The sequence below is a fragment of the Salmo trutta genome, chromosome 4 (genome assembly GCF_901001165.1).
Source record: "Salmo trutta chromosome 4, fSalTru1.1, whole genome shotgun sequence".
NCBI classification, from domain to species: Eukaryota; Metazoa; Chordata; class Actinopteri; order Salmoniformes; family Salmonidae; genus Salmo; species Salmo trutta.
In genome coordinates this window covers 24476132-24548220 of record NC_042960.1, presented here as the reverse complement: position 1 = coordinate 24548220, position 72089 = coordinate 24476132, and the positions used below count along the sequence as shown (strand labels likewise).

General features: G+C 42.9%; 1 protein-coding gene across 2 annotated transcripts; it reads left to right on the top strand.

Annotated features, from left to right (window-relative positions):
• Positions 1-38423: 38423 nt before the first annotated feature.
• LOC115192112 (ATP-sensitive inward rectifier potassium channel 12) lies at positions 38424-69595 on the top strand. Of its 2 annotated transcripts, none has more exons than XM_029750262.1 (2): positions 38424-38510; positions 67321-69595. In XM_029750262.1, exon 2 carries the CDS (start codon positions 67509-67511, stop codon positions 68808-68810), a length of 1302 nt encoding a protein of 433 aa, XP_029606122.1. In that variant the 5' UTR covers positions 38424-38510; positions 67321-67508; the 3' UTR covers positions 68811-69595. The 2 variants fall into 2 exon arrangements, with proteins under 2 accessions (XP_029606122.1, XP_029606121.1); XM_029750261.1 differs by lacking the exon at positions 38424-38510 and adding an exon at positions 38934-39430.
• The last annotated feature ends 2494 nt before the right edge of the window (positions 69596-72089 follow it).

Sequence of the window (72089 nt, the reverse complement as noted above, 5' to 3'; positions counted from 1 at the left end):
AATAGTGTTTAACATGAGTTTTGAATGACTACTTCATCGCTGTACCCCACACATATTATTACCTGTAAGGTCCCTCAGTCGAGCAGTGATTTTCAAACACAGATTCATACACACATCTACAAATAGGTGCCCTTTTTTGCGAGGGATTGGAAAGCCTCCCTGGTCTTTCTGGTTGAATCTGTGTTCGAAATTCACTGCTCGACTGAGGGACCTTACAGGTAATAATATGTGTTCAAGAGGTTGAACTTTATGTATTCTTTATGTATTTATGTATATACAGTTGAAGTCGGAAGTTTACATACACCTTAGCCAAATACATTTAAACTCAGTTTTTCACAATTCCTGACATTTATTCCCAGTAAAAATTCCCTGTCTTAGGTCAGTTAGGATCACCACTTTATTTTAAGAATGTGAAATGTTAGAATAATAGTAGTGTAACGGGTGTCGTGTGTGGAGGACCAAGACGCAACAGGAAAATGTATACTCATCTTCTTTTTAATTATTGAAGAAGGTGAAACAAAACAAAACAAGTATACAATATGAAAACGACACTGACATTTCCGTCATGTGAAAAACACAAAACAGAATACAACTACCCACAACGGGACAGGTGAAAACAATCTCCCTAAGTATGACTCTCAATCAGAAACAACGATGTACAGCTGTTCCTGATTGAGAGCCACACCAGGCCAACAAAGAAATACACAACCTAGAATCCTAGAATACCAAAGCAAGAACATACACCAAAAACCCCGGAACACATAAATACAACACTCCACTACATACACATAACCCCCGAACCACATAAAACAAATAACCCCTGCCACGTCCTGACCAAACTACAATAACAAATAACCCCTATTACTGGTCAGGACGTGACAGTACCCCCCCCCCCCCCCAAAGGGGCCGACCCCGGATGCACCTAAACAAAACCCCAAAAATAAACCCCTAACTAAAGGGAGGGAAGGGAGGGTGGCTGCCGTCACCGACGGCACTCGTGCATACACCCCCCCTCCCCAAACCTCCTAACCTTTAAATTGTTTAACTTGGGTCAACCGTTTCGGGTTGCCTTCCACAAGCTTCCCACAATAAGTTGGGTGAATTTGCCCTATTCCTCCTGACAGAGCTGGTGTATCTGAGTCAGGTTTGTAGGCCTCCTTGCTCGCACACACTTTTTCAGTTCTGCCCACACATTTTCTATAGGATTGAGGTCAGGGCTTTGTGATGGCCACTCCAATACCTTGACTTTGTTGTCCTTAAGCCATTTTGCCACAACTTTGGAAGTATGCTTGGGGTCATTGTCCATTTGGAAGACCCATTTGTGACCAAGCTTTAACTTCCTGACTGATGTCTTGAGATATTTCTTCAGTATATCCACATCATTTCCCCCCCTCATGATGCCATCTATTTTGTGAAGTGCACCAGTCCCTCCTGCAGCAAAGCACACCCACAACATGATGCTGCCACCCACATGCTTCACGGTTGTGATGGTGTTCTTCGGCTTGCAAGCCTCCCCCTTTTTCCTCCAAACATAACGATGGTCATTATGGCGAAACAGTTCTGTATTTGTTTCATCAGACCAGAGGACATTTCTCCAAAAAGTATGATCTTGTCCCCATGTGCAGTTGCAAACCATAATCTTTTTTTTTTAATGGCGGTTTTAGAGCAGTGGCTTTTTCCTTGCTGAACAGCCTTTCAGGTTATGTCGATATAGGACTCATTTTACTGTGGATATAGACACTTTTGTACCTGTTTCCTCCTGCATCTTCACAAGGTCCTTTGCTGTTGTTCTGGGATTGATTTGCACTTTTCGCTCCAAAGTACGTTCATGTCTAGGAGACAGAACGCGTCTCCTTCCTGAGCGGTATGACGGCTGCGTGGTCCCATGGTGTTTATACTTGCGTATTTGTCACGTCCTGACCATAGAAAGATGTTATTTTCTATGGTAGAGTAGGTCAGGGCGTGCCAGGTTTTTTTCCTATTTCTATGTTTAGGTTCTAGTTTTGTATTTCTATGTTGGGGTTTTGTTTGGGATGATCTCCAATTAGAGGCAGCTAGTCCTCGTTGTCTCTAATTGGAGATCATACTTAAGTAGGGGTTTTTCCACCTGGGTTTTGTGGGAGATTAATTTTGAGTTGTGTATGTTTCACCTCTACGTCACGGTTTGTTGTTTTTTGTATAAATAAAGTATAAGTAAAATGTGGAACGACACACACGCTGCACTTTGGTCCTCTTCTCCTTTCGACAACCGTGACACTATTATTGTTTGTACAGATGAACGTGGTGCCTTCAGGTGTTTGGAAACTGCTCCCAAGGATGAACCAGACTTGTGGAGGTCTACAATTTTCTTTCTGAGGTCATGGCTGGTTTCTTTTGATTTTCCCTTGATGTCAAGCAAAGAGGCATTGAGTTCGAAGGTAGGCCTTGAAATACATCCACAGGTACACCTCCAATTTACTCAAATGATGTCAATTAGCCTATCAGAAGTTTTTAAAGCCATGACATCATTTTCTGGACTTTTCCAAGCCATTTATAGGCACAGTCAACTTAGTGTATGTAAACTTCTGACCCACTGGAATTGTGATACAGTGAATTATAAGTGAAATTATCTGTCTAAACAATTGTTTGAAAAATTAGCTGTGTCACAAAGTAGATGTCCTAACCGACTTGCGAAAACTATAGTTTATTAACAAGAAATTTGTGGAGTGGTTGAAAAACAAGTTTTAATGACTCCAACCTAAGTGTATGTAAACTTCCGACTTCAACTGTAACTTGCTGTTTGGGGTTTTAAGCTAGGTTTCTGTATAGCACTGTGACATCTGCTAATGTAAAAATGGCTTTAAGAATACATTTAATTGATTATTCAATCAAGACATTTCAGCTTTTCATTTCGAATTAATTTCTAGAAATTTCGAAAACACAATTCCACTTTGACATTATGGGGTATTGTGTGTAGACCAGTGACACATAATCTCAATGGAACCCATTTTAAATTCAGGCTGTAACACAACAACATTTGGAAAAAGTAAAGGAGTATGAATACTTTCTAAAGGTACATTTTGGCACAATTTTTTTTTCCTACTCTAGTCCACATGCCTGTAGCTCTGTGCACTGACAGTATCACATGCAAACAGTTTTTGCATAGTGTTTGTTTGTGATACATCCAGTGCATGGAGTAATGGCCTGTGGAGCCCTCTTCAACCAGGTGGATGGAATTCAACTATTCTTTTTACAATAGCCCAATAATCTGTCATTTCACAATATATCCAAAATAGTTTGAGAAAACTACAATCAAGTTAAGAGTTATACATGTCAAAGGTTGAAATTCCCCTTTTATTATCTCTTGAATTATATGAATATGCATGACTTTGATACATTTGTTTACTGTGCTCTATTGTTTTCTTTGTTTTTGCTTCTAGATCGAGAGTGCTTGCAGAGGATGAGAGAGACATTTGGACAGTAGTTATTGTTGACCTGATGAGTGATAAGGAGGATGGCCTGCAAAATGGAAAAACAATGTGGTTCGTCAAGCCCCCCCTACTTCCGGAGTGAGGTGCTCACTGCCCTTGTCAAGATCTAGAGTCGCTTGGAGAGGGACCAGAGCTACTTGGCGAGCCACACCACACGGGACTTTTCTGTGGAATTTTTGTCGAGGCAACGTAGATCCCATGGACCCCTTGTATGTATTGTGGTGGTTAATTTCTTTACTATCAAATGAGGAGAGACAAACGTATCACACAAGTCAGAGTTATACTTAAACAAAATTGTTAATGACTTATTAATAAGGGAGCAGGTCAATACAACACACACATATAAAGTGAATCGATTGAGTGCTCTACGATAATGATGGCTGGTCATGGCTGGTCTACAATTCACGCTCAGATGATTCGTTGAGATCCCCGAGACAAAAGTACAAAGGAATTTTATAGCCAAGATACACCCCTTTCAACCTACATGACGAACAACAGATATATAGAATGGGTCACAAGGTTAAGATTTGTATGAAAGATACCTATAATACATAGCAGACAGTATCTGCTGTGTCAACAGTTTTCATTGTGTAGAGACCAGTGTCTGGCCCTCCGACTCCAAACTGGAACCATCTCTCCCTGTTATGGTATAGAACAGAAACATTAACTCATGCTCTGGAATGCTCTGTAGGTTTAATCACCCAAAAGACATTGTAAATCTTCTGTCAGTGTTATCTCCCAGAGGCCCATCCTCAGTAGAACACACACACAATATATAGAATAATCTATTCTGTTGCTTAAAACAATCATTTGATGCAATAAAAGTATTATAACATAATCTTGCAATTTATCCACTATAGTATGTATGGAGCATAATATATTTACTTGTTAATTCACATGTTTTCAAGTGCTGGTCACAAATCATGCATTTATATTCTTGCATAGATTGTAATGGACACATATATGTGTAAAATACTTTTTTGAGGGTTGTACTGATTATGTTGAGCTAATGCTAAGCCATTTGCCAGCTATGTGTGGCGCCATGTTTGTTGACATCCTACAATGCATTCTGGTTGTCACGTAAGTGTCTGTCAGACCAAAGATGTTATAACCAAACGAGGTGAAGGGATGGTTTACCTGACTGACGTATGGCTCTTTCAAGACAACTGGGAACTCTGAAAAATACAAGATTAAATCATGACGTCAGTGATCTTCAGGTCGGAAATTCAGAGCTCTAGAAAGAGGTTGGAATTCCAAGTTGGATGACCGTTCAAAACAAACAGTCGGACAATTTTCTTTTCTCCAAGTTCCCAGTTGTCTTGAACGCACTGAAGTTGGAAGTCTGAGATTTCCGAGTTCCCAGTTGTTTTGAACGCGGCATCAGATTGTACCTCAGGTTTGCCAGCTCAGACCCCCCTTTCCAGGGGTTTTATTTTTATTTAGCTTATAAACTTATCCTGTGTTTGCCCCCCCTTTATTGATAAATCCCCCATCATAATCATATTTCCTGCATCATATACTCCCACGATACCTTTCCCTATGTTTACCCCCATGGTCTTGAAAATCCCCCACAAACATCCCTAAAATGGTTTCATCCAAATCTGCCAACCGTGTTTAGCTTTCACACTACGGTTAAGCTAGGCAGTAGGCTTGTATTTGGGGTGATGATCTGTGAGGTGATAACATTTTATTTGCTTAGTGATTTGTCAAAAACTGTAAACGACTTGTCAAGTCATGTGCTCCGGTTATTTTATACACTGTACATCGAAGACTTGTAATATGCTGAAAAGTGGCCAAACTAAAATAATATTTTTCAGGCAATGGGCGAAGCCATCTTTGACTTTGTTTATTTGCGTTTTATAGTAAATGTTATTCTGGGATTAGGGAGTTTTCGCTTGTCAAACATAAACAAACATGGCTGCCATCATAAAGAATTTAGCTGACACGCATCTCTTTTCTAAACAATATTACATTTCTCTTGTACTCACCAGAGATGTGGGACATTGTAAACAAGTCTAGCTGTTAGGTTTCTAACTTACGTTTTGTTTTTTTTGTCAGCGCAACCTGTTATTTAGACTGGTTTATGGAATGAGTTTAGCTGTGGATGGGTTTCGTGTGATGCTTTTACAATAAAAGGTGAAATTGAGGAATAAAGTTGTGAGGACCTTTTATTTCCCATCAGTACAAAACATTGTTTAGATCATTTTCAGACAACAATGGTGTTTATATGTGTTTGTTACATCATACGTTTTGTTGCTACTGTTCCAATGTTCATATTTGCGATGGTACGCTGCAGGGACCACTCAACAATGATCACAAATATGTGATTGTACTTATCAAAGGGTTAAAAACAACACAGTCTGAACTGTCTGTCCCCTCAACGTCCATCTACCTGTCAGGAATGATCCACCACTGAAGAGACCTGAGCTTGATTCACAAGGAAGCGTATGTTAATGTATGTCACACATGCATACCTGGATATGCAAAATTCAAAAGGCACTCGCACATCTGAGCTATCTTTGTTGCATGTGCATGGTAACAGTTGAATTAGATGAGAGAAAAGGAGAAATCTGCACACTGCTCTTGCTAGTATCACTGCTATTTATTAAGCTTTACTTAACGGCCTCAAGGCCTTCGTCAGCTCGAGCAGTGTGCGGGTTTCTCCTTTTTTCTCATACCTGGATATGTAAACACACAAGCCGACACAAACAAAAACACTTGGTACACGCACACAGACACTAATGTACAGTATTTTGTGTGGCGATTGTCAGTCACTGCTTTCTTTTCTTTCTTGTTCTTTTCTTTTTCTTTTTTGTTCTTTTCTTTTTTTAAGGTTCTTTTCTATTGTGTTTTTTTCTATAAAGTATGTTGAGACCTATGTGAAATTATATTAACTTAAAATAGTTAAATAGATTTAATGTATTTCAATTCCTTCTTCAGCATAGCCAGGATTCGATTGTTGAGGAGAGTGAGGTGAGTTCAGGTCAGATTCATCAACACCAGCAGTGTTGTAGGAGATGAGTGGACCTGCTATTCCCAGATAATCTAATAATCATGTTTATAAAAGCACAGGCATGCACACACACACACACACACACACACACACACACACACACACACACACACACACACACCCTAATGGGAGCCCGTGGGGGATTCTCTGTACTTATACTTAGTCTGGGTCCTTTTGTAGTGGGTGGACGGCTGAGTGGACACCCCCGGGCCAGCTGGGGTCCTCGACAGTCCTGGGTCCTAGTTAGAGAGATCAGGCACATGCATGGGCTACCATGTCACAAGGAGGCCAGCCCAGTAGAACGTTACGTAACAGGACCTGAGGGAGCAACCCCTGAGGGCCGGTCACAACAAGCGAAAGTGATGGAGAAAGATAGAGGGAGAGTTTGTGTTTTATATTTGTCACCTTTTATTATTTTATTTGTTAAGCAGCTTGAAATGCATTTGTTGTAAGAAATGTGCTATATAAATAAAGTTTCATTTGATAGGGAGAGAGAGAGGTTGAGAGAGAGAAACAGGCAGTCTTGTAATAAGTGTGCCTGGGCTGACTGAAGTGCTGCTTCAAACACAACCGGGCTGCCGAGGCTTCAAAGCACCTAAGATTCTCTCTGCATGGGCCCAGGGATGAGGAAAGAAATATTGACACAATACTTACCATCAGTGTGTGCAAGTTGTGTGTGTGTGTGTGTGGACGTGTTTAACTATACTTGTGAATAGTAACAAGAATAGCAAACAAACAAAAATGTGACCAACTGGGGACATTTTGTCAGTCCCCACAAGGAAAAATGCTAGGGGGTTTAGGGTTAAGGTTAGATTTAGGGTTAGGATTAGGGGTTAAGGTTTAGGCTTAAGGTAAGGAGTTACTGTAGGTTTAGGGTTAAGGTTAGGTTTTGGGGTTAAGGTTACATTTAGGGTGAGGGTTAGGTTTAGGGTTAGGGAAAATAGGATTTTGAATGGGAATTAATTGTGTGTCCCCACAAGGTTTGTTAACCTGTTATGGATAGGGGGCAGTATTTTCACGGCCGGATAAAAAACGTACCCGATTGAATCTGGTTACTACTCCTACCCAGTAACTAGAATATGCATATAATTATTGGCTTTGGATAGAAACCACCCTAAAGTTTCTAAAACTGTTTGAATGGTGTCTGTGAGTATAACAGAACTCATATGGCAGGCAAAAACCTGAGAAGATTCCTTAAAGGAAGTGCCCTCTCTGACAAGATCTTGTTCTTCTTGTCTCTGTTTATTGAAGACTGAGGATCTTTGCTGTAACGTGACACTTCCTACGGCTCCCATAGGCTCTCAGAGCCCGGGAAAAAGCTAAATGATGTCATTCCAGCCCCAGGCTGAAACACATTTGCGCTTTTGGCAAGTGGCCGATAAGAGGATAATGGGCTTAGGCGCGTGCACGAGTCGATCCCGTGCTTTATTTTCTTTCGTCTATTTACCTAAACGCAGATTCCTGGTCGGAATATTATCGCTTTTTTACGAGAAAAATGGCATAAAAAAAACAGCGGTTGACATGCTTCGAAGTACGGTAATGGAATATTTACAATTTTTTTGTCACGAAATGCGCCGTGCTCGTAACCCTTATTTACCCTTTCGGATAGTGTCTTGAACGCACGAACAAAACGCCGCTGTTTGGATATAACAATGGATTATTTGGGACCAAACCAACATTTGTTATTGAAGTAGAAGTCCTGGGAGTGCATTCTGACGAAGAACACCAAAGGTAATCAAACTTTTCTAATAGTAAATCGGAGTTTGGTGAAGGCTAAACTTGCTGGGTGTCTAAATAGCTAGCCCTGTGATGCCGGGCTATCTACTTAGAATATTGCAAAATGTGCTTTCACCAAAAAGCTATTTTAAAATCGGACATATCGAGTGCATAGAGGAGTTCTGTATCTATAATTCTTAAAATAATTGTTATGCTTTTTGTGAACGTTTATCGTGAGTAATTTAGTAAATTGTTAGTAAATTCGCCGGAAGTATGCTAGTTCTGAACGTCACATGCTAATGTAAAAAGCTGGTTTTTGATATAAATATGAACTTGATTGAACAAAACATGCATGTATTGTATAACATAATGTCCTAGGTGTGTCATCTGATGAAGATCATCAAAGGTTAGTGCTGCATTTAGCTGTCTTCTGGGTTTTTGTGACATTATATGCTAGCTTGAAAAATGGGTGTCTGATTATTTCTGGCTTATACTCTTATGTCACGTGTGAGTTAATGGTCATGCATATGTATGTACAATGTGTGTGTGTGTGTGTGTGTGTGTGTGTGTGTGTGTGTGTGTGTGTGTGTGTGTGTGTGTGTGTGCGCTGACATAATCTAATGTTTTGCTTTCGTTGTAAAGCCTTTTTGAAATCGGACAGTGTGGTTAGATTAACAAGAGTCTTGTCTTTAAAATGCTGTAAAATAGTCATATGTTTGAGAAATTGAAGTAATAGCATTTCTAAGGTATTTGAATAACGCGCCACAGGATTCCACTGGCTGTTACGTAGGTGGGACGATTTGGTGCCACCTACCCTAGAGAGGTTAAACAGTGTTTGACATGCTTCGAAGTACGGTAATGGAATATTTTGACATTTTTTGTCACGAAACGCGTCGGGCGCATAACCCTTCGTCACCCTTCGGATAGTGTCTTGAACGCAAAACAAAACGCCGCTATTTGGATATAACTATGGATTATTTGGAACCAAACCAACATTTGTTATTGAAGTAGAAGTCCCGGGAGTGCATTCTGACGAAGAACAGCAAAGGTAATCCAATTTTTATTATAGTGAATCGGAGTTTGGTGAGTACCAAACTTGGTGGGTGTCAAAATAGCTAGCCATGATGGCCGGGCTATCTACTCAGAATATTGCAAAATGTGCTTTCACCGAAAAGCTATTTTAAAATCGGACATAGCGATTGCATAAAGGAGTTCTGTATCTATAATTCTTAAAATAATTGTTATGTTTTTTGTGAACGTTTATCGTGAGTAATTTAGTAAATTCACCGGAAGTGTTCGGTGGGAACGCTAGTTCTGAACATCACATGCTAATGTAAAAAGGTGTTTTTTGATATAATATGAACTTGATTGAACAAAACATGCATGTATTGTATAACATAATGTCCTAGGAGTGTCATCTGATGAAGATCATCAAAGGTTAGTGCTGCATTTAGCTGTGGTTTTGTTTTTTGTGACATTACATGCTAGCTTGAAAAATGGGTGTCTGATTATTTCTGGCTGGGTACTCTGCTGACATAATCTAATGTTTTGCTTTCGCTGTAAAGCCTTTTTGAAATCGGACAGTGTGGTTAGATAAAGGAGAGTCTTGTCTTTAAAATGGTGTAAAATAGTCATATGTTTGAAAAATTGAAGTTTTGGGATTTTTGAGGAATTTGTAATTCGCGCCACGCCTATCATTGGATATTGGAGCAGGTGTTCCGCTAGCGGAACGTCTAGATGTAAGAGGTTTTAAACAAGTGACTGTGTGTGTGTGTGTGTGTGTGTGTGTGTGTGTGTGTGTGTGTGTGTGTGTGTTATTGTGAATATGTTAGTATTCTAACATATCTGACCTCAATGAGACATCAGCTTTGTAAAGTGGGTTATGGAATGGCAGGGTGGACCGGGGTAGAAAGTGTGCCACCGAGAGCCGGGCTGGTACTGCACACATGGGCTGCATCCCAAATGGTACCATATTCCCTACATAGTGCACTACTTATGACCAGAGCCCTATGGGCCCTGGTCAAAAGTAGTGTACTATATAGAGAGTAGGGTGTAATTTGAGACATGGCCACACATCCCAGGAAGTTATTTAAAGGGCTCCCGTCCTCCCCAATGCACCATGCAGGCTAAAATGGGCCAGGCAGGACCAAGCCCAGAAGACAGAGACGGAGAGTCACACTCCCCAACTCTTTTCAGCAGGGCTTACTGTTTCTAATGTATTTAGGACATATTATTTAGTAGGAAAGAATGGTAAGACAGGTACTTCTGTTACATATTTGAAAGAATGCTTTGAGAAAGTGGTGTCGTGACGTTGTATTAGTTAATGTGACGACTGTTGCTCATCGAATGATTAACGGTTTATAATTGCGTGATTAAATGAATTAAGCAATGAATCAAGCAATTATTAACTCATCAACCTGGGGCACCATGGGAACATTGTTTTGATTGAGTTTCTATTTCCCAAATTAACTCAAAGGATATCAGAATATCGATTTTACAACAGTCGCTAAATTAATCAATTTCCTCTACAGTCTCATAATCTGAACGTCGTATAATCCGGGAATCTGCACGGACCCGGGCTTTACCACTGAATTTACCACACCAATCTTAGTTGATTATTTATTTACTAGCAAGCTAAAATGATGATAAAAATACACATACACAAAACACAGTCTAGCTATTGATTAGGACTTAGTATAACGGGCCAACACACTATGGCGCTTGTTACCCAAAATGGGGATTTTAAAGAGAGAGAAATAAAGGAAGTACACGAGAGAAATATACATTTGGGTTCATTTGTCAGCCATGCTTATTTAAAATTAGCCTTGCCCCGAACTGCCGCTCTTATGGGTCAGAATATAATGATGTAATTACGTGTTGGAGGTCTCAGGTGGGAAGCTCCGCGTGGGTCGTTTAGGCTTCTAAATGACGCACTTCTCCGGCGCAACTCTCTGGTTGTCCTCACGATGTCAGTGTCCTTCTTGGCTAAGTGGTCTGATCCTCACCCTTGATCGGAAAGGGGTCTTCTGAGGACAGACAGCTCTGTAGCTCAGAGCTCACAGCTTCGGCCCGAATGGTGTCGATACCACGATTCAATGGAGAGTGGAGGCTGGGTGGTTCGGCTTGAATTCACCCGCTTAGACACAGCTACTCGTCCGTAGCTCGTGTAGAAAAATATTTCTTTGTCTTCAACCTTGTGTTTCGTTTTGGGGTTCGTCGACTTTGTTAGACCTTAGCTGCAGCTTGGGGTCAATTAGTCTCCAATGTTAATTCTTCACTCTCCTGTCTTATACCCTCGGGTCAGAAGTGGGTGTAACCGCCTTTAGGGCAATTCTCTGGGCGGACCAAAGTAAAGGGACAAGGCTTAGATTCTACTAAAAAAAATCCAATTTTAGACACTAACTTCACATTTCATCTTTACCAAAACATTCTGTTTGATTTGGATATTTTCCGCACAACGTACAATGTATAAACATCAGGCATATACTGGGAAAACTCTTAAAGGTACAATGTTTTCATAATAACGTCATCTCTTAACCTTTAAAAACAATACAAAAGTTACATACATTTTAATATTCCACCTCTCGTCATGACCACCATTGTGGCTGACGGAAAGCATTGTTCCAAAGTCCCTTTATTGCATATTTAATGTTCTGAGGCCAGTTCTCCATTGTTAGGACAAAGGAATTTCTCTGTGGCCTAAGGTTTATTATGGGCATGAGGTGTCATAAAACCCCCACATCTTCAGACCCCTAGATCTCTCCTCCTCTGTTGGGGGTTTAGGAGATCATCTGTAGGGTGGTGGTCTCCTGTACCCTGACCTGATCAGGACAGTCATGACAGTCCCCCTCTGGTAGGTTCAACTTGGAATGATTCTGCATGTTGCAACCCACCATAAGAATGACCATCGGATGTCCTGGTCTGTGGATCATCAGAGCAGCCCCCCCCCTTTGGTGGTTCACCCTGGTAGGCTTTCCGCAAGCTGTGGATCACCACCAGAATGGACCTAGGAGGTCTGGCAGTGGCTCTGTGTTCCGGCCCGTCGTCCGGTTATCCCGGTTAGTGGACCTAGGCAGTAACTTGGCAGACGTTAATAACGCACAACACTCAGGCAATACATCATTACATTTCCTCCCCAAACGAGCGGCGTCTTGGCTCTAAGGCTTCCTAAGTGTCAAAGGTAATGAAACGAAAAATTGGAATAAAAACATAAAAGTATACAAAATATGTCTACCACACCTTAATCATCTAATATAGACTATGTTCTATATATGTCCAAGGTCTTGGCTAAATAGCTCTATCATGGCATTGTCTCTAATGTCATGACTAGGTTGATCCTACTTGCAGGTGGGTAGTTAAGGCACTTGGAAAAACTTGGCCCCTGAAGGCCAAAGCTTACATTAGGGACATTACTGGGCTGACCTAGCGAGTTCGGGAGAGGAGGCTGGGACTGGGCCCTGTAAGAGGGTTTCCGGATCCATTGCCAACTTTCCAAAAATTGGGATCGCTTCCGTCCCACGGGTGATCCTAGTATAAGACCTCATTAGGTCTTCCATTGCACGTGTGCGCCTGTGTACATAGTAGGTGCACACGCCAAGGGAAATGAGACCAAGGATCATGGTAACAGTCAGGATACTGTCCGGCACCGTCCAAGAGCGGGCGACAGACCAATCTTTTGGTCTGTAGTCAGTCGGGTCGACTAACAGTGCCTCATCCAGTACGCTAAGATCGACAGTCATGGGTCCCTCGTACTGGATTTGGTATTGAATGGCTTGTGGTAACTCAAGGGAACGTTTAGCAAAAGCGTCCGGCATTTCAATCTCTGTGTCTATCCGGTCGTCGGGAAGGTGGTATAGAGCGAGGTCGTCTACGTGAATAATCGCCCCCTCTGGTACCGTAACAAAAACAGTCTGGTTGGGGAGGTTCAATTGGGTGATGGAGTCATGGCATTCGTAAGTCATAGTGACGGACGCGAACGGTGTGTTGACCAACCATCGGTTCCCTACCACCTCCACTTGTGTGGTGGTGGCCCCATCCCTGGCTGTTAGTTTGGCTCTACAGCGTTCTTCGCTGGTGATAGCTTTAATACCACAAAGACGCTCAGTGTTATCCCTGACAAATGGTTTGCTAGGACAAAGGTAGTGGACATCTTTGGTTAGAGTACACATTAGCAGGTTAGGGGTGAGATAGAAATCTGGGTTGTTTTCCTGGTAAGCTACAACTGGGGGCGTGGCAATCTTTACGTGGGTACTGTCGCGCCAAAATCCTACAGAGAACCGTTTTTAATCTATAGATATTCTCCAGTTCAACAACCGGCAGCGTCAGTAGAAAACCCACTTCATTACGATCAACATCAATGTGTATTGGGATGGCCGACCCCAGACTATAGGCCAAATGTGATTGTAACGGCCTTAGTGTGGTTGAAGTAGCTGAGGTCAATATGTCGTGCACCATTGAGAGGGGCACTAGATATGAGGGGATTCTATTCATGGCCAAGTGGTCCATAGAAGAGCTAACTTCACGGAGAAAATCCTCCAGTAACAATCGAACCAATTGGACATGGGCATAGTCATGGTTCATGACCTCTGCTAGCTTTCCTACAGACAGGATAGTTTTGTTCAGGAGAGTAGCGTGTGTGTTGACCACCAGAATAGTGTCCTGGAGAGACTTTCCCACATGTTGCAACCTAAGGGCCTGTGCCTTCATCTGCTGCTGGATAAGTGGCATCTCTTCAGTAATCTCCCTAACATTCCTCTTGACTGTGGCTAGACTGACTGCGTTGACGGCAGTGGTACCTAGGGCAAATAGTGACCCTACGGCTGCCCCTATCGATAGTAGCGCCCCGACGAATCGTTTTTCTCGCCTGGGCTCAGCTAGTTCTGACTGGGTTACTGTGAACTTTTGGAGTTGGGCCAACATATGGGCAGTGTCTAGCTGGGCGTGCTTAATTGCCTGGCTGGTCCAGTCAGCCCCGGCCCAACTCAAATGCGCCGCAGGTGGAATGTGTTGGCGGTACACATTCTCTGCATCTAGGCGGACATATACCCTCTGCGTGTGTACTCTGCAGTTAGTTATGAGGAGTCCTGGATCGTCGCGGAGAACGATTCCCGTAGGGGGTCCGTTCGTGATTACGTCTGCTGGGTTGGTTTTGACCAGGGCGCAGAGTGTCAGGATCATCCAAAGGAACTCCATCCTACAGAAACGCATAATCGGAGATTGTTGGATTATTTCAGTTGTTTGTATTCGTAAACAAAAATTGTTTTGACAACTATTTTTCTGTTTTTCTTATTTTTAATCAGTACAGCGCAGGACGATATCACTAGTGACAACAGATGTATATCTGGTAGCTGGGAAGAGAATAAAAGATATTAGGTGCAACGTACTGGTCTCCTGGAAGGGATCAGCTGAGGGTACTTAAGAATTTTCTTAGTACCTCTGGTTTTTTTCTAGGGTTTTTATCTATTCGGTGCTGGCTAGCACCCCTTCTATTCCCATGGGGGGAGTGTACAACTTGATTTGGTTCCGGTGGACCCACTTTAATGTGGCGTTTTGTCGACCTTTGCTGATTTTGATCTGGTAAGCTACAGGTGGTGATAGCTTCACCACAATCTCGTGTGGCCCCGTCCAGTGGGGCAGGAACTTTGTTGCAACGCCCGCGGGTTTGGTGTATATGTAGTACCACACCTTATCTCCGACCTCGAACACCTGGTGTGAGGCTTTTTTGTCGTAAGAGGTCTTGTCACCTTCTGCACTTCTTTCCAATTGTCCTTGAGCGTACGCAAAGGTAGTCTGGAGATGGTTCCGCAAGTCGGTCACGTATTGATGAGCCGTGTAGGCGGTGGCTGCGGCGACATCTCCCGGTTGGTACAGGAGATGCAGTGGAAGGGTCATTTGCCGGCCCGTCATCATCTCAAAGGGTGTCATTCCCGTAGACCTGTTGCGTGTGGCTCTGATTGCCATCAGTACCAATGGGAGTTTGAGGTCCCAATCTTTGTGGTTGGCTGCCACATATTTCCTCAAGATTCTGACAATTGATTGGTTGCTCCTTTCTACCCCCACCCCGAGCTCCTAGGGTGGTACGCGATGTGGAGTTTAGCTTTGACTCCCAGGAGCTTCCACAGTTCGGTCATTACAGCTGCCGAAAAGTGGGTTCCTCTGTCGCTGTCCACGGTTTCTCCTGGCAGGCCGAAACGACTGAAAACGTGGTTTAGCAAAAGAACGGCAGTGGTTTCCGCTGTGTCATTGGTCGCCGGCAGGCACTCCACCCACTTTGTGAATGCGCAAGTCACTGTGAGGAGGTACTTGTTACCTCTGGCAGACCTGGCAACTGGGCCGACCCAGTCGATCTGGATCGATCTCCAGGGGTAAGACACACCCTTGCGTTGCAGGGGTTCTCTGTGAAGTGGCTTGGTGGGTTGAAACTGGCAGCAAACTAGACACCCCCTCACGTATCGTGCCACGTCTTGTTCCATGTGAGGCCAGTGGGCCACCTGTCGCAATGTTTCACATGTAGCCTTGACCCCCCTATGGCCTCCACATGGCTCGTCGTGGGCATGAGCTATCATTATCCCCCTCTGTGTTTTAGGAACCACCCACCTTCGAGCGGTGTCGGTTTCTGAAACATACACCAATAGGTCATCTACAAGTGTGAGGTGCTGTTTAGTTGCGTACAGCGAACGCAAGTCGTGTGAACCTGCCAAAGCCAGTTCGGACACTGGATGGTTGACAGGATCCGACAGGAATGCCATCAACGTGGCGAGGGACTCATCTTGGTGTTGCAGTGCTACCAGGTCGCCATTCATGAATGAATGCGTTAGCAACACACTATGTTTGTGCGACGACGTTTTCCGTGGTGCTACATGGCTACGTGTTACCGCAGACACCATAGCTTCCTCAGTGGGTTTTTCGTCTCGAGCAGCAAACACCCAAGGGGTGTCGTGAATTGCACCAGATTTCGCCATGCTGTCAGCATGGTCGTTGCCAAGTTTGTCACGACCAAGTGATTTGGAGTGTCCATTGACTTTCTTCCAATACACCTGTATGTCGTGTTTGATGATGAGGTCATCACAAGCTAGAATGAGCTCTTTGTTTTTCACCTCTTTACCACTTGAAGTAGTCATGTGCTTTTGTTTCCAAAACGGCAAGTGGCATAAGAAGGTGAGTCTCGCGTAGTTTGAGTCGGTGCAGATCGCCAGTTCTGCCAATTCGTTTTTCACCGCTGTTTGCAGGGTGATCAACACGCCAGCCACTTCTGCAAACTGGCTGGTCTTGTTGCCAAGCTGAAATTGAAGTGGTTTGCAGGGAATGTCGTTGTGCCATACCAATCCCACCCCAGCTTGCAAGTGGTCTAGATGGCGGTAAGAACAGCCATCTACAAATGCCATCGGCATGTCGAGACACACATTCTCTTCGAAATAGTGATGGTTCAAAGGCAATGGCGGAGCGATGTCACGCGGGGGTGGTCCGGAGTCGGTTTCATCGTCACCACAGTGTTGACACACCGCCAAAGCACTGCCCAAAGGCAGGTTCTTTGCTTTTGCGTAGTTGATTACTACATCATGGCTCTGCAGCGTCATGAGCCAAGCCGCTATCCTGCTGTTGTGTACAGCACCCTCACGGATTCGTTGGCTTTTCAGAAAAGTCACAGGCTGGTGACATGTTTCTATGATCACCTTTTGTCCGCCGACATAACTGGTGAAGTGTTTGATCGCCCAGACTGTCGACAGCAGCGCTTTTTCGCAGTCTGAGTATTTGTGTTCGGCGGGGTTGAGTGTTTTGCTCGCGTAAGCAACCACACGTTTGTCTTGGTCGTATTTTTGGTACAACCCAGCGCTAAGGCAGTGCTCTGAGAAACCGACTTCCAAAAAGAATGTCTTGTCTTTGTTGGGGTATACCAGGCAGGGTGCCTCGCAAAGCAGGTTTTTCAAGGAAGCCACCGCTTCGTTGTGAGTGACATCCCAAACGAATGGGGTGTCTTTCTGAAGAAGGTGAGTCAACGGTTTTGACAAGTCGGCGTAGTTTTCGATGAATTGACGGGAGTAATTACATACTCCCAAGAAGCTGCGCACCTCGTGAAGGTTTGTAGGTGTTTTGATGTTGCGGACTGCTTGGATTCGGTTAGACTGTGGCAGGATGCCCTCGGCACCCACCAGAAGCCCAACGTAGTTTACCTTGGTCTTGCACCATTGTCCTTTCATGATGGCCAACTTACCCCCTGCAGTCCCGAGTTGGGTGAGAACGTGGTCCATTTCATTGAGGTGATGTGACCAAGTCTCACTTCTCATGAGAACGTCGTCCACGTAAATTATCGTCCCCCTAGAGGCTGCGTCTGGCATCGCCTTGTGCAGGAAGATGTTGAACTCTGAGGGGGAGTTCGCATACCCGAATGGGCAACGATTGAACGTGAAGAGCTTGTTCGAGAAAGAGAAAGCCAACTTGTGTTGGTCACGCGGGTCGACTGTCATGGTCCAGAAACCATTTGCCTCGTCGACGGTGGAGAAGTACTTGGCGTTTGCCACCTTTGGCAACTCTTGGTCGAGCTGTGTCATTGGCCAACGAGACAACGGAACCAGTTTGTTGAGTTGTCTATAGTCAATGGTAAGACGCCATTTACCCGTTGGTTTCAGAACGGGCCACACGGGAGCGCTGTACGTACTGTTACATTCCCTGATTATCCGTTTAGCTAATAAGGAATCGATAATCTCTTGTACTGCTGCGTATGCTGCGAGCGGGATTTTGTATTGTCTAACGAACGTAGGAGTTGCTCCGGGTGGCGTAGGAATACGCACCACATGGATACCCGTAACCCCGCAATCCAGCGAGTCTGTCGACCAGATCTCACTGTGTTTGTTAAACAATTCTCTCAACTGATGGCGTTCAGTGTCATTGACAAGAGCATCAGCCTCCGACAGTAGTTGTATTACCTGTGCATGGAAACCAGGATATGGTTCGGCGACATTGTACAGGTCTTCATCGGGTGGTGACGGCATGTCACCTTTGGAAGAGTCATTGTTTGTTTCCTCACAAGAGTGTACTTCGCATGCAGGAGGAGACGCAATATCATCCTCCGTGACGATGGAGTATATTAACAGGTTGCTGTCAGGATCGACATCCAGCCGGAATGCCGATGTGTCGTCCAGTGGCAATACAGGAGTTAGTGCTATTGCTTTTGACTGACAAGTAAACAGCGTACCTCCCTCGCCATCTAGGTCTAGGGAGGACGGAAGAGGCCCAATCACAGGAACAACTAGTTCAAAATCATGGAAGGCGTAATCGATCAATGTTCCTAGCTGAGTGTGCCGAGGAATGGAAATATCCGCTCGAGTCAGATTTTGTACCAGGAGGTAAGTGGATCTAGCGGTTAGTTCCAACAGTGGGTTGCCATTGATAGTTAGCCCCAAGTCGAATAGTTTTGGGGAGGGTTGGAAGAACGCAGTGGTGCCTTCCATCCGGTATCCGGGCGCCAGGTTCAGTCTTACAGAAACCTCTGTGGTTCTTGCCGGTATCAACATGGCGGACTCAGTTATCGTCTTGCAAGCTTCAGGAATAGTCTGCCCGGAAGCCATTCGCACCGGGTCGAAAGACAAGGCATGTTGGTTTGGCTGCGCCAAAGACCAAAGAACTTGGTGTATGGTATCAAGTTTAACACCCAATCTTACCAAAATGTCCGCTCCCACATAGACTGTATGTGGGAGGTCCGCGACAACCAGTAGGTAGTGGGATAATTCCTTGGTTCCAATGCGGATCGATAGCGCACACACCCCTATTGCGGTGAGTGTTGTCTGGGGAGTCGTTCCCAGTGGAAATCTAAACGTTTTCGGCACAAGGGGATGGCAGTTAGCCGTTTTCGAAATTTCGTTGAACATTTCCAAACTGATTGCGGATTTTTCTGACCAGGTGGCCAGCCTGGTATCCTCAGCCATAGTGCCGTTTAGGCACACGCCCCCTATCAGAGGAGGGCGGTAAGTGTCGGCTGGTGAATCACCCAAGCCGCACAAGAAAACCACATGTTCGGTTAAGTTCCGAGTCGAACTCACATTGTCCTTTGCCACAAATGGCGGGCTCATGGCCAAGTTCACAGGGTTTGCGTCAGATGCTGACGTCGGACCCACGTCGTTGCACAATGTATGGCAGGTAGCCTTGGAAGAATGCGGCGAAGTCAATGGAGTAGGCATAGGTATTTGTGACCAGATTTGATTGGTTTTCCAATCCATTAGTGGTACCAAACAGTCAATTAAATCACTCCCAATCAGCATTCGTTCAATTTCGATGCTAGTCACATACACGGGGTGTATCAGTGACACGCTTTCGAAGTTGAGTTTAAGTAGGAGACGTTTGGTTAGGGGCGAGGTAGCTTGAGTGAAACCTCGAAGATTCGTATCGCAATGTTCCGTTTTCAACCAACGTTTTGTTGGGTCCACTGCCCTTTTTAGTTCATCCAGCAAGGTTTCGGATATGAGGGAAATTGTTGAACCCGAATCTATCAGAGCGTGACAGGTCACACAGTCCTCCAGGACTGTTCTAAGGTATGGCCTGTTCGAGTTGGTTTTTCTCGTCATATCCCCAACAAAATGGAGTGGGTTGGGAGAACGGAGCGGTTTGTAATCTGCGTCGATTTCCAAGACAGATAAGTCACCTACGTGACCCAGTGGGTCCTCTATCGGAATGGTAGAGGAATCATCTGTTGCAAAGCTGCTTATCTCGTGCATCTCCACCTCCGTGTCCAAGTCTGTAGACAAAACCTGCGGGCTTGTGTCTAGAACGGGCGGCACCTGGACAGGGATTTGAGTGGGGGCGGGGGTAATGGAAATGTTTGCGTCCTCTTGAATTGCATGAATTTCGGCGGACTCGGTTTCCAACGATTTTACGCCTAGTCATGAGGATTTATCCTTGTCCTCTTTCTCAAATTTCTTACGATGCAGTACATCTTTTATCAGAGCTTCTATATCATTTCGGTTAGCGTTTAAATCATTGTTGAACACTTTGTTGCCCTTGTTACGCTTGTTACCCTTGTGTCCTGACCCTTTGTGAGAGTTAGGCGGAGGGGCATGTCGGCTAGGTTGATCTCTACGGGACCTGTTAGATTGGGGACGTTCATCGTAGCTATTGTTACGGTGGTGGTTGTCGGGGTGGTGGTTACTTGGTAGCCACCCCCTTTGATCGTCCTCTTTTACAGCATATGTCCCAGATGCAGCCCTTTCTAATTCGAGTGATGGTTCCCGCCTAAGCTCAAAAGTTGAGGTGTCCGGGCTCTTAGCCCGGCTTGCTTTTGATGCTTCAAAAGCGGTGCTTGCCAGCTCTCGGAGCGTCGAGATTGGCAACCCGACGTGGGCAGTAGGGCCCAAGTAGTTAATGAAGTTGGGAGACATGTTTGACAGAAAAAGTTGTTTGAACGGTAATAGGTCTTCCATTCCTGTTTCAGTGAGCATGCCAAAGTAAGCTGAACGAAGCCGGTGATAGTAGGCTTGTGAGTGTTCATTTCGAGCTTGTCTGATATTGTTAGCCAACGAACTATCGTGTTTGCGAGTCGCAGAACCACTGAATTCTATTTTCAAAACCGTGGCAAATTTAGCATAGTCGTTTTGCACGTGTTGCTCTTGTAGACGGATGAACCTTGTCACGTGTCTGTTGGACGTTCGCTTCAAAAGATAGAGCCTGTCTGCATTCGTAGCGTTTGGGTAGCCATCCAAGGCGTCCTCTATGTCTGCTAAGAATGTCTCAGTGTCGTTTGGCTTTCCCGGAACGGGGTCGAAGAGGCGGAAGTTTTTGACGATTTTGTCAAGGCGATCCCCGCCAAGTGCGCGGGGAGCATCTGCACTCTCCCGTGGAGAATTGTGGGCCGAGAGGCCAAGAGGAAAAGTCAAGCTGTGGTTGTGTTGGCGAGGAGGCCCCAATTCACTGTGGGCCGAATGGCCAAGAGAAAGAGGCTGAAATCTCCTGTCATCTACATTCCCTCGTTCTCTTAGCTCCGGATGTGAGCTAGGTTGCTTGGTTTGGTTGTCCCGCGATAGCGCGTGACTGTTCTGGAGTTCCTCCAGATGATACCTAAGGGTGGTGTTATGCTGCATCGCAGAGTCCACCTGGGAGTTGAGGGTGTTTATTTTCGACACGTAGGTGTCGCCCTTTTTTCGCTCGGCCTCATACTTATCTGTCATTGTTTGCAGGGAGAGGTCGCGAGTGTGGAGTGAGAGATCCAGTGATGCGATGTCCTCCTTTTGTTTAGAGCTCACATTTTCCAACTTTCTCACCTGGTCTTTCTCATCCTTCATTAAATCAGTGACTTCAATGAGTTCTGCTGTTTTGTCCTCCAACTTGGTCATTGTGTTCATTAACTGATCGTCTTTGGTCTGCAGCTTTTGGAATAGAGCATTATTGCTTTGAGTGGTTTCATTCACAACCGTTTGTAGGGCATCAATTTGCTCGCCCCGTTTTCTAGCTAGCTCGTCCGATTCATCTAGTTTCGCGTGCACTTCATCGTATTTAGTTTTGGCTAAACCGAGTTGTTCTTTTAGAATACGGACTTGGTCAAGAGTTTGTTCGCGTTCTTTGTTATAAGTGTTAGACAGATCTTCCAATTTATCTGTTCTCACACACAGTTCCTCAGCTAGCAGTAGCTTATCTTTTTCGGCTTTCGATGCCAGCTCCCTGGTTCTCTCCACCTGTACCTTGAACTCCCCAGCTTCCTGCTCGTGCCTCTGCTGGGCACTGAGGTACTGGTGCACTGTCCATCTCTGCTGGTGGGCATAGTTGAGGGCTAAACTGGAGAGAACCTTCACAAGGCCTCCGCCTGATGGTCTATTTTGAAGAGCGTCTGTCGCAATGTCTGCATTTTTCTCACTTATGGCATTGAAATCTAACATTTTAAGCCCCTCGGCATAGTTAGGATTTGCATCGTTGCTGAGGTCCGCGATCAATCTTTCCGTGGGTGAAGGTCCACTGATTAGAGGGGAAATGGGTGGAAACCCATCTGATGGATTGCTCATTATTATGATTGTCAGTTATTTCAATTTACGTAATGTTTGGGGTTTTTAGTTGGAGGCTGCAAACCCGATTTAACTCAGTTTGTAAACGTCAATGAATCATCAAGACTGGGTCAGTAATGTGAGTTGGTTATTACTGAACTTGCCAAAACAGGTTTAATTGATTAAATCGATTTTAATGATAAATCTAACCTGTATCGGCTATTTGGGAATTTTAATTTTAATTCACCTGAAAGAGTTGCTATCTCTAAGTTAACGTTGAAAAGTTTAACTATGTCTCATTGGTTAGTACACATTAGTTTGCGTATTATTCCAATAACCAACCTGGACGGTAGTGTAGCAATTTAATGTATATTAAATTGAACGAGACAATGATATCCAATCAGTTGAGACTGGTCAGATATCGTACAGCATAACCTGAATTATTTAAAAATAATTACTGGTGATTCTTCACCACCGGAGGTCACTGTTAACACAAGCTAAAATCAACAGGGTACCAGTGAAAATAGAATTTTACAATACTGTTAAAAAGTCTACCTAAACACCATTAAGCTGGTAAATGGCTTTAATCTATTAATCAATTTGAATGATTAGTCAACCCCGTATAGGCTAAAGGAATTCGCTTTAATTAACCTGAAATAGTTGCTATATCTAAGTTAACGTGGAACAGTTTAACCATGTCTCATTGGTTATGGCACATTCGTGTGTGTATTATTCCCATAACCAACCATAGTGTACCAACCATAACCAGGTAGTGTAGCAATTTAATGTATATTAAATTGAACGAGACAATGATATCCAATCAGTTGAGACTGGTTGGATATCGTATTTCACGAAAAATGACTGGCGTTTCTTCGCCAGAGGTTACGGATAGCCCAAGCTGAGATCACACAGGATTCCCGTCTAACGCGGGAATTCACTATGAACAAAGAGGAAAACAAAAATGGCTGCTCCCCTTTGTTAGCTTAGCATCTGGCGCAATGCTTAGCTTTCCTTGCGCGGGGTTTCCCCCTCGCCGCACAAGGGATGTTCCCTCCAACAAGGGAACAGGTTTACTTGGTGACGTCTCACGTTCAACCCTTAACCTCTTCCCGTTACCAAACGCGAGAGGTAGAGAGATAATAACTTCGCTTCGGTCAAACGAATATATCTACTCTAATTTCCGTAATGGCTGGCTCATATGTCCTCTGCTCTAGGAATTACTTATGACCGAGTCAGATCACTTCTGAAAGCGATCGACAGAAATAACACTACGTTAGGCCCAACTAGTATTATTTCTCAGAATGCCTGCATCGGCTGGTACATATGCCCTAGCTCGTAGCATTCAGTAGACCCCCCTTGACACTGGCTTTGGTCAGATATACAACAGGGGTCGTTCTCTCCCGTCCAGTATCTGGGTCAAATGGAACGACACACACACACACACACACACTTCTCTCCCGCACTAGTCCTACCTATAGCTATTAATGGAATGTATATATCTTGCTACACAATTGATATGGAATAACACAACAGTGCGGCCTAGTCCTATCTTAGACTCCTCACAGGGGGCACCATATGTCGTGACGTTGTATTAGTTAATGTGACGACTGTTGCTCATCGAATGATTAACGGTTTATAATTGCGTGATTAAATGAATTAAGCAATGAATCAAGCAATTATTAACTCATCAACCTGGGGCACCATGGGAACATTGTTTTGATTGAGTTTCTATTTCCCAAATTAACTCAAAGGATATCAGAATATCGATTTTACAACAGTCGCTAAATTAATCAATTTCCTCTACAGTCTCATAATCTGAACGTCGTATAATCCGGGAATCTGCACGGACCCGGGCTTTACCACTGAATTTACCACACCAATCTTAGTTGATTATTTATTTACTAGCAAGCTAAAATGATGATAAAAATACACATACACAAAACACAGTCTAGCTATTGATTAGGACTTAGTATAACGGGCCAACACACTATGGCGCTTGTTACCCAAAATGGGGATTTTAAAGAGAGAGAAATAAAGGAAGTACACGAGAGAAATATACATTTGGGTTCATTTGTCAGCCATGCTTATTTAAAATTAGCCTTGCCCCGAACTGCCGCTCTTATGGGTCAGAATATAATGATGTAATTACGTGTTGGAGGTCTCAGGTGGGAAGCTCCGCGTGGGTCGTTTAGGCTTCTAAATGACGCACTTCTCCGGCGCAACTCTCTGGTTGTCCTCACGATGTCAGTGTCCTTCTTGGCTAAGTGGTCTGATCCTCACCCTTGATCGGAAAGGGGTCTTCTGAGGACAGACAGCTCTGTAGCTCAGAGCTCACAGCTTCGGCCCGAATGGTGTCGATACCACGATTCAATGGAGAGTGGAGGCTGGGTGGTTCGGCTTGAATTCACCCGCTTAGACACAGCTACTCGTCCGTAGCTCGTGTAGAAAAATATTTCTTTGTCTTCAACCTTGTGTTTCGTTTTGGGGTTCGTCGACTTTGTTAGACCTTAGCTGCAGCTTGGGGTCAATTAGTCTCCAATGTTAATTCTTCACTCTCCTGTCTTATACCCTCGGGTCAGAAGTGGGTGTAACCGCCTTTAGGGCAATTCTCTGGGCGGACCAAAGTAAAGGGGCAAGGCTTAGATTCTACTAAAAAAAATCCAATTTTAGACACTAACTTCACATTTCATCTTTACCAAAACATTCTGTTTGATTTGGATATTTTCCGCACAACGTACAATGTATAAACATCAGGCATATACTGGGAAAACTCTTAAAGGTACAATGTTTTCATAATAACGTCATCTCTTAACCTTTAAAAACAATACAAAAGTTACATACATTTTAATATTCCACCTCTCGTCATGACCACCATTGTGGCTGACGGAAAGCATTGTTCCAAAGTCCCTTTATTGCATATTTAATGTTCTGAGGCCAGTTCTCCATTGTTAGGACAAAGGAATTTCTCTGTGGCCTAAGGTTTATTATGGGCATGAGGTGTCATAAAACCCCCACATCTTCAGACCCCTAGATCTCTCCTCCTCTGTTGGGGGTTTAGGAGATAATCTGTAGGGTGGTGGTCTCCTGTACCCTGACCTGATCAGGACAGTCATGACAGTGGGAAGTGGGTGTGTTAGTAAAGGGAAGCCATCTTTGCATGGTGGTCAGAAATGTTTGGGGAAACAAAGAAACTGTTTAGAATTTAAAAGTGAGAACTTTCTCAAGGGATATTGTATTAATTAAGAGAAGTTTCCTTTCTGCAGACTGCTGACTTCCAAGAATCAAAGAGGGGTTTCTCTGTGGACTATTTTCCTTTGGATTATTACACAGACTGACAAGTAAACTGGTTCCTATTTCCCGATATCGATGGAATTTAGGCTTACTAGTGTTTTAACGATGCTTCATTTCTCCAAAGGCCAAAGATGTAACGTGTTTCCCAAAACACAAAACACGTTGGAGCATGTGTCGATACTGATAGGATAGAAAGAAATCCAGCTCTCGGATCAGCTTTCGCCATTCAAATCTTACAAGTAAACTGGTCCCGTTTTCCCGATAGAGATGGAAGTTGGGCTTACAAGTGGTTTAACGATGTGTCATTCCTCCAAAGGCCAAAGATGTAACATGCGTTTCCCAAAACACAGAACACGTTGGAGAAATGCAGCTCTCGGATCAGCTTTCCCCATTCAAATCTTACCTTGACATCAGAATTAATTCACACTACTGACAATGGAACAGCTCCTAGAGATATATTAATACCTGTGGCTGCAAATATTGAGGTGGCTTCATCTAGCCTATTTTAATGCTTACCCAACAATTGGGGCGGCAGGTAGCCTAGTGGTTAGCACGGTGGACTAGCAACCGACAAGGTAAAAATCTGTCATTCTGCCCCTGAACAAGGCAGTTAACCCACTGTTCCCATACAGTCATTGAAAATAAGAATTTGTTCTTAACTGACTTGCCTAGTTAAATAAAAAATTATTTCAATATGTAGTCGATTCATATTTTAATGCATTCATCTCTGTTTTTAATTTGAAGCATCCTTCGCTTGTTTGTAACAATTGCAAAGACACTAGCATCTTTGTATTTGTAGTCAACTTCGTTCTGAAGTTATCAGTGATGGTGAAAGAGAGATAGATACATTGCCTTCAGAAAGTATTCACACCCCTTGACTTTTTACAAATTTTGTCAGCCTGAATTTAAAATGGATTAAATTGAGATTTTGTTTCACTGGCCTACACACAATACCCTACAATGTCAAATTGGAATGATGTATTTATACATTTAAAAAGAAAAGCAGATATTGAATATCCCTTTGAGCATAGTGACATTAATGACGACACTTTGGATAGTGTATCTTTACAACCAGTCACTACAAAGATACAGGCATCCTTACAAACTGAGTTGCCGGAGAGGAAGGAAACCGCTCAGGGATTTCAACCAGGCCAATGGTGACTTTAAATTGGTTACAGAGTTTAATATATGTGATAGGAGATATCAACAACAATACTAGCCTAAATGAGTGAAAAGAAGCATGGTGGTGGCTGCATCATGTTATGGGGATGCTTGTCATCGGAAAGGACTAAGGTTTTTTTTAGGATGAAATGGAATAGAGCTAAGCACAGGCAAAATCCTATAGGAAAACCTGGTTCAGTCTGCTTTCCAATGGACACTGGGAGTCAAATTCACCTTTCAGCAGGACAATAACCTAAAACACAAGGCCAAATATACACTGGAGTTGCTTACCATTGAAAATCTACGGCAAGACTTGAAAATGGCTGTTGAGCAATGACCAACAACCAACTTGACAGAACTTGAAGAATTTTTAAAAGAATAATCGGCAAATATCATATAGACCAGGTGTGCAAAGCTCTTTGAGACTTACCCAGAAAGACTCACAGCTGTAATCACTGTCAAAGGTGTTTCTAACATGTTTTGTGAATGCTTATGTAAATGAGATATTTATGTATTCAATTTTCAATACATTTGCCCCAAAAAAATTTACTTTTCAATTATGGGGTATCTAATACATTTTGAATTCAGGCTGTAACACAACAACATGTGTAATATGTCAAGGGATATGAATACTTTATGAAGGCTGTAAACATCTTGATTCTATGTTTAGTGGAGATTTTCTGTGTATAAAGTGATGAGGAAGGGCAAAAAAGCATCTAACGGCATACTTAGCTGTTCTGATAAATAACAAGTGTTTTCAAGTGCAGTAACAATGGTTTTGGGAAAAAGCTCAGAGATTTAACGATGCTCTTACGAAGGTTCTAATGATGAACTGTCACGTGTGCTCCCTCTCCCGCCTCTAGGTAACCAGACTGCTCGTTATGGCGCACACATGTCACCATCGTTACACGCACCTGCGCGTGATCAGACTCACCTGGACTCCATCACTTCCCTGATTACCTTCCCTATATATGTCACTCTCTTTGGTTCCATCCCCTGGTGTCATTGTTTCTGTTTCATGTCTGTGTGGTTAGTGTTTCTTGTTTTGTATTATGTTCTGTTCTGTTCTGTTTATTTTAGTAAAACACTCACTCCCTGAACTTGCTTCCCGACTCTCAGCGCACAACGTTACATGACCTTAGCCTTAATATTCTTTTGGGAAACCGGGCCCTGGTAAGATCTATCCTTATTTCGTTGTCTTGCTATTGGATCATTTGGATTTTTGCTTATTATTTTGGATTTTTTGCTTTTGGGACAAACCATGTACTTTAATTGGAGGACAAAGACATTTGCTCGACTAAAACAACTTGATTTAGCATTTTCATTTGTGATTCAGAGGCTCAACTCAACAGTTGAGTTGATTTTGGGGGAATTCTGGTTTCCTTAGATTCTGTATGCCAGCTGATTCAATTGTGAATACACAAATGTTTCCATGACATTCGTGACTTACATTATATTTCTATTAGCGGCATTGGGTTTATAGCTAGCTTACCGTTTATAAAACCCAATTGTAAATACCTGGTACTAAGTGGTGCAAAACACAGCAAATCTAGCATTTGTCAATGAGAGCAGTGCAATGGTTTGAGGTCACTATAGTGGGGTGGTAGGTAGCATAGTGGTTAGTGTTGGGCCAGTAACCAAAAGGTTGCTGGATTGAATCCCTGAGCTGACAAGATAAACGTCTGTCGTTCTGCCCCTGAGCAAGGCAGTTAACCTACCGTTCCCCGGGTGCTGAAGCTGTGGATGTCGATCAATGACGGTTCAATGACGGGTCATTGAATGACGGTTCAATGACGGTCGATCAATGACCTTGTATGGCTCCATGGGTGAACCCCCCCCCCCAAAAAAAGCACCATTCTGCACTAACTGTTAATTTATTCAGACATTTGGAACAACACAAATAATCATAACATTTAAAAAACTATAAAAATATATACAAAAATAAGACTCATAAATAATAAATATAAAAAATAAGTAACAGAAACAAATGTGTTGATTTGGCACTCGAGCATCAATACATTACCCAATGCAACCAAGAGTCAAGACTAAACTAATTCACCTTGGTGGTGTGCAGACTGGTTTCATATTATTCTTAACGATTTCACACAAACCAGAAAAAAATGCAACAATGTCTGTAAAACCATGTATTCACAGTATTATGAATTGTAGGTTATTTGGTAGCATTTCGTAGTGTGACCGATTTTTACTAATTGAGTTAGTACTGTACAAAGTTAGAGATGTGCTTGCCTACGGAGCTGTGAGGGGAACGGCACCTCCGTACCTTCAGGCTCTGATCCGTCCCTACACCCAAACGAGGGCACTGCGCTCATCCACCTCTGGCCTGCTGGCCCCCCTACCTCTGAGGAAGCACAGTTCCCGCTCAGCCCAGTCAAAACTGTTCGCTGCTCTGGCACCCCTATGGTGGAACAAGCTCCCTCACGACGCCAGGACAGCGGAGTCAATCACCACCTTCCGGAGACACCTGAAACCCCACCTCTTTAAGGAATACCTAGGATAGGATAAAGTAATCCTTCTAACCCCCCCCCCCCCTAAAAGATTTAGATGCACTATTGTAAAGTGGTTGTTCCACTGGATATCATAAGGTGAATGCACCAATTTGTAAGTCGCTCTGGATAAGAGCGTCTGCTAAATGACTTAAATGTAAATGCTATTTGATAGATTTGCCTGCTCCCCCTACCTCGGGCTTCCAGTGGGGAGACCTGAGGTCAACCCCATCTCACAAACTAAAAATCAGGGCACCCACTCCGACAAGGTTAATTGACCCACAGTTCCACACGGTGACATATCATTGCCGTGATGTGCAAATGAGCGATAGAAAACCAATCGCGCAAATGTCACCATTCTGATTTTTTATTTACGTTTTTTTGTGCAGGCGCCCCGTGCCGCCCCCGGTAAGATGCCGCTAAGGGCAGCTGCCCATGTCACCTATACCTAAATCTGCCACTCATGTCGATAATGGCAGCCCCCCACACCTCTCTGATTCAGAGGGGTTGGGTTAAATGCGGAAGACACTTTTCAGTTGAAGGCATTCATTTGTACAACTGACTAGGTATCCCCCTTTCCCTAGTTCTTCTGCCAAGGTCTCTACACACACACACACACACACACACACACACACACACACAAGCAGCTGCACCTCCACTGCGATGGATGATTTTGGGAACAGGTGTTTCTCCCAGGGCCTTAGTGTCTGTGGAGTGTTTGTGTGTGTGTGTGTGTGTGGACATCCAGATGTACGGAAGACACTGCTGTATAGGACTTCCACTGTGTATCACGACACAGATGGGGCCATATATATGTGATTTTCCTGGTGTATCCTACCAATGTTCTGACATCGCAGTATGCACCGTAGCCTTAATGTTTTATATTGCCAGCTCTCCCGGTTTTAGACTTTACCTCAGGTCTCCTTGTGAGACACAATTAGGAATAACTGTCTGGCACCTGTACATGATCAGAGAGAAGGATGCAAGGATCAACAGCAGTGTAGAAGAATTAAGAAATATTGGTGACTGAGAAATAATAGAATAGTGGTTACAGAGAATGAATGGAAAAAGGAGAGGGCGAGAAAGAGCGAGCGTGTGATGGTACTGCCGGCCCTTGGCTGAATCTGGAACATGGTCACCCATAGCTGACTGTAGGTTGGTTGGGCCCATCCCATGGTTAGGCTGCCCCTGGCTAGTCTGCACTGGGCTACCAGGTGTCCATATGGAGACTTTGTTAAATTATTACTTAACAACTCTTCTGTTTCACCGCATGTTAGTTCACCACAGGCCCACAGAGCAGTCATTTTACCGTTAAAGCTATTGTGGAGAGTATTGAGTCTTCATGCCATTTTGCCTATTTACTTTTATTATAGGTCTTGTCTGAGCTCCTCTAACATTTATTTCATGACCCAACACACACACACACGCACCGTACCCACAAACATCGTACACACACACACTTGTGAGTGTCCCTCCCTCAGTAGCCCATTAGGTAATATCAAGGCCTCCCAAACGGATGGCAGTAATGAACCACAAATGTGAATCTGGAATCGTCTCATTGGATGTCTAACACATACTGTATGTTCCAAACCCTACACCAGCCCCATGTTATCCCTCTGACTTTGGGCCTTAGAGAGGGGGTGGAGGAAGAGGTGGGATCTCATATACTTCCACAGATCAACCAACTGGACGTTTTGAGTTCATTCAATTTCCAGCTTTATGCTATTAGTTGGGCCAGACAGGAAGAAGTTCCCATCGGATGTGGGTGTCTAGGCTACAAAAGAAAAATCACAAAAGGTCAGAGGAAGAAGGTTGTGTGACCGATATGTGAGCTTAGTAAACAAGTGATACTGGCAGTGGCAAGTGCGGTGAAGGATTTTAGTTACATTAGAGCAGACTAACAGGAATTGAAGGAGAAGGCTACGCTGCCCTTTCTACACACCTGTGCCCCTGTTTCAACATCAGTAACTTAATAACTCATGGGAGACCAAACAGTGTGTACTATTTCCTGATGGATGCGATGGTAGCCATTTCCTTGACAGCACATGGTATCCATTGTTTAGATATTACTCGCACAGAGTTGGCTCTGAGGACAACAGAGAGTAAGAATGCATCTGACGAGTGGAAGAGATGTGATGAAGCTTATACAGTTGAAGTCGGAAGTTTACATACACCTTAGCCAAATACAATTAAACTCAGTTAACAATTCCTGACATTCAATCCTAGTAAAAATTCCCTGTCTTGGGTCAGTTAGGATCACACTTTATTTTAAGAAAGTGAAATGTCAGAATAATAGTAGAAAGAATAATTTATTTCAGCTTTTATTTATTTCATCACATTCCCAGTGGGTCAGAAGTTTACATACACTCAATTAGTATCTGGTAGCATTGCCTTTAAATTGTTTAACTTGGGTCAAACGTGTCGGGTAGCCTTCCACAAGCTTCCCACAATAAGTTGGGTGAATTTTGGCCCATTCCTCCTGACAGAGCAGGTGTAACTGTGTCAGGTTTGTAGGCCTCCTTGCTCGCACACGCTTTTTCAGTTCTGCCCACAAATTTTCTATTGCATTTAGGTCAGGGCATTGTGATGGCCACTCCAATACCTTGACTTTGTTGTCCTTAACTTCATTGGGATAGGGGGCAGCATTGGGAAGTTTGGATGAAAGTGTGCCCAGAGTAAACAGCCTGTTACTCAGGCCCAGAAGCTAGGATATGCATATAATTGATAGATTTGGATAGAAAACACTCTAAAGTTTCCAGAACTGTTAAAATAATGTCTGAGTATAACAGAACTCATATGCCAGGTGAAAACCTGAGAAAAATCCAACCAGGAAGTGGGAACCAGGAAGTTTAGTTTTTTTTTTAAGTGAAAGCCTATCCAGTATCCAGTGTCTGTGGGGTCAGATTGCACTCCCTAAGGCTTCAGGCTTCTATTGTGAAAGGGGAGAGAATAAGACCACTCAGAGCAAGTGGCTCAGCTGAAAGCCATGAGTTGTTTATCGCACGTGATCGTGAGCGCGCCATTCGTTCCCTTTCCTTTCTAATGAAAACTGTATTGTCCGGTTGAAATATTATTGAATATTTATGATAAAGATCCTAAGGATTGATTATAAACATCGTTTTACATGTTTCTACTTTTCGTCTGGATGTTGTGAGCGCGCTTTGTGCCTTTGGATTACTGAACTGAACGCACAAACAAAACAGAGGTTTTTGGACATAAAGAGGGACTTTATTGAACAAAACAAACATTTATTGTGTAACATGGAGTCCTGGGAGTGCCACCAGATGAAGATCATCAAAGGTAAGTGATCAATTTAATCGCTATTTCTGACCTTTGTGAGTCCTCTCCTTGGCTGGAAAATGTCTGTATGGGTTTTTGTCGCTAGGAGCTGTCCTAAGGTAATTGCATGGTGTGCTTTCATCGTAAAGCCTTTTTGAAATCGGACACTGTGGTTGGATTAACAAGAAGTTTATCTTTAAAATGGTGTATAATACTTGTATGTTTGAGGAATTTTAATTATGAGATTTCTGTTCGAATTTGGCGCCCTGCAATTTCACTGGCTGTTGCGTCCCACTAATCCCAGAGCAGTTAAACAAGACATTTGTGGAGTGGTTGAAAAACGAGTTTAAATGACTGCAACCAAAGTGTATGTAAACTTCCGACTTCAACTGTAAGTCCCACACATGTATGGACTGGTTTACCCCATCCAAACTGGTTTAGATCCGTAGCGCAGAAGATCTGCGTTGTAGTGCGATAAACATTTTAAGGGAATTTCCGATTGAGTTGACATATGCAGTGTTTACCATGAATGCGGTCTCTGCAAACGCAGGAACATTGCTTTTAAAATTCAGTCTCACTATTGTGTGGGTCTTCACTGTTTCACTTACAATGCTGACATTACCGAAGTCAGAAGATCAGACAACCAGGTGGAGAATCATGTGAGCACAGGTGCAGCTGGATGTTCCTCACTGAGACTTTGGTTGTGTCTGCAGATGTTAATATCTCCCTAATCATTGCCTCCTTTGTCAATGTTTTTTCAAAGAACATTAGAGGATTCAAGGTCCCTCCCTAATACCTCCTCCTATGAGCTTTGAGAAGAATTGAGGAAACTAGGACAGAGGAACCAAGGATTTGACAGCTATTAACTTTTTAATAGACACAGCGGTTCCCAAATTGTAGCATATTCCCTACATAGTGGACTACTGTTGACCAGAACACTATGGCTCTGATGCCAAGAATGCCACTGGAGAGCCCATTTTACGGGCTACTGACCAATTCTGCAATTTTGTTTTAAGATCTTAACTTTTTTTCGTACAAAATGTGTCTGCCATTTCCTATGCCTGAAAACGGCTTACAAGGCTCTCCCTCGACTTCCTTTTGGCAAATATGACCATAACTCTATCCTTCTTTTTTCCTGCTTACAAGCAAAAACTCAAAGGAAGTACCAGTGACGCCCTCAATACGGAAATGGTCCGATGAAGTGGATGCTATAGGACTGTTTCACTAGCAAAGACTGGAATATGTTCAGGGATTCTTTCAAACCATTGAGTTTACCACATCAGTCACCAGCGTCATTAATAAAAGCAGGAAGTACCAGTGACTCAATACGGAAGTGGTCAGATGATGCGGATGCTACGCTACAGGACTGTTTTGCTAGCACAGACTGGAATATGTTCCGGGATTCATCCAATGGCATTGAAGAGTATACCACCTCAGTCATCAGCTTCATCAATAAGTGCATCGATGACGTCGTCCCCACAGTGACCGTACGTACATATCCCAACCAGAAGCCATGGCTACAGGCAACATCCACATCAAGCTAAAGGCTAGAGCTGACGCTTTCAAGGAACGGGACACTAATCCGGACGCTTATTAGAAATCTATGCCCTCAGACAAACCATCAAAGCATCAATACAGGATTAAGATTGAATCCTACTACACCGGCTCTGACACTCATCAGATGTGGCAGGGCTTAAACTATTACGGACTACAAAAGGGAAACCCAGACGCGAGCTGCCCAGTGATGCGAGCCTACCAGAAGAGCTAAATGCCTTTTTATGCTCGCTTCGAGGCAAGCAACACTGAAGCATGCACGAGAGCACCAGCTGTTCTGGACGACTGTGATAACACTCTGTAACGGGCGTCGTAAGGATTAGACCAAGGTGCAGCGGGAACGTGTATACTCATCTTTATTAACTTCTATGGGCTACGAGGGACGCTAGCGTCCCACCTGCGGGACACAGCCAGTGAAATATCAGGGCGGCAAATTCAAAAACAACAAAATGTCATAATTCAACTTTCTCAAACATACAACTATTTTACACCATTTTAAAGATACACTTCTCCTTGATGTAACCACATTGTCCGATTTCAAAAAGGCTTTACAGCGAAAGCAAAACATTAGATTATGTTAGGAGAGTACATAGACAAAAATAATCACAGCCATTTTCCAAACAAGCATATATGTCACAAAAACCCAAAACACAGCTAAATGACGCACTAACAGCATGTCAAACGCTGTTTAAAATCTATTTTTATGGTATTTTTCTCGTAAAATAGCGATAATATTCCAACCGGACAATAGTGTATTCATTCAAAGAGGAAAAGAAAAAACAGCGTGCTCACGTGAATGCGCACATCCAATCTCTTTGTCACCAGGCAGACCACTGACAAACTGAGCTACTATACTCTGCCCAGAGACAGACGCCTCAATCCGCTTTCTGAAGGCTTTAGAGAGCCAATGGAAGCCTTAAAGTGCTACGTAACCCCACAGATACTGTAGTTTCGATAGAGAATCAAAAGAACTACAAATTCTCAGACAGGCCACTTCCTGCTTGGAATTTTCTCAGGTTTTTGCCTGCCATATGAGTTCTGTTATACTCAGACGCCATTCAAACATTTTTGGAAACTTCAGTGTTTTCTATCCAAATCTACTAATAATATGCATATTCTCGTTTCTGGGCAAGAGTAGTGACCAGTTTAAATCGGGTACGTTTTTTTTAATCCGGCCGTGAAAATACTGCCCCCTATCCCAAACGGGTTAAATCAAAAGAAGGAAAAAACAAACAAATCACGTATACAAAACAACGAACGACACTAAACTGTCCTGTCAGGTGCACAGACACAAAACAGGAAACTACCCACAAACCCCCATATACATTGGACCTTCAATCAGAGGCAACGAGGAACAGCTGCCTCCAATTGATGGTCAATCCAATGAACTAAACAGACCAAAAAAACCCGGAACACATAAAACAAACACCCCCTGCCACGTCCTGACCAAACTACAATAACACAACCCCTTTACTGGTCAGGACGTGACACACTCTCAGTAGCCAATGTGAATGTTGACCTGTTTAAAGGTCTTGCTCACAAGGCCGCGGGGCCAGATGGATTACCAGGACGTGTACTCAAAGCATGCGCAAACCAACTGGCAGGTGTCTTCACTGACATTTTCAACCTCTCCCTAACCAAGTCTGTAACACCTATATGTTTCAAACAGACCACCATAGTCCCTGTGCTCTAGGAAGTGAAGGTAACCTAACTAAATGATTACAGCCATGAAGTGCTTTGAAAGGCTGGTCATGGCTCACGTCAACAGCATCCTCCCGGATACCCTAGACCCACTCCAATTCGCATAATGCCCAAACAGATCTAAAGATGACGCAATCTCAATCGCACTCCACACTGCCCTTTCCCACCTGGACAAAAGGAACACCTATGTGAGAATGCTGTTCATTGACTACAGCTCAGCGCTCAACACCATAGTGCCCATGAAGCTCATTAAGCTAAGGACCCTGGGCCTAAACACCTCCCTCTGCAACTGGATCCTGGTGATAAGGGTAGGCAACAACACGTCTGCCACGCTGATCCTCAACACTGGGTCACCTCAGGGGTGTGTACTTAGTCCCCTCCTGTACTCCCTGTTCACCCATGACTGTGTGGCCAAACACGACTCCAACACTATCATAAAGTTTGCTGACGACATAACAGTCGTAGGCCTGATCACTGACAACACACCAAGACCGTCATGAACTGAGTACGGCAATGCCTATTCCCCCTCAGGAGCCTAAAGATTTGGCATGGGTCCTCAGATCCTCAAAGTTCTACAGCTGCACCATCGAGAGCATCCTGACTGGTTGCATCACCACCTGGTATGGCAACTGCACGGCACTACAGAGGGTAGTGCGTTCAGCCCAGTACATCACTGTGGCCAAGCTTCCTGTCATCCAGGACTTCTATACCAGGCGGTGTCAGAGGAAGGCCCAAAAAATTGCCAAGGACTCCAGCCACCGTAGTCAAGACTGTTCTCTCTGCTACCGCACGGCAAGCCATAAGACTCTTGAACAGTTAATCAAATGGCTACAAGCACTACTTGGATTGTCCCCACCCCTCATTTTTACTCTGCTGCTACTCTGTGTATTATCCATGCATAGTCACTTTACCTCTACCTACATGTACATATTACCTCGACTAACCGGAGCCCCCCGCACATTGACTCTTGTACCGGTACCCCCTGTATATAGCCTCGCTACTGTTATTTCGTTGTTTCTCCTTAATTGTTCTATTTTTACTTAACCAACAATGCAGTTAAGATTTTTTTTAAGGGCTTGTAAGCATTTCACTGTAAGGTATTCGGCGCCTCTGACAAATACAATTTCATTTTAAGTTAACGTTACTCATTGTGTATTTATTCCTTGTTATCTTTCTATAATTTTAGATTTTTCTCTCTGCATTGTTGGGAATAGCCCATAATTAAGCATTTCACTTTCAGTCTACACCTGTTGTTTACGTAGCATGTGACAAGTAAAATGTATTTGACCTTATGGGTCCTGGTCAAAATAGTGCACTAAATATGAAAGTGGGTGTCATTTGGGAAGCATCCTTTGTCCTACTTTCCCCAGCAGCATAGGTGTACCTTGTCATAGCAACAATCTGAGAATGACCTAGGCACAACTGAGTGATGAATGACGCAGGAGGACCATGCTTTGCTGTGTGGCATATGCTCTCTGTGTAACCACTAAATCACTTTCACTAGTCTAACCCTGCACAGTGAGGGGAGGGGGAGCACAGGTGGGTTTTCTGTGCGTGTTAACGACTAAGACAAATCTGTGCACCCACTAAAACCGTATTTCCAATTTTGGTAAAACATCTGTCTTGCTCCTATCAAATCTCAAAACATGCTTGATGGTTTATCATCCATGATGCACATTTCATAAATGCTCAACATTCTCCAGTGAAGTTGTTAATGTAAAAGCCTTGCCAATTCTTGAAATTTCAATATTACAATTCACTTGACTTTATCATAATGTTATTTGACACAAGAATTGTAATTGCAATGCTGCTTACCGCCATATGCTCTCCTTACCACATTGAGGCATTTTGAAAATGTAACTTTTTCAGGGCCAATACTGGATGTGAAACCTTACTGTATTCTAGCTGGTGTTGTGCTCTCCAGCATTCCCTTTCACTCTTACGAAAGGGGGGGGGGGGGGGAAGTTGTGTAACAATTGTGGGTACATTTTTATTTGGGATATGGCCTCACCTCCCAAACACTCCCCACTGAGCCAGAAAGGTCAGATCATCCACAGGGATCGCCCGGACAGGGGATAGGGAGGCAGACGAGGGGGAGGGGGGTTGGTATGGGGGTGGACAGGGGGTAGAAGGGTTGACAGGGTATAGCTAGGGGTGGACATGGGCTAGCTAGGAAGCAGACAAGGAGACGGGTGTAGGGGATTGGACACACATGACTGGGCTTGGTTTTCCCCATGCAAAAAAGCACATGCAGTGAGCAAAATAACATTTGAAATAGCCGGTACGACATATTATATTTTCCAAGGCAAGATTGCACACACAATAGTGTCACAACTCCATGTCCTATACTTACGTAGATACCCTCTCGCTCCTTCTCTCTTTGCCCCTTATCTCGCACACTAGCACGTGTGCTCACTTGCGCACACACCGTGATGCTCGAGAGATTATGATGAATTACGCTGTGAGATCAGGCATGATTTATTAGTCTCTCTCTGTGTGTTGTAGGGACCTATTCTGTCAGTGGAAAAATCTATTCCTCATGGTATATAATCCAGACTACCAGTCAGTTGCCTCTCTGGGATTACGACCAGAAACAGCTCTCCTAGCACTGACACACACACACACACACACACACACACACACACACACACACACTCATACAGCGCAACCCCTCGTGTTTGATTACTGTAAGATATTAATAGAACAAGACCACACCACCTTAACCCCAAGACAGTTTTCAAGGTGGTGGCATAACCAAAAATGCGCACGCACACATACAAACATCCACAATCTATGTAAGTTTAAACTGGCAACAAGAAATCAACCAACACATGTATGACTACAGCAACAGGTAGTGCAGGTAATTTACTATTTTTTTTGTGCATAAACTTATATGTTTTGGACTCTGCAATATTATAATTGTCTATGTATGGTGTTAAGGTCATTGCAAATGTGTGTTCAGTTGTTTGTGTGTAAACTGAGCATCAGGCTGCCTCTCAGTGCCAACGCAGTTCTTCGGGAGCGGACGAGCGCATAGTCTGCAAATGCCAACTACAGTGACACAGACGGAAAAGGAGAGAAAGAAACAGGGAGAGAGAGGGGGCAGTGAGCAACAGTGAGTGAGCAAGAGAACTGCAGCAGAACTGGATCAGATAGCAGAGATAGACAGAAAGGAGGGGGGGTGATTGTATGGATTGGACAAGGTTGGGGGAAACGATGATTTAAACGAGTGGACCCCTCCAGAGAGGGAGAGATCCCCCCCCCCCCCCCCAAGATTGTTCCGACTGGAATATCAAGCTTTTTTTTTTGCATAAAATTAATACCTAGAGAGGTTACCATTGGGGGTTCTGGTCCTTTCCGAAGGGCTACTTCCCTTCCCAATTTTCCCATATACCTATTTCTGAAAACGAGAGCACACAAAGAACCCAGGGCACTTATCGAGTGCATCTTGGTGGAACAGGTGTTTTGTTGTGCAGCGATACGGTCCCTGTCCTGTCACTTCATTGTGATGTGTAGACATTTTCTGAACGGCGAAAGAGACCAGTGATGACCAGGACTGATCGAGATGAAGAACCTCAGAGGGTTTTTCCGGTTCTGCCTCACTCGGATGGAGTGGTTCTACCCATAAAGGATCTGAAGAGAATTAGCCAGAACCCAGCAGAGAACATGCTACAGTTTGGCTAAAGAACCTTAGTGAGCAGAGGGGAGACTGGAAAACCTCTGTACCAGAGCAGTTGGAGAAAGGGAACTTTAACTGGAACAAATAGGGATCATCACAAGGTAAGCAGCTGGATGATCAGACTGGCATTGATTGACACCTGTAATGGAATTAATTCACCACCTATTTCTTCAACAGCTGTCTAGATGCCGATTAGTTACCCTGAAAATCTGACAACTGACGTTTTGGATGTAGCCTACATTCTCTGTTAAAATAAGTTGTTGTACAGACATACACGTTTATAATCATGTTATGATAAACATGCATATTGTTCTGAGGGCCGTAAAGGGTCAGAGATGAGTCTAAGAGAACAGTAAGGATATTCATATCTCTGGTATGGTTTGCTGCGGGCATCCTAGCAACTGTATTTGAGCAACCTGCTGTTTATCTGGGACATAACGCATTGAACCTGGGGCAACATGCCAATGCTTAAGCTGTTGTAAAGCTTCTGAACCTGCATGGGTCTAATGGGAACACACTGAGACCAATGAGGAGGACAAAGCTTGAATTCATAGTCACATACAGGTACAGATATCTAGGCTATTAGTAAAGAGTCATTCTCCTCTCACTAAACACTCTAGACTAGACAATTATACTAGGAATTAATGTTTCAAAGGCAATCATTATCAGTAGCTGGAGAAATTATATTCTTCCTGGGAGAAATGTTTATATTTTTTGTATCGAGCCAAGTAAAATATATTGAACATTTATAACATTTTAAAATAATTTCTCCCAGGAACAACATTATTGAATAGTTATCATGGTTTTGGAGCTGTTTGATCCAAATACTTTGAGTAAATAACAGTGTATATACTTGTTTTGTTTAGCTCCTTGAAAGATGAATAATCAAAATAAAGTTAATGTATCATGCAGTTTTTTCCCCCCACTATTAAAAGCAGAACAATAGCCTACTCATTTGCTATTACTGATATTTTACAAGATTTATTTACAGAATTTCTTTACCAAATATTGTTACTCACTCGTAACAACTATTTCGTTCGATCACTGAAATAAGCAAATGGCTGTCAATTACGTCAGAAGTTGAAATAAGTACCTGAAAATCCCTTGTACCAGCACTATATGCACAATTATGTCTTGTAATACACACGTTTTGAGGTCCAATCATATAGTGCACGCATACTCATAATTGTGTCTATTCCTAGGTGTCAGCTGGTCTGAATGGGGATTCAGTTAAAATCAATGGCTCAACAGAAACAGCCATGCTTCCATTTTAGTCATTTATTGTACTTTTTAGTTTTAGTTGATCATCTGGTGAAAATGTATGATTACTGAATCACTGTATAGACTGAGATCAACAAGGTGGTTTATTTGGAGTGTATGTGATTCAGGGCAAAACTTACCCCATGAGCTTTTTCTGAATGTCTTTCATTTACAGTGGCATTTGCAATAACACATTGTACATAATGATTACTAGTTTGAATAGACAAGTATTTACTTGACAGGTTTTTCAGATACTCATAAACGTAAGTGGAATTCATTACATACAGCTACAAAATATGAGACCTTCACAGAAGTTAAAATCATTGTGAAATGTCTTTCTATTTCATACAATTAACATTTAATGAGTGTGCCACTTCACATTTGACCATATTCAATAGAATTTGTAGGTGTTTTTTTTTGGACAGTTAAATTAGCGTATGTCCGTTACTGTCTGTCATCACCATCTGACACCCTATCAAGACCTGTGCTGTGCTCTCTTTCCCTCTTAGTCCACAGCAATAGCGGCACACACATGTAAACCCCCTTCCGCCTTTCTCCCTCCCTCCCGTTTCACAGTTTCTGCCCCAAACCTGCCAGTTTCCAACACCAGCCGGCCAGTCACAAGCCTCCGAGCACCTTCTTAACGAACCAATCAGGTTTCTGTGCACGGCGGTGGAAAACCCAATCAATTAGACGATGATGCTATGAACTATGGGCACACTTGGATTGTACAATATTTGGACCCTATTCAGTCCCACTTTTAATGGGATTCAGCTTATAAAAATGGTGTCATGTTAGTCACATTACACCTAATCTTCTTCCCAGACACTTCTGCCCAAATGCGCGAATGGTCTGGTGGACCAACACATCAAACTTGGCCTTCATTAGTTAGGTTTAAAATAAGTTTAAGAAGAGAAACTGTAGAAATGGGCAGGGTTTAGCAATAATTAAGACTTTTGGACTGTTAAGTAGTGACGATGACAAATACTTTACTCCGTAAGGTCACTCCCATAGAAGTCTATGGTCACTCCCACTAAGGCCAACTTTGAATGGTTGATATCCCAGGCTTATAAACGCAGCAAAAAAGAAACGTCCTCTCACTGTCAACTGCGTTTATTTTCAGCGAACTTAACATGTGTAAATATTTGTATGAACATAAGATTCAACAACTGAGACATAAACTGAACAAGTTCCACAGACATGTGGAAAAATGGAAAAATGTGTCCCTGAACAAAGGGGGGGGTCAATATCAAAAGTAAGTCAGTATCTGGTGTGGCCACCAGCTCATTAAGTACTGCAGTGCATCTCCTCCTCATGGACTGCACCAGATTTGCCAGTTCTTGCTGTGAGATATTACCCCACTCTTCCACCAAGGCACCTGCAAGTTCCAGGACATTTCTGGGGGGAATGGGCCTAGCCCTCACCCACCGATCCAACAGGTCCCAGACATGCTCAATGGGATTGAGATCCGGGCTCTTTGCTGGCCATGGCAGAACACTGACATTCTTTTCTTGCAGGAAATCACGCACAGAACGAGCAGTATAGCTTTTGGCATTGTCATGCTGGAGGGTCATGTCAGGATGAGCCTGCAGGAAGGGTACCACATGAGGGAGGAGGATGTCTTCCCTGTAACGCACAGCGTTGCGATTGCCTGCAATGACAACAAGCTCAGTCCGATGATGCTGTGACACACCGCCCCAGACCATGACGGACCTTCCACCTCCAAATCAATCCCACTCCAGAGTACATGCCTCGGTGTAACGCTCATTTCTTCAACGATAAACGCGAATCCGACCATCACCCCGGTGAGACATAACCGAGACTCGTCTGTGAAGGTCCTGTCTGGTCCAGCGACGGTGGGTTTGTGCCCATAGGGGACGTTGTTGCCGGTGATGTCTGGTGAGGACCTGCCTTACAACATTCCTACAAGCCCTCAGTCCAACCTCTCAGCCTATTGCGGACAATCTGAGCATTGATGGAGGGACTGTGCGTTCCTGGTGTAACTCGGGCAGTTGTTGTTGCCATCCTGTACCTGTCCCGCAGGTGTGATGTTCGGCTGTACCGATCCTGTGCAGGTGTTGTTATACATGGTCTGCCACTGCGAGGACGATCAGCTGTCTGTCCTGTCTCCCTTTAGCTCCGTCTTAGGCGTCTCACAGTACAGACATTGTAATTTATTGCCCTGGCCACATCTGCAGACCTCGTGCCTCCTTGTAGCATGCCTAAGGCACGTTCACGCAGATGAGCAGGGACCCTGGGCATCTTTCTTTTGGTGTTTTTCAGAGTCAGTAGAAAGGCCTCTTTAGTGTCCTAAGTTTTCAGAACTGTGATCTTAATTGCCTACCGTCTGTAAGCTGTTAGTGTCTTAACCACCGTTCCACATGTGCATGTTCATTAATTGTTTATGGTTCATTGAACAAGCATGGGAAACAGTGTTTAAACCCTTTACAATGAAGATCTGTGCTGTTAATTCGTAAAAATCCAAATATCTTTGAAAGACAGCCTTGAAAAAGGGACGATGCAAAAGGAATGGCAACTTAGTCTGGCTGGACAGCTAATCGTCAAACATACTGTCATTTGAGAAATTGTGACTAAAAAAAATAAACTGTACTATGAAACAAAGATGAATGATAGTAAAAAGCTTTGGAGGCACCTTAAATTAAATTTTGGATAAAAAGGCAAACTCAGCTCCATCCTTCATTGAATCAGATGGTTCATTCATCACAAAACCCACTGATATTGCCAACTACTTTAGTGATTTTTTTAATTGACAGGATTAGCAAACTTAGGCATGACATTCCAACAAACTCTGAACCTGCATATCCATTCATAACTGACCAAATTATGAAAGACAAGCATTGTAAGTGTGAAAAATTGTCTATCAACAACGACAAGCCATCTGGGTCTGACAACTTGAAAGGAAAATTACTGAGGATGATAGAGGACTATATTGCCACTCCAATTTTCCATCTCTTCAATCTAAGCCTACAGGAAAGTGTGTGCCCTCAGGCCTGGAGGGAAGCAAAAGTAATTCCGGTACCCAAGAATAGCAAAGCACCCTTTGGTTTGAGCCAGTAATCAGCCTGCTAACAACTCTTAGTAAACTTTTGGAAATAATTTAAATAAATAACCCATAACTCCACCTAGACAACAACATAGGCCTAGGACTATACATCCTTTAAGCAGGGTTCATACAGACATTGGCAAGTCAAATTCAAGGACTTTTCAAGCACTTGTAATTTTCAAGGACCTCAATGTTTACAATTGAATATATCCTATGATTGTACATATAGTGCCTAATACAGACCCCTCCCCAAATACATGTGTGCCAAGCTTGTAGCGTCATACCCAAGAAATATTGAGGCTGTAATTGCTGCCAAAACAGCTTAAGCAAAGTACTGAGTAAAGGATCTGAATAATTTTGTAAATGTGGTGTGTTTTTTTATTATTTTTTTATAAATTAGCAAAAATGTCTAAACCTGTTTTAGCTTTGTCATTATGGGGTTTTGTGTGTAGATTATTTTCCCCCCTCATCAATTTAATCAATTTTAGAATAGTGCTGTAACAAAATATGGAAAAAGTCACGGTCTGAATACTTTCTGAATGTATTTCCAAACACTGTGGTGACTGCATCATGTTATGGGTATGTTTGTCATCGGCAAGGACTAGGGGACTAAGATAAAAATAAATGCAATAGAGCTAAACACAGGCAAAATCCTAGAGGAAAACCTGGCTCAGTCAACAGACACCGGGAGACAAATTCACCTTTCAATAGGACAATAACCTAAAACCAAGGTGAAATATAAACTGGAGTTGCTTAGATGACATTGAATGATCCTGAGTTGCTTAGTTACAGTTTTGACTTCAATCAGCTTGAGAATCTATGGCAAGACTTGAAGATGTCTGTCTAGCAATGATCAACAATGAACTTCATAGAGCGTTTCCTGTTTCCGGTCACAACTTGCAGACTTGCTTACGTGCTGCTGTGCGTTTTGTTGCCGATCTTACTTTGCTACCTGACTACCTCACGGTTTTTACTTTTTCATTACCGTATATTTTTAATTTTTCCCTGGAAAGTCAATTAGGCTATTCTAAGAATTGGAAGCAGAGAACAATTGAAAGCGGCAGCTCTAGCCTTTTTATTTTGCTACACTTCCATTTTTATAATGTTATTTGAGGATTTATTTTAAAGCTGGCTTTAGGCTAAAAACTAACTGCTAGCCTCCGGGCCCAAAACCACTGTCACGTCCTGGCCAGTATAAGGGTTAATTAGTATTGTAGTTTGGTCAGGACGTGACAGAGGGTATGGGTTTTATGTGGTTCAGGGAGGTGTGTTTGGTTAAAGGGTGTTTGATTTAGTATTTCCGGGGTTTTGGTTTATAGTCTATGTTTATGTATTTCTATGTCTAGTCTGGTGAGTGTGTTTCTATGTTGTGTTGATTGGGGTTGGGACTCTCAGTTGAAGGCAGGTGTTGTCTATCTGCCTTTGATTGAGAGTCCCATATATTAGGGTGTGTTTGTGGTTGTTATTTGTGGGTGATTGTTCTGTGTTGAGCCTATGCTAGCCAGACTGTTTATAGTTGTTCGTTTCTTTGTTATTTTTGTATGTTCATTTTTGAGAGTAATTAAAAATCAAGATGAGCATACACGTACCTGCTGCGTATTGGTCCTCCTTCACCGACGACAACCGTGACAACCACCTGTCTCTCATGGCTTCGCTCACCCCTGGATGTACCACCTGCCAGTATCTGAGCCAGAGAGTATCTGTCTTGCGCCAGATCAAGGAGGACGAAGAACTCCTGGACTCCATGGTTGCACAAACCACCTCCAATCGACAACGTCACCTGCCCCTGTCTCGGCACCTCAACTTTTGGGGAGCCTGTAAAGGAGAAACTCCATTCGGTTCCCTTAAACGAGCCATGGCCCAGGCTAGGAGCTAAACCGAAGGGCCTGGTCTGTTCCACCCCTTCTGCTCCGCCTCAGGATGCCTGGATTGCTGTCCGGGGAGTAAAGCACTCCAGGAAACGGAATCCATCAAATGTTTCGGAGATGCAACATTTGGGGAGAAGATTCGAGGTCCTGGAAGACCTGGAAGTGCATTCCAATCATACTGTACAGGGTCCCTCCGCTACATCTCTACTGCTGCCGTCTCACTCTCAGGTGGAAGTGCCCAAGCATACTCATCTGCGCTCCTTGCCCGCCGCTAGGTCGTCAGACTCAGCTGCTAGCCCCCCTCAACCTGCTAGGAGGCAGATCACCCGGGAGAGGCCCTGTCATTTACCCAGTAAACCCATCTGTAGTCCTTCCGTTCTCGTGGTGGGTTCATCCATGGTCCGAAACGTTTCCATCCGGAAAGCTGAGACCTTCTGCTACCCTGGCGCTAGGATCCTTGACCTAAATTCCATGCTACCACTACTTATTAGCAAGCACTCCGCCGCTTCAACTGTCATTGTCCATGTTGGGTCTAATGACATTAAACTCCAGCAGTCAGAGAAATTGAGAGACGATTTTAAAACATTGATAAATACGCTGCTGGAATCTGGGAAGCAGTGCGTTGTTTCCGGTCCATTACCATCCCCACGCTACACGGATATGGTTTTTAGTCGTATACACCAATTACACACCTGGCTTAAGGGATACTGCTGCACGATGGGAATTCCATTTGTGGATAACTTTGCAGCTTTTACAGACCGACCAGGTCTATTTCTTCGGGACAATTTACATCTTAACAGGTATGGCTCCAGCATCCTCTCCACCAACATGTCTCTTACCCTTGCCTCATGTAGAGCCTTTGATACCTGACGTTGTGTATTTTCGGGGGTTGACTTTTGGGATTGTACGCTCCCCTATCAGACTACGTTCAATGCTCCTCTCCCAGTCTCATTAATTAGTCCCTCAATTACAAATATGGAACAAACTACAGTTAACAACCTTTCTGCAATTCCTAGATTATTGTCCAATCACCGTATTGCGAATACTACTCACATGCAGAGAGGTATTGTTAGTAGTAATCTTGTCCCCATAAAATTGAGCTCTGTCAATAGCTCAAATGGTTTATTGCTCATCCAGTGCAGCTTCAGGTGCTACCTTGGATACTCCATCTGATATGAATTCCTGTAGCAATGGCATTGGAATAATTCATTTGAATGCTAGAAGCCTGATACAAAAGTTGGACTTTATTGAAATTTTGGTCTCACAATCAAATGTTGACGTATTGGTTGTATCTGAATCGTGGCTGTGTGATTCTGTGCCTGATTCAGATGTTCAGTTGATTGGGTACAATATTTATAGAGCTGACAGAGTTGGTAGAGGTGGTGGTATCGCGATTTACGTAAAATGCTGCCTAAATGTTTCTGTGTCCATATCAACCTCTGTCCCAAAGCAATATGAATGTCTAGTTTTAAATTTGGTACTTGGTAATAATGCTTGTTTAACTCTAGGAGGGGTATATCGCCCCCCCTCAGCTCCTCCTTGTACTCTATGCAAATTATCTGATATACTGTCTAATTATGCAAACTCTGAATTACTGATTTTGGGAGATTTTAACCTGGATTGGCTTTCACCAGGATCCGATAAATTAAAAGACATTTGTACTGAGCTAAATCTAACTCAGCTGATAACTAAACCAACCCGTCCCAACTTTAAGAACCCAGTAAAATCTACTCTACTAGACATTATTCTAACAAATACCCCCCATAAATACACAGTGGGGTTTTTGCAAATGATATCAGTGACCACTGCCCTATTGCTTGTATTAGAGATACCAGGCTGAAACACTCTGATCCCTGTATAATCTCTAAGAGAAATTATAAACATTTCTCACAGCAAGCTTTTACCCTTGACTTATATCACTCTGAGTTTTTATCCACTTGCTGCTTTCTGGACCCGGTTTTAGCCCTTGCTTTTTTCTCTTCTATTGTTACCTCTATGTCTGATAAACATGCCCCGCTTAAGAATCACAGAGTAAGAAACCGAACCAGTTCTTGGTTCTCTCCTGAATTGTCAGGTCTTTTCCTGCAAAAGAATCGGGCCTGGGCCTTGGCGAGGAAAACAGGTACTCCAGCTGATTGGCTGTTTTTTAGGCAATTGAGAAATAAATGTACTGCAGCTGTCAAAAAGGCAAAATCAAATTACTTCCTTAATGCTATGACAGATCCTGCAAAATTCTGGAAAACCGTTAATTCACTGAAACGGGGGAATTCTGCTGTTTCTCTTCCTAAGCAAATTACCTCAGATTCCTGTATCCTAAGTGAAAAAAATTATATTTGTGATGCTTTTAATAAGCATTTCATCTCTGCTGGTTTTTTATTTGAAAGGAAAAGTGGCCATTGTGGCACTGGCCAGTTAGTTGATTTTTCGTCTTGCTTTTCAACCGTTACTCTGAAAAATGGTAACCCTGTTTTTAGTCTCCAGAAAATAACCGAAGCAGAGGTTCTAGCTGCCCTGTGTGCCATTGATACTAAGAAATCCTTAGGCGCTGACAATTTAGACCCGTTCTTAAGTGTGCTGCACCTATCATTGCTGGTTCAGTGACACACATTTTTAATCTAACATTAAGCACAGGAATTATCCCTAAGGTGTGGAAAGCAGCTTTTGTTCTGCCATTACATAAGGGAGGTGACGGTAGTGATTTGGATAACTATCGACCCATCTCTAGGCTCCCTTGTCTGGCAAAGATCCTAGAATCTATAGTCAACAAACAGTTAGTCTTTTCTTTCTGCTAACAGTATTCTTAGCACCAATCAATCTGGTTTTAGATCTAAACACAGTACCACATCGGCCACTATGCTTGTTGTAAATGATATTGCAAATGCCTTAGATGATAGAAAGCACTGTGCTGCTTTGTTTGTAGATTTGTCAAAAGCTTTTGACACTGTAGACCATGCTATCCTTTTGAGTAAGCTGTCATCTATAGGAGTGGGCACGGATGCCTGCCGATAGTCATAAAACCATCTTAAAGATAGAACTCAGGCCGTCATGGTCAACGGGGTCAAGTCTGACTCCTTACAGTTACTTAAAGGGGTCCCTCAGGGTTCAATAATTGGCCCACTATTGTTCTCACTTTATATAAACAACATTGGTGATGATGTCAGATATTGTAAATTCCATTTATATGCAGATGACACAGTGACGTACTCTATTGCTCCAACAGCGGACCAAGCTTTAATGCAGTTGGAGTCTGATTTTAGGATACTACAGGGGTCTCTTTTACAGCTTAAAATTGTTTTAAACGCTAAGAAAACAAATGTCATGTTTTTTTCTAGGTCTAAACTCTCAGTTAAACACTTTTGTAATCACTAGCTTGGATGGTACTCAAATCAAACAGGTCTCTGCATACAAATATTTAGGGGTATGGTTAGATGATAGGCTTTCTTTTAAAAAACATGTTACTGAATTGGGAAAAAAGCTCAAATTCAAGATAGGGTTCCTTTATAGAAACAGGGCTTGTCTGTCCTTTGTAAATAGAAAACAAATTGTGCAGGCTACTTTTATGTCCGTTTTAGATTATGGTGATATTATCTATATGCATGCATCGGCAAACACATTAAAACCACTGGATGCTATTTACCATTGTGCACTCAGGTTTATCACTGGTGATAGTTACAAAACTCATCACTGTATCCTTTATCAACATGTGGGTTGGGCCTCTCTATCTGTGAGGCGAGAGCAACATGCTCTCTTGTTTATTTATAAAGCGCTTCTTTTAAAACTACCTCCATATATATCATCATTAATTTCCACTAGATATACAAATTTTAAAACCAGATCACAGATGTGGATTACATTAGAGACTCCTGCGGTCTCCACAAAGTTGGGTAGGACTGCCTTTAGTTCCTTTGCGCCTTATTTATGGAACAAACTGCAGATCCAACTTAAGTTAGACACTCTGGTGTCCCTTGCCCATTTTAAAAATGTTATGGAGGATCAATATGATATCTGTGATTTGTTTCTGTTGAATTGTGTCTTTGTTTTGTATGTTTGAAATGTTCTTCTCTGTATGCCTAAAACTGTATATGTCAACATGTTTACACAGGGCACAGCCGTAAAAGAGATCCAGGTCTCAGTCTGTTTTCCCTGTTAAAAGAAAGATTAAAAAAAAAAAAGAGCGTGAAGAATTATTTTAAGAATAATGTGCAAATATTGTACAATCCAGGTGTGCAAAGCTCTTAGACTTACCCAGAAAGACTCACAGCTGTAATTGCTGCCAAGTGTGATTCTAATGTATTGACTCGGAGGTGTGAATACTTATGTAAATTAGAATTCTGTATTTAATTTTAAATACATTTGCAAAAATGTCTATACATGTTTCACTTTGTCATTATGGGTTATTGTGTGTAAATGGGTGAGAATAAATCTATTAAATCCATTTTAAAATCAGGTGGCAACAATGTGGGGTATGAATACTTTCTGAAGGCAATGTCTGATTTGTTCTTGTTACCCATTTACCAAAAACTTCTCTTTATGAGGTTTTCGAAAAGCTCCATGGTTGCTGAATCTGTGCTTGAAATGTAATACTTTACTGAGGAACCTTACAATATCTGTATGTATGGGGAACAGAGAAGGGTGTAGTCACTGAAATCAGGTCAACCCCTAATATTAGAGCGAGTCCATATAATTTATGTGATTTGTTAAGCCACATTTTACTTCTGAACTAATTTAGACTTGCCTAAACAAAGGGGGTGAATACTTATGCTACGACAATTTTTGTCATTTAATTTGTATTAATATGTAAACATTTGTAGAATTTTATTTTCACTTTGACATTATGTAGTATTTTGTGTAGATCAATGGGGGGGGAAAACGTACAAAATCCGTTTCAGTCCCACTTTGTAATGCAACAAAATGTGAAAGATGTTTTTGAACATTTATTTATTCTATATTTATTTTACTGCGATGAAAGGGGTGCGTTTTATTTTGGCATCTTCTATCCAGCCATAATATAATAGATTTACATTGACAAGAATGTTGTCACGAAAGAAAGGTGTAATGAGACGTTCACTGATGTTGAATGTATTGTGGCAAACCTCTTCAAAGCTAGGAGCGTTTGTCACAAATTAAGTGAGAAACTGTCACCAAAGTCAGCCCAGAATTAAAGTTCTTTCGAACATGACAGTACCTGTATGTTTGTTTCTCTGTCCTGGTCCACCCAGGCCGCAGGTAAGGTCAAGGATAGCAGGGTTAGGTACACAAATCTGGTTCTCGGTAGGTCCGGGTCTAAACGCCAACAGGTAAGTCCAAAACAGTCCAGCTCGTACACGGTAAATCCAGCCAATGTAGAATGTCTCTCTCTCTCTATGGTTCATAGATCCTTCCCGCTCTCTCTCTCTCTCTTCCTGGTTTTTCTTGACCTTTTATCTGTGGGTCGGCTCCACCTTCTGAGGGTTCCCCTTGCTTCTGGGAATTGTAGTTTTGGCAGTCGGCCATTTTGTGATCTGTAGTTCTGATCGGGGTGGCCATTTTAGTGATCGGGCAGAGCCCGTTTATTAGTTCTGCCCTCACATATCTGCCATTTATCACTCGACCCCCTTCTTTGCCACAGTATGCAGTAATCATGAACCAGAGTTATACTGTTAGCACTGAGACGTTGTGACCTAGTAGGAAGTCTCCTTCTGATAAGCTTTCCAGTAAATCATTAAAAACAATCAAGCAACCCAGAAAAGTGTTAAAGATGATTAACATATGCAGCCTGAGAAACAAGGTGTATGAAGTCAATAACTTGTTTGTAAAAGATGACATTCATATTCTGACTCTCTGAAACTCACTTAGCTAATACCTTTGATACAGTGGTAACAATACATGGTTATAACATCTACCGAAAAGACAAATACCAACGGGGGTGGTGTTGCAGTCTATATTCAGAACCACATTCCTGTAAAGCTAAGAGACGAGCTCATGTTAAATATTGTTGAAGTAATATGGCTACAGGTTCATCTGCCATGCCCATTCTGATGGGAAGCTGCTATAGACCACCGAGTGCTAACAGTCAGTATCTGGACAATGTGTGAAATGCTTGATAATGTGTTGGCACTGTAGATATGAGATTGCAGTTGGTGCTGACAGAGATGGTCGCCTCGCTTTGAGTCCTTAGGAAACTATGCAGTATTTTGTTTTTTTATGTATTATTTCTTACATTGTTAGCCCAGAAAACCTTAAGTGTTATTACATTCAACCGGGAAGAATTTTTTTTTGTATAAGAGCGACGTCAACATTACGAGCAGGAATACGACTTTCCCGAAGCGGATCCTTTGTTCGGACCTCCACCCAGGACATTGGATCTAATCCCAGAGGCCTAACCAAAACAACGTCGCCGCAGGAGAGGTAGATGGAGAGGCCTCCTGGTTAGACTTCGAAGGCGTGCACACCACCCACCACTTCCGAGCATATTACTTATATCCAGTCTCTAGACAACAAGCTGGACGAAATTAGGGAAAGGGTTGCCTTCCAGAGAGACATCAGAGATTGTAACATTCTCTGTTTCACGGAAACATGGCTCTCTCGGGATACGTTGTCAGAGTCGGTACAGCCACCGGGTTTCTTCATCTCAAGTCCTTTTGTTCACCTGACATAGAATTCCTTACAATCAAATGCCGACCACATTATCTCCCAAGAGAATTCTCTTCGATATAGTCACAGTCGTGTATATCCCCCACCAAGCAGATATCGCAACAGCCCTCAATGAACTTCACTGGACTCTATGTAAACTGGAAACCATACATCCTGAGGCTGAATTTATTGTAGCTGGGGATTTTAACAAAGATCATTTGAGAACAAGGCTGCCTAAATTCTACCAGCACATTGACTGTAGCACCCGCGCGGGCAATACACTGGACCACCGCTACTCTAACTTCCGTGATGCATATAAGTCTCTCCCCTGCCCTCCCTTCAGCAAATCCGACTCCATCTTGCTCCCACTATACAGTGGTTCGTCCTTTAAAAGTTGCAGCGTACTGCGGCGCAGCTTACATGGAGCTACATGGTTATTTAAGTGTGAACCACCGGTACCATTTGGTGCTAGTTTGACCACCAGAGGGCATCTTTGAGAAGCATTTAATAGCCTTCAATCGTGTCTGTACAAGAGAATGCAGGAACGCGGGAGACCGGGGTTCAATTCCCCGAAGGGGAGGAAGGAGTAGGCTGTCCTTGTAAATAAGATTTTGTTCTTAACTGACTTGTCTAGTTAAAGGTTACACTAAGAGCATAACAGCTCTACACCCTAATTTTCGAATTCTAGTCTAGCCAATACCAAAACAGAGATTCAGTGAATATAAAAATCTCATTGATTTATCAAGACCCCATGCTTGTCTCAGAGCAGCGTGAAACGGTGCTAAAATAGTTGTAGGCTATTGCTTCAAGTCCTATTGCTACTCACATCAATATGCTCTTTAAATAAATAAGAACTACATGACTTATGACTGCATGAATTATACTTCTGACAGATATTTCAATGTCACTACTCTTTGTAATTGTTATATTGCTAAATGTCCAGTGAGTGATGTCCAGAAATCAATTTTACTGTCCCAATCTTTTGTATTGACATCTCGGTTTTCTTTGAAGTCGGAGAATAGGAAATTCATCCGTTCATCGTCCTCCCACTCAGGTGGCAACGTTACTTCAGTAGACATTTCTCAACACTAGTGAGACTCATGTCGACTACGGTGGGCCTACAGTATATCAAAATATGACGTGACTCGCCACCAATAATTACATAGAGGGTTGGAGGATTCTAAATGATCACTAAAAGCCACCTCATGGCCCTCCCGGTGGCGGCTGGCACAGGTATCGAACCTACATCTGTAGCAACGCATTTTGCACACCGGAGCCCCCATCCACAAAGTATCAAAATACAGAGAGGTGTTGGTAAAGATGTTGTCCTTGTAATGATGGGGCGGTGAGTCGGAAGCAGGTGCAACGTTTTAATCAAACAACAAACCCAAGAACACAACACTAACAAGGGAGAATGCCGATACACAAGAACAATACCAACTGGTGAGTGAACATGGGAGAGTGACATTTAAAGGGGAGGAAATGATGAAGGTAATTGAGTCCAGGTGTGAATCATAATGATTAACAGGTGGGCATAATGATGAATCCCAGGGCCGGTGTTTAGTACTCTGGCGACGTCGTACGCCGGAGGGGAGGAGCAGGAGCAGACGTGACAGTCCTGCTAATAGCCCATCATTGGCTATTATAATACTGCACATGGTGTCCAGGTCAGGATAACCAAAACATTTCTTTATTAAAGACTATCAGAAAGAATGTTGGTACTTCCAAAGCCATGAATGAGTGAGTCACTCAGCTTTATGTAGGTGCCGTTGATAATATATAATGATATTTTGGAGGTTATTTCATTTTTTTTTTAAACGTAAGAGCGATTGTAATCTGAATAAAGCCCAAAATAATATTTGTAAAGGCAAAAACATTTATTTCTGAAATGCTGGGCAAATTGTGTGCCTTCCCATGAAGGCCAAAATATAACCCTGCTAATAGCCATAATGGCACTATACAACGTGATCGTGTGTTTTGAAAGAGTATTTTTATAATTTTATTAACAAAAGCATAAAGATGCTGATGAAGAAATGCAGTACTGTACAGTATATGCTTTTACGTTTGGATAATAAAGCATTTTGAATATATAAGCCACCTGCATTTGTTTTATTAGGCTACTGTGCAGTCTGACAAGTAAACATAGCCTACACTACATACTGTAATAAACATGGGAAAGTGCCTAATTCCTTACATAAGGGAGAGCATGCCATGTCCAGACTTTCTCGGTGACCTCAAGTACTCAATAACTCTGTCTTTAATGCTTTTTAGGATTGCATCAGTCATGGACAGAAACTTCTGAGACACAATATTAATGATGAACAGCTGAAGGTTCATTCGTAAGCAACATTTGCCTTGGGATCCATCCCAGTTGGTATTCTGTGCCCACTCATGGTATCTCTCTTCCGTTACCCATCCTTGGAATAGCAGAACAGCATAACGCTGTGTCTGGTGAGCAGTTGGTCAAGTTCTGTTGTCAGAAGAGGAATGGAAATGTCAGGGTGAACCGACGACCTGACAAACCCGCCAGGTATGTTGACTCTGCCCATCGGAGGTGGAGTTCCAAAGCTCACAGGTGTCTGGCATGGATTGTGACTCCATCACATTCCTCGCCCTCTTCAACGCGTCATTCTCCGCCTGACTCTCCGCCAATGCCGCCTGGCTCTGGACCAATGCATCAGCTGTCGCCCGTATCTCTGCCCTCCAATAATGTTTCTCTTCTGCTGGTCTGCCTTCAATGACTCGATCTCGGTCTTCAAAGTTTGAATCTGATCCTTGTGCACCTTCATCAGATGAGCAGAATGGTACTGCCCTAAGTCCCCATCGATTACAGTGGCCTATGATAGAAACGGTAGATCAATTAAGAATTAAAAGTGACTCCAAGACACATTCTGCGTACACATTAAGAATATAGCAAAACTAACCGCTTTCTTGGCAACCATGCGTTTTTTTCGGGTACGGCCCATTGTCCACTGATCTCCACGGATGGTTGTCGGCATGTCTGTATGCTCTGCAAAAACACATTCATGTTTTTAGTACACAATTGTTGATTTAAATGTTTATTTAACCTTTAGTTAACTTCTTGGGGACCCGTTCGAGATAGGATCCCGTTAACGGGATTGTTTGACAAGATAGCATGGCGCGAAATTCAAAACAGCAAAAATCTAATAATTTTAATTTCTCAAACATACGACTATTTTACACCATTTTTAAAGATACACTTCTCCTTAATGTAACCACATTGTCCGATTTCAATAAGGCTTTACAGAGAAAGCAAAATATTAGATTATGTTAGGAGAGTACATAGACAAAAATAACAGCCATTTTCCAAGTAAGGGGAGATGTCACAAAAACCGAAAACACAGCTAAATGAAGCACTAACCTTTGACGATCTTCATCAGATGACACTCCTAGGACATCATGTTACACAATACATGTATGTTTTGTTCGATAAAGTTCATATTTATATCCAAAAACAGCATTTTACATTGGCGCGTGATGTTCAGAAAATGTTTAGCCTCCAGAACTTTCGGTGAATGAGCACAAATATTACAGAAATACTCATCATAAACGTTGACAAAATACATAACTATTATTTTAAGAATTATAGATACAGTAGTCCTTTATGCAACCGCTGTGTCAGATTTTAAAATAGCTTTTCGGCGAAAGCACATTTTTCAATATTCTGAGTACATAGCTCAGCCATCATGGTGAGCTATTCAGACACCCGCCAAGTTCGGGGCAACCTAAACTCAGAATTAGTATTAGAAATATTGTATTACCTTTGCTGATCTTCGTCAGAATGCACTCCCGGGACTGCTACTTCCACAATAAATGTTGTTTTTGTTCCAAATAATCCATATTTATGTCCAAATACCTCCGTTTTGTTCGTGTGTTCAGGTCACTATCCAAATGCATAATGCGCGAGCGTAATTTGAGACACAAAAAGTCAAAATGTTCCATTACCGTACTTAGAAGCATGTCAAACGCTGTTTAAAATCAGTCTTTATGGTATTTTTTATGTAGAATTGCGATAATATTCCAACTGGACAATAGCGTATTCATTTCAGAAGAAAAATAAGGAAAGGCGCGCTCGCGTGACCGCGCATATCCAATCCCTTTGTTGCCAGGCAGGCCACTCAGTAACTGAGCTCCTATATTCTGCCCGGTTACTGGATATGGATGAAACAACTTTCAGAGGGCTTTTGACAGCCAATGGAAGCCTTAGGAAGTGCAACGTGACCCCTAAGTACTTGTAGTTTCTCTCGGGATTCAAAAGTAGAACTACAATTCTCAGACCTTCCACTTCCTGGTTGAAATTTTCTCAGGTTTTTGCCTGCCATATGAGTTATGTTATACTCACAGACACCATTCAAACAGTTTTAGAAACTTCAGAGTGTTTTATATCCAAATCTACTAATAATATGCATATTCTATTTTCTGGGCAAGAGTAGTAACCAGTTTAATTTGGTATGTTTTTCATCCGGCCGTGAAAATACTGCCCCTAGCCCTAAGAGGTTTTAATTAGCGATTTTATTACACAGTATGCCTACACATTGATAGGCTATATATATATTTATTTTTATTTTTAAGAAAACGCACTGAAACCAAAATACCTTTTTTAGTTTTAGTGATCCTCTCAGCACCGCCTCATTTTCTTGTGGTTAGGGTCTAACCCTGGAAGGGGTAGCACCATAGAAAGAAGATGACTTGTTGAAAACAATGTCCATTTCGTCTATTCTCTTTGGTCTGTTCTCTTTGGTCGCAATGTCATATTTTTTTTTTAGATAAACAGCTCGTAGATAAACAGCTCGTTTTTGAATGGTAACTGTTTGTAGTTATTTTATTAATGAAAGCATAATGATGTTGATGAAGAAATACTGTACTGCTGTTTTGAGTTAGAAATGTAACACTTCAGAGTACTTAAGCACCGAATAAATTGCAGGTAGGGGGATGTTCACGCCTACAGTAGCTGAGCTTGAAAGAGTATTGTCCTGCTTATCGGGCTACAAGTATTTTTTTTTTTAAATGCCACCAGCTGTCCATCAGTGCTGTAAATAAAAACATAGCATCTTGTTTACATTCCTTATTGTAACCACAATGTCACAAATAATTTGTATCTACCTTTAAAAGTAATTGAAGAGTTTAGGATTAATTTGATGAATATTATGGTGTTTATATTCTAAGAAAAATGAAAAACCCTCTGGATTTCCGTTAGGATGGAACGGAAAATATGACTCCGTACAACGTGACAGTCGGGAGTACAGTACTAGTTTATTTAGCTAAAGAAGTGTTGTGCGGGCATGTGGGAGACCGGGGTTCAATTCCCTGGCGGGGAGGAAGGAGTAGGCTGTCCCTGTAAGTAAGAATTTGTTCTTAATTTACTTTCGTAGTTAAATAAAGGTTACACTAAGAGCATAACATTTCTACACCCACATTTTCTAATTGTAGTCTAACCAATACCAAAACGGAGATTCAGTGAAAATAAAAATCTCATTGATTTATCAAGACCTGTAATTCAATGATATTTATTCCATAGTAATTTGTTATGGATCCATAACTAAATAAACATTGGCATTTTGAAAGAGTATTTTTTTATCATTTTATTAACGAAAGCATAAAGATGCCATTATTAATTGCATTGTTTTAGTCTGAACGTGCAGCCTGGCACTAAGAACATAACAGCGGGAACGTTTCCCTAGTCAGCGCCATTTATTAGTGCAATGCCCCTTAAAGTGTTGCCAGTGTGGCGGCAACACTTTGAGGGGCATTGCACCCCCCCCTTCCACCACCTCCCTTCCCCATGGGCTTGGTCAGTCTTCTGTCACAGCACTGCAGCCCATCCTGTGCCCCCTGCCCTCGTGCCTTGAACCTTGCGCGCTTTCAGTGGATACAGCTGGAGAACTGCAAGGCAATCCCATTGTGCGCCACTCTGGAGCCATGACCAATATATATTGTCCTACTAATAACAGGGTTAATAATATATCTGTGAGAATATCCAACAGGCTTTTATATAATCATAAATTAATAATAATATAAATAATAATAATAATAATAATAATAATAATAATAATAATAATAATAATAGCTTTGTTTAAAAAATAACAATATTTTAGAGAATTTCGTTTTCAAATCATTTCAAATGAGCGAGGAAAAAGGCCATTCTTGAACATGGGGTGAGACGTTGTTACTAATTTGTAAATAAAGCCAGTTAGTTATTTATAATTATTTATTTCTGTTTTTAGAGGGAGAGAAACCAAAAACCTATAGTCATTTCATGGATCTCCTACTTGAGGCCGGCACAGGTATAGAACCAGCATCTGTAGCAACATAGCTTGCACTGCTATGCAGTGTCTTAGACCATTGTGCCACTTAGGCGCTGTATAACGTATCTGGTCGGGAGTGGCCTACAGTACTACAGTAAGAGCAAAATAGTCCTAACAAAATAAAATAATAAAAACCTTAGTGGAATAACCGTTTTAGTAAGTAATACTGAAGTCGTGTACAATTATCAGTTTCTATTTAGGTTTATGTCGCCCATTCATTGTCACTTAGAGACACAGTAGGACCCAAAAGCATAATCAGGGCTCTAACTCCCCCTTGCTGGTCTGGAGCAATGAAATGGTGATGCAGGACACCACTTTTTGTGGAGCAACCACTGTAAGCAAAAACTCAAACAGGATGTACCTGTGACAAGAACCATTCAACGCTGGTCTGACCAATCAGAATCCATGCTTCAAGATTGTTTTGATCATGCGGACTGGGAAATGTCCTTGGAAGCCTCAGAGAATAACATCGATTTATACGCTGACTTGGTGAGTGAGTTTATAAGGAAGTGCATTGAAGATGTTGAACACACTGTGAATATTAAAACCTATCCTAACCAGAAACCGTGGATAGATGGCGGCATTCACGTAAAACTGAAAGTGCAAACCACTGCATTCAACCATGGAAAGATGTCGGGGAATATGGCCGAATATAAACAGTGTAGTTATTCCCTCCACAAGGCAATCAAACGTGCAAAATAGGGACAAAGTGGAGTCACAATTCAACGGCTCAGACACAAGAAGTATGTGGAAGGGTCTCCAGGCAATTATGGACTACAAAAAGAAAACCAGGCACGTCACGGACACCGATGTCTTGCTTCCAGAGAAACTAAACACCTTTGCCCACTTTGAGGATAATACAGTGCCACCGACGTGGCCGATGTGAGTAAGACATTTAAATGCGTTTAACCCTCGGAAGGCTGCTGGCCCAGACGGCATCCCGAGCCGCGTCCTCAGAGCATGCGCAGACCAGCTGGCTGGTGTGTTTACGGACATATTCAATTACTCCCTATCCCAGCCTGCTGTCCCCACATGATTCAAGATGGCCACCATTGTTCCTGTACCAAAGAAGGCAAACATAACTAAACTAAATGACTATCGCCCCGTAGCACTCACTTCTGTTATCATAAAGTGCTTTGAGAGACTAGTCAAGTATCATATCATCACTTCAGTGTGCATACTGCCCCAACAGGTCCACAGATGATGCAGTCGCCTGCACACTGCTCTATCCCATCTGGACAAGAGGAATACCTATGTAAGAATGCTACTCATTGACTACAGCTCAGCATTCAACACCATAGTACCCTCAAAGCTCATCATTAAGCTTGGGGCCCTGGGTCTCAACCCCGCCCTGTGCAATTGGGTCCTGGACTTCCTGACGGGCCTCCCCCAGGTGGTGAAGGTAGGAAACAACATCTCCACTTCGCTGATCCTCAACACTGGGGCCCCACAAGGGTGCGTGCTAAGCCCCCTCCTGTACTCCCTGTTCACCCATGACTGCGTGGCCAAGCACACCTCCAACTCAATCATCAAGTTTGCAGATGACACAACAGTAGTGGGCTTGATTACCAACGACGAGACAGCCTACAGGGAGGAGGTGAAGGCAATCGGAGTGTGGTGTCAGGAAAACAACGGCTCACTCAACATAAACAAAACAAAGGAGATGATCCCCCCCCCCCCAACCACATCAACGGGACAGTAGTGAAGAAGGTGGAAAGTTTTAAGTTCCTCGGCATACACATTACGGACAAACTGAAATGGTCCACCCACACAGACAGTGTGGTGAACAAGGCGCAACAGCGCCTCTTCAACCTCAGGGGGCTGAAGAAATTTGGCTTGCCACCTAAAGCCCTCTCAAACTTTTACAGATGCACAATTGAGAGCATCCTGTCGGGCTGGATCACCGCATGGTACGGCAACTGCACCGCCATCAACCGCAAGGCTCTCCAGAGGGTCTGCACAACGCATCACTGGGGGCAAACTACCTGCCCTCCAGGACACCTACAGCACCCGATGTCACAGGAAGGCCAAAAGTTCACCAAGGATAACAGCCAACCGAGCCACTGCCTGCTCACCCCACACCATCCAGAAGGCGAGGTCAGTACAGGTACTTCTATCTCAAGGCCATCAGATTGTTAAATAGCCATCACTAACACAGAGAGGCTGCTGCCTACCTACGGACTCAAATCATTGGCCACTTTAATAAATGGATCACTAGTCACTTTAAATAATGCCACTTTAATGTTTACATATCTTACATTACTCATCTCATATGTGTGTATATACTGTAATTTATACCATCTATTGCATCTTGCCTATGCTGCTCGGCCATCGCTCATCCATATATTTATATGTACTGTACATATTCTTATTCCATCCCTTTACATTTGTGTATGAGGTAATTTTTGTGGAATTGTTAGATTACTTGTTAGATATTACTGCACTGTCGGAACTAGAAGCACAAGCATTTCGCTACACTCGCATTAACATCTGCTAACCATGTGTATGTTAATAACAATAAAAATTGATTTAATGTATATGATATCAACAGAAGTATATTTTCTGGGTGATTTAAATGTTGACTGGCTCTCATCAAGCTGCCCACGTCAAACTTTAACCGGTGCCTGCAACCTGGTTCAGTTTGTCAGTCAACCTACCAGGGTATTTACAAACAGCACAGGAATGAAATCGTTATGTTTTGATCACATCTTTATTAATGCTGCAGAAATTTGCTATAAAGCAGTATCCAAATCCATCAGATGAGGTGATCATAATATATACAGTAGCCATATCTAGGAAAACCAAAGTTCCAAAGGCTGGGCCTAATATAGTGTATAAGAGGTCATTTAAGAAGTTTTGTAGTGATTCATATGTTGATGATGTAAAGAATATTTGCTGGTCTGTGGTGTGTGATGAGGACCAACCAGACGCTGCGCTAGACACATTTTATGAAATTGCTTATTCCAGTTACTAATAAGCACGCACCCATTAAGAAAATGACTGTAAAATATAAAATTGAATGGTTGAGAGGGATGAGGCGAAAGGTATGGCAAATAAGTCTGGCAGCCCAACTGATTGGCAAATGTACGGCAAATTAAGAAATCATGCTACTAAATAAAAAATAAACTATACCATGAAACAAAAATAAATGATATAAAGAATGACAGTAGCGTATTCAATAGAAAGGAAAAACAACGAAGCACTCGGTAACGTGCGCAAACCAGCACTGCATGATTCTACAGTCCACTGACAGAAAGGTCTCATTCTTCTTCATTTTTCAGAAAACAGGCCTGAAATAATGTCTAAAGACTGTTGACATTTAGTGGAAGCCATAGGAACTGCAATCTGGGTCCTAAACCCATTAGATGCTCTATAGTCATTCAATTGAAAATACCCACATAAAAAAAATCCCACTCCCTGGATGTATTTTCCTCAGGTTTTCGCTTGCCATATCAGTTCTGTTATACTCACAGACATTATTTTAACAGTTTTAGAAACTCTAGAGTGTTTTCTATTCATCCTAGCTTCTGGGCCTGAGTAACAGGCAGTTTATTCTAGGGGCAGTATTTAGACGTCTAAATACTGCCTCCAAGCCATAAGGAGTTAACTGTATTTTCAATCATCCTGCGGAGGGCAGAGAGGGAGGTGAGCTTCAGCTCCAGCAGGGGAATCAGATGGCTGCTGAGTATGCGCTTACCTTCCGGGCAGTAGCAGCTTCCAGTGGATGGAATGAGCCGGTGCTTAGCACATTATTTAGAAGAGGTCTGCATCAGGAGGTCCAGACGGAACTGGCCTGCCGAGATGACAGCCTCACCCTGGACGCACTCATTGCGATGGCCATCTGTCTGGATAGCCTCCTCCGGGAGAGTCAGCGTCTTATCGCTTCTCTCTCTCTTCGGCGAGTGTTCGGGATCAGAGCCTGAACCCATGGAGGTAGGGGTCACACGCCTTCCCGTGGTGGAGCGACGCAGACGGATACAGCTTTCGATGGTGCAGCTGAAGAACTTTTTGAGGATCTGAGGACCCATGCCAAATCTTTTCAGTCTCTTGAGGGGGAATAGGCATTGTCGTGCCCTCTTCGCGACTGTCTTGGTGTGTTTGTAGGTGTTGTGGACACCAAGGAACTTGAAGCTCTCAACCTGCTCCACTACAGCCTCGTTGATGAGAATGGGGGCGTGCTCGGCGCTCCTTTTCCGGTAGTCCATGATCATCACCTTTGTCTTGATCACATTGAGGGAGTGGTTGTTGTCCTGGCACCACACTTATGGATCTCTTATGGATCTCTCCTCCCTATTGGCTGTCTCATCGTTATCGGTGACTGTTGTTCGTTGGCAAATTTAATGATGCTGTTGGAGTTGTGTTTGGCCAGTCAGTTACAGGAGGGGACTAAGCACGCACTCCTGAGTGGCCCCCGTGTTGAGGGATTCGGCATGGCAGATGTGTTGTTTCCTACATTTACCTACCATTACCACCTGGGGTGGCCTGTCAGGAAGTCCAGGATCCAGTTGCAGAGGGAGGTGTTTAGTCCCAGGGTCCTTATCTTGGTGGTGAGCTTCGAGGGCACTATAGTGTTGAACGCTGAGTCAGGTTTGAGTCAGGTTTGTAGGCCTCCTTGCTTGCACACGCTTTTTCAGTTCTGCCCACACATTTTCTATGGGGTTGAGGTCAGGGCTTTGTGATGGCCACTCCAATACCTTGACTTTGTTGTCCTTAAGCCATTTTGCCACAACTTTAGAAGTTTGCTTGGGGTCATTGTCCATTTGGAAGACCCATTTGCGACCAAGCTTTAACTTCCTGACTGATGTCTTGATGTTGCTTCAATATATCCACATAATTTTCCTTCCTCTTGCTGCCATCTATTTTGTGAAGTGCACCAATCCCTCCTGCAGCACGATGGTTCATCGGAGGTTATAGTGGGATTTCTTATAAGCGTCCGGGTTAGAGTCCAACTCCTTGAAAGCGGCAGCTCTACCCATTAGCTCAGTGCAGATGTTGCCTGTAATCCATGGCTTCTGTTTGGGGTATGTACGCACGCTCACTGTGAGGACAACGTCATCGATGCACTTATTGATGCAGCCGGTGACTGATGTGGTATACTACTCAATGCCATCGGACGAGTCCCGGAACATATTCCAGTCTGTGATAGCAAAAAACTCCTGCAGCTTAGCATCTGCGTCATCTGACCACTACCGTTTTAAGCGAGTCACTGGTACTGGTACTTCCTGCAGGAATCAGGAGGATAGAATTATTGTCAGATTTGCCAAATGGAGGGCGAGGGAGAGCTTGTGTGTGGAGTAAAGGTGGTCTAGATTTTTTTCCCCTCCTGTTGCACATGTAGCATGCTGGTAGAAATGAGGTAAAATGGATTTAAGTTTCCCTCCATTGAGTGCTGTCTTAGTGCCAGCACCGGTTTGTGGTGGTAAATAGACAGCTACGAAAAATATAAATGAAAATTACTTGGGTAAATAGGGTGGTCTACAGCTTATCATGAGATACTCTACCTCAGGCAAGCAACACCTAGAGAATTCCTTAATATTTGATTTCGAGCACCAGCTGTTATTGACAAATAGATATCGACCGCCACCCCATGTATTACCGGAGGCAGCTGTTCTGTCTTGCCGATGCACAGAAAAACCAGCCAGCTGTATATTATCCATGTCGTCGTTCAGCCACGACTTGGTGAAACAATACATTTTACAGTTTTTAATTTCCCATTGGTAGGATAGTCTTGAACGGGGTGCTCATCCAGTTTATTCTCCAATGGTTGCACGTTGCCCAATTGGACAGATGGTAGAGGCGGGTTACCCACTCGCTGACGAATTCTCACAAGGCTCCCCGACCTGCTTCCCCTGTATCGGCGTCTTCTCTTCATGCGAATGATGGGATTTGGGCCTGGTCAGGTATCTCGAGTGAATCTTTCCAATCCGACTCATTAAAAAAAATATTTGTCCAGTTCGAGGTGAGTAATGCTGTTCTGATATCCAGAAGCTCTTTTCGGTCATAAGAGACGGTGACAGAAACATTATGTACAAAATAAGTTACAAACAACAGAAAATAGCACAAATGGTTAGGAGCCCATAAATCTCCTCTGGCGCCATTCTATTCATGCATACTGGCATCATAGTACATTGTACCTGTTGGCTGTAGCCCTTTCCTGCAGACAAATGACCTAGTGGCCTCATTCATATTTTTCCTAATTAATACACTTTTATATTTTTTTTGCAGAAAATCCAGTGTTTCTATGTTAAACAGTTTTGTTATATTTCAGTCTTCTGTGATGCATATAAAATGTAATATTACGATGCAAACTCAAAATTGAATACATTTCAACTCTATATCTGACATGCTGTCTTCTTTTTTTTTGCCCATAAGCATGCGTGTGAGGTGTATACTTTTGTGTCAAAGTAGATTTGTTTAAGACTACCAAGAAACACTCTGTGTGACCCTGATTTCGCCCACTGCAGTAGAATTAATAAAATTATACTGAAATGTCTATCGGCAGGTGTGTACAGAACAAGAGGAGAGCAATAACCACGGTGACAGCAGCAAAGGGTTTTTCTTTGGTTATCAGAGAGATAGCGGAGTCATTTGTTGGCAGACGTTTGACGAAACAGACAAGCTCTATTTAGACCAGTATCCATTTCTCCCTCCCTTCTACAGTCCTTAAGGGTCCCCCCTGTTTTCTGCCTCCTCTTCCCTTTCTTCTTCCTTGTGTCCTTCCACAGTGCCTCCCTGTCTTCCCTGACCTCTATCCTTTTTTAATCCTTTCTTCTCACCTCTTCACTCTCTCTCTCTCTCTGGTTTCTCTATGTTCCATTACAGTACTTCACTCTCACCATCACTCGCCCTCTCCAGCTTATCTTCCTCAGTCTCTCTCGCTTTTGGTTGGTTTCTCTGTACATGGGCTGCGTTCCAAGTGGCATCCTATTTTCTATAGAGGGCTCTGGTCAAAAGTATTGCACTATATAGGGACTATGATGCCATTTGGACACAAACCATGCTCACAGGAAGGGGGCAACTCTTCCTGACTGTTCTGCCACCTGAAGGGAACCAGAAACACTTCATTTAGGGTGGCAAGACACCAAGACGGGCAAGACCAGTTACTCCTGTTAAAAATAATCGATTTATACCCATATTTTAGGAGAGGAGGAGATAGTGAAGAGGGAGGGAAGGAAAGACTGCCCCCGGATGATTTTAAGTGTACTGTGTACTGAGACAACACCAATTAGGAAATTACGAACCACCTCACACCTGCGATCAAACCAGCCCCCAAAGTTACCACATCTTAGGTATAGCTACAGAACACCGCGCACCCAATCTCAGCAGCCCTCAGTCTTGATGCGGTGACCTGTTTCCATGGTGACTCCTTTAACCACTCTCTTACACTGAGCCGTCCCCACAATACCTCAGCAAATCAGGTTCCCTTTCAGAGACTCCTGGTTGGTCAATACTAGAGAGAGAGAGAGACTTGAGAGAAAAAGAGTAGGAAAGGATACGACAGAGAGAGAGAAAGAGAAAAAGAGAGAGAAAGAGAAAAAGAAGGTGAGAGAAAGAGAGAGAGAGACTACGAGAGAGAAAGGGCGAGAGAGGGAGAGAGAGACTATGAGAGAGGTGCCTGTTAGTAAGGAGGTCAGTCAATAGCGATGTGGTCCATATGCCATAACCTACTTTTTGTGTCGCTACACATTTCACTGCAATATGGTATCAGTTCTGTCTCCGTATTCAGCACCTGATGAACACCTAAGGGTCAAAACATTGTTTCACTGAAATGATCTGCTTAGCTGCGTTGACATGTGCTGGAGATGCATTGAAATAAAATGGTCTGTACAGTACTTGTGTTGAAAATAAATGCCATCAGAACGCAGTGAGCTCTCAGAGTCTGAGCTGTGGAAAAGGGGGCTCAATGTGACTGGCAGCTATTATTAGAGAGACAAATCACACTGCTCAGCCACTAGACTATATTACAGCCAGAGCCAGACCAGGGGGTGCTGATGACGGGTGGTAGTGGGAGGTTACTCCTAAATCAGGTCCTTTAATGGTATTAGATACCAATTGATTCTTAAAGAATGTCACTCATAAATGCCTTATTAGCTTACTACAGTTACAGTACAACGGGTCTTACTTTATCTATAATAATCCCAAATCTAAGGTTGTATTGTTCAATTCAGAAGATGAGTTTCAATTCAACTTTAGGAATATACAAACATACATAGTGAAAACGGTTGCCAGTTCCCAATTGAATAAAAACCTAGGTGATGAATTGATTGAGTTCAAATGGAATTGAACCCCCAATCCTGAAGCAAGTGAATCTGTTGTTTAGATCTAGGATGCTTCCCAAATGGCACCCTATTCCTTATATAGTGCACTACTTTTGACTCGTGCACTATAGGGCCTGGTCAAAAGTAGTGCACTATAAAGGGAATAGTGTTTCATTTGGGACACAACGCTAGTCTACTGGTGAGTTTAATAGCTACTATTATAAGCCTCAAGACCGGGATCCCAGCTGAATGGCTGCTTACAATTTTCACAAGAAAGAGTGTGATCTTGGTTTAATTAGCAACATCAGCTGCTACTAAGGCGCACCGAGCCCAAAGTGATAGAGTACTACGCACCACACCATTGTAGTGATAAAACACTTAAAATAATGCCGCTGAGTAGATGAGTCTTTGAGGCAGAATGGGAGGGGTGTTGTTTAACATGGCCTGCGTGTAATAGCTTCATTTGTATTGAAGTGTTGCATATAGAATACACATCAATGTTTTAGATATTTCAATTGTTTCATTTTTTTATCATACAAACAGCAGATAATATCAGGATCCTGTGTGTAGTAGACTAACCTCTGGCTTCTCTCGTCTCCTCAGGTCAGGAAGGGTGTGTCTAGGACCCATTTGGCCCACTTGGACAGAGATCTGTTTTGGCAGAAGGGGGGAGCTGCCTGTACCCATTTCCTGTGATCCCCAGTGCTGTTTCCCGCATCTCGACTACCACTCTGTCTGTTGAGTTGGAGCAGCGACTCTCTGGTGCCCCACTAGCTGAGTCTGGCTCGGTTATGAGTGTGGTCGGGGCGCACAGCTACTGCATCGTGTCCTCGGAGGAAGAAGGCCTGCGTCTCGGTGCCATGCCTGCTGTCACAATGGGCAACGGCTTCGGCAACGGCAAGATCCACACGATGCGCCGCAAGTGCCGCAGTCGCTTCGTGAACAAGAACGGCCAGTGCAATGTGCACTTCTCGCACATGGACGAGAAGTCGCAGCGCTACATGTCAGACATCTTCACCACGTGTGTGGACATCCGCTGGCGCTGGATGTTCCTGATGTTCACACTGGTGTTCGTGGTGTCCTGGCTGGCATTCGGCCTGGCCTTCTGGGTCATCGCTTTGCTTCACGGGGATATGGACAACCCGGGCAGTGGAGACGATAACTTCAGCCCCTGCGTCCTGCAGGTCAACAGCTTCGTGGCCGCCTTCTTGTTCTCCGTGGAGACCCAGACCACCATTGGTTATGGCTTCCGCTGCGTGACGGAGGAGTGCCCCTCGGCTGTCTTCATGGTGGTCTTCCAGTCCATCTTCGGTTGCATCATCGACTCATTCATGATCGGCGCCATCTTAGCCAAGATGGCGCGGCCAAAGAAGCGTGCAGAGACGCTGCTGTTCAGCAACAATGCAGTGATCGCCATGCGTGACGGGAAGCTGTGCCTTATGTGGAGGGTGGGCAACTTGAGGAAGAGCCACATGGTGGAGGCCCACGTCCGGGCCCAGCTCATCAAGCCTCGCATCACCGAGGAGGGTGAGTACATCCCCCTGGACCAGATCGACATCAACGTAGGGTATGACACGGGCATCGACCGCATCTTCCTGGTCTCCCCGCTCACGATTGTGCACGAGATTGATGAGGAAAGCCCCCTGTTTGGCATCAGCAAGCAGGACCTAGAGTTGTCCGACTTTGAGATAGTGGTGATACTTGAAGGGATGGTGGAAGCCACAGCCATGACAGCGCAAGCTCGCAGCTCCTACCTGTCCTCAGAGATCCTGTGGGGTCACCGCTTTGAGCCTGTCGTCTTCGAGGAGAAGAGCCAGTACAAAGTGGATTACGCTCACTTCCACAAAACCTTTGAGGTGCCGTCCACCCCCCAGTGCAGTGCCAAGGACATGGCGGAGATGGAGGACGAGGACAAGGATCCTAAGCCCACCGCCAACTCTTTCTGCTATGAGAATGAGCTGGCTTTTATCAGCCGGGACGAAGAAGAGGATGAGGAGGGGAAGGAGGATATGGACAGGGTGCCAGAGCTAGAGAGACTCGAGGCCACCGTCGGCCTAGACCAGAGGTTATATCATAGAGAATCAGAGATATGACCTTAAACCTTTGACAATATTTTTCTTGTAACTCAGTTCTAGCGGGTTGTTTTCCATGTGAATACATGCAGAGTAATGCAAGTGCCATATAAAAACCATGACTTGTTAGCATCACGCTACAGCCATAAGGAAAGAGGAAATCACTCTAGTCAGACTAGAAACAGCCAGGAGCGGAGACAGCTTCCTCATAGCATGGAATAACAGGAACGGTCATAAAAAGACCCCTCTCTCTTTAGGAAAACTTGAAATATTTTGGTCATGAGATAGTTTGAGGTAGGAGCTTTACATAATGCGATATTCATTGTCTATCAGGAAATAATATCTTAGCTATAAAAAAATATATATACATTTCTTAGTAAAGTGTGTGAAGTATTTCCAACAGATCAAGAGGGTATTTTGGGGGATTCTTATAACTGCCCTGTATTGTAGAGTCGGTCAAAGAGGGAGAGTGTGTTGGAAATAGAAACACTGGATACCTACTGATGTTTAGTTAAACATTTTCTATATGCACACCTGTAGTTTTAAAGGTGCTTTCCATAAATATTGCCTGCAGCTAATTAGCTATTTGAAATATATATGAAACATAACCTTCAAATTGGAAGAATACAGTGATTAAATGCATAAATGTGCATTGTGTATTTTGCATTTCTATGCAATTTGAATCACTTAGAAAGTAAACAATTGATATTATGAAAATAGCTTTGTTATATTACTGGGAACCTACACTACCATTCAAAAGTTTGGGGTCGCTTAGAAATGTCCTTGTTTTTGAAAGAAAAACACGTTTCTTGTTCTTTAAAATAACATCAAATTGATCAGAAATACAGTGTAGACATTGTTAATGTTGTAAATGACTATTGTAGCTGGAAATGCCAGATTTTTTATGGAAAATCTACATAGGCATACAGAGGCCCATTACCAGCAACAATCACTCCTGTGTTCCAATGGCACGTTGTGTTAGCTAATCCAAGTTTATCATTTTAAAAGGCTAATTGATCATTAGAAAACTTTTTTGCTGTTATGTTAGCACAGCTGAAAACTGGTGTTCTGATTAAAGAAGCAATAAAACAGGCCTTCTTTTGACTAGTTGAGTATTTGGAGCATCAGCATTTGTGGGTTCGATTACAGGCTCAAAATGGCAGAAACAAAGGACTTTCTTCTGAAACTCGTCAGTCTATTCTTGTTCTGGGAAATTTCTCGCATGGAATAGCCTTCATTTCTCGGAACCAGAATAGACTGACGAGTTTCAGAAGAAAGTTCTTTGTTTCTGGCCATTTTGAGCCTGTAATCGAACCCACAAATGCCGATGCTCCAGATACTCAACTAGTCTAAAGGAGGTCAGTTTTATTGCTTCTTTAATCAGTTTTCATCTGTGCTAACATAATTGCAAAAGGGTTTTCTAATGATCAGTTAGCTAATCCAAGTTTATGATTTTAAAAGGCTAACACAACGTGCCATTGGAACACATGAGTGATGGTTGCTGATAATCCCGTGTGGCTCAGTTGGTAGAGCATAGTGTTTGCAATGCCAGGGTTGTGGGTTCAATTCCCACAGGGGACCAGTACAAAAAAAGAAAAAAAAATTGTATGAAATGTATGCATTCACTACTGTAAGTTGCTCTGGATAAGAGTGTCTGCTAAAATGTAAATGATGTAAATGTAATGATGGGCCTCTGTACGCCTGTGTAGATATTCCATAAAATATTGGCCGTTTCCAGCTACAATAGTCATTTACAACATTAACAATGTCTACTCTGTATTTCTGATCAATTTCATGTTATTTGAAATGGACAAAAAAATTGCTTTTCTTTCAAAAACAAGTGACCCCAAACTTTTGAATGGTAGTGTAGATAGAAAACAATTAGTGGGCACAATTCACTATCAAGTGAACAAAACACAATGTTTGCTGTCTAAATCACTCTCTAGCAATTTATTTGTCTTGAACAGGGAATCTGATTAATTTAGATAGCTCCAGTTATTGCACACAGCTGAACGGCAGACCAGGCAGCAACATTGACAGTTACAGGTTAGCTCGCACCAAAATCTAGCACAAATAGAACAAAGCACTGCATTAAGGGGCTACACTCGGCTACACTTGAAAGTCAAACAAATTAACCCATTAACCACTGCCCAAAAGCTAAAGATTGGCTAACAAAAGAGCAGTAGCCTTAGCTGTATATTAGGCTACATTTCAGCTGATAATACTACAATGCGAGTTGGCTGGATGACTGAGGTTAAAGACCGGATAATATAGAACTGTAGTATTGACCCACTGAAAGACAGTCTTACCAAAAACCTTCAAACATTGGAAATAAGTGAAACGTGGGAAGAAAAGAGGAAGGAAAAAAAAGATAAGAAGAGATTAAAGTTGGCCGGTAAAGTCAATCAATCATCACGTAGATAAAGTACGGTACAGTACCAAAAATGGGTATATAATTTGCACTGTTAAGACTCCTTCCAGTCATCACATTGGCTGAGGAGACATCAATTAAGACATCGGCCAGGTTAATTAGGCACCAAAAGAGAATAAAAACAGACAAACAGGAACCACAAATGTTCGTTTACCATTGCCTATGTTTTGAAACGTTGAGTGCCCTAATGAACACGGCCATGAGTTTGCTTAAAGAAGATATACCATTGGACATCCCTTAACAGACCCAAAGGAGGAAATAGTGAGAAATAGAATAATGGAGAGAGACAAAGGAAGATTACATTAGCGACCTGTTCTCCCACAAGGACTCTTTGCAGACAGACAGCACTTGGAGAAATGTCTAATTACAGTACGGAGGGGATTATGTAACATCATTTAAATGAATGAAATGTGTTGTAGAAATAGATTACTGACTGCAAAACTTGTCACCACGAAGTAGAAAAACTCTGGGTGGGAAATAGAGTGGATGGATCATGTTTACGTCCCAAATGGTACCTATTCCCTACATTTAAGTCATTTAGCAGATGCTCTTATGCAGAGCGACTTACAGTAGTGAATGCATACATTTCATACATTTTTTCCCCAATACTGGTCCCCCGTGGGAATCGAACCCACAACCCTGGCGTTGCAAACACCATGCTCTACCAACTGAGCCACACATAGGGACTACCCGACCCTCTTCCTGGAGATCTACCATCCTGTGGGTTTTTAGTCCAACCCTAATTTAACACACCTGATTCTACTAATTAGCTGCTCAACAAGACCTTAACTAGCTGAATCAGAACTGCTAAATTAGGGTTGGACTGAAAACCTACAGGACAGCAGATCTCCCGGAAGAGGGTTTGGCAG

Bases quoted from the DNA above. Each gene is read 5' to 3' on its own strand.
- LOC115192112 (XM_029750262.1), top strand. From the start codon at position 67,509: ATGAGTGTGGTCGGGGCGCACAGCTACTGCATCGTGTCCTCGGAGGAA.